The 72,089-nt window shown below is 32.5% G+C and overlaps 4 protein-coding genes across 5 annotated transcripts in view; 1 reads left to right on the top strand and 3 right to left on the bottom strand.

Moving 5' to 3' along the window:
• Positions 1-12,304: 12,304 nt before the first annotated feature.
• LOC112461739 (phospholipase B1, membrane-associated-like) lies at positions 12,305-22,883 on the bottom strand. Its single transcript, XM_025027110.1, has 7 exons — positions 22,748-22,883; positions 20,272-20,373; positions 18,145-18,356; positions 14,758-14,934; positions 14,146-14,447; positions 12,793-12,971; positions 12,305-12,486 (listed from the first exon to the last, which is right to left on the bottom strand). The coding sequence occupies exons 1-7, from the start codon at positions 22,881-22,883 to the stop codon at positions 12,305-12,307; spliced, it is 1,290 nt and encodes a 429-aa protein (XP_024882878.1).
• A 5,015-nt stretch (positions 22,884-27,898) lies between these two features.
• Positions 27,899-35,292, bottom strand: LOC112461731 (phospholipase B1, membrane-associated-like). The gene is made up of 8 exons (XM_025027100.1): positions 35,200-35,292; positions 34,762-35,128; positions 32,011-32,112; positions 31,255-31,466; positions 29,626-29,802; positions 29,010-29,308; positions 28,583-28,761; positions 27,899-28,080 (listed from the first exon to the last, which is right to left on the bottom strand). The coding sequence occupies exons 1-8, from the start codon at positions 35,290-35,292 to the stop codon at positions 27,899-27,901; spliced, it is 1,611 nt and encodes a 536-aa protein (XP_024882868.1).
• A 796-nt stretch (positions 35,293-36,088) lies between these two features.
• On the bottom strand, positions 36,089-44,157 carry LOC112461663 (phospholipase B1, membrane-associated-like). The gene is made up of 7 exons (XM_025026996.1): positions 43,915-44,157; positions 40,949-41,050; positions 40,134-40,345; positions 38,088-38,264; positions 37,477-37,775; positions 37,050-37,228; positions 36,089-36,491 (listed from the first exon to the last, which is right to left on the bottom strand). Exons 1-7 carry the CDS (start codon positions 44,048-44,050, stop codon positions 36,331-36,333), a joined length of 1,266 nt encoding a protein of 421 aa, XP_024882764.1. The 5' UTR covers positions 44,051-44,157; the 3' UTR covers positions 36,089-36,330.
• A 22,626-nt stretch (positions 44,158-66,783) lies between these two features.
• The window catches only part of LOC112461654 (S-adenosylmethionine synthase), a 15,566-nt gene continuing 10,260 nt past the window's right edge, over positions 66,784-72,089 (top strand). For both annotated transcript variants that reach the window (XM_025026978.1, XM_025026987.1), the window contains exons 1-2: positions 66,784-67,029; positions 69,273-70,188. In XM_025026978.1, the coding sequence (XP_024882746.1) occupies positions 70,074-70,188 (115 nt within the window). In that variant the 5' untranslated portion in view covers positions 66,784-67,029; positions 69,273-70,073. The remainder of the gene's footprint in view (positions 67,030-69,272; positions 70,189-72,089) is intronic.

Here is a 72,089-nt window from a genome sequence, read left to right as displayed (position 1 = left end):
GACACTATAGCAATAAAAATTATTGTTATATTTCTGTATTTATTGAACAATTTCTATCCACAGTAAAATTGCCTTTTTTGTCTCAGCTCAACGACTCGCTGTAAAGCGCGTCGCGACTTATTTTAATATACAACGTGCGCGGTGCATCAATAAAGCGCGTTGAATGAATTGTAAGAAAATCGTTTCTTTTCTCTTCATTAAAATACACATACATACATTCACACACATGCACCGCAAATTATGCTTTGAAAATTCCACATTAATCCTTGAATGCGCGTGTAGATTTCTAAGAAAACTGTCTGAGCTATTTATAACTTTATTAAGTATGTTTGAAAATAGAAACATATTTAAAACTAAATAATTAGAATTGATAAATAAGATCTTTGCGCGTTTATATGAACTTGAATAGCAAAAAGTACAACAGATCTTGCAAAGCTGTTAGCATAAAAAAAATGTGACAAAACTGATGCCAGAAATTTCTCGTATTCATCATATTTCTATGTCGGCAGAAATACTGTAGCAAATTGTTATTACTTATACATTTCTATAATGTCACAAGTAATATACTCGTATTATTTGTATACTATTCAGTCGAAAAGTATGTTAACGCTGACATTACGTTGTGTGTTTTATTCACGATTCCAATGAAAGATGACGATAGATTAAATTTACCATATTAATTTTAGCATCTGACAATTTAATCCATGATCTTCGATTAGAGTCATAAATAATAAGGCACAAAGATATAGTGTCAAGCATTAAAATATTATTTGATTGAATAATATTCAAATAATATATGTTAGGGAAGACCGGGGCTAAAACGTCTACGGGGTAAATCCGTCTAATCAAATATCTCGAAACCTGTATATTGTGCAAACTCGCATATTAACATTGTAAACGCTGCTTATGGTACCCATGTAACCAACGGAGTTTCGGCAGGTGCCCTGCCGTGTTATGATTTTTACGAGGGCAAACGTGTTTTTGTAGTGAAAAGTAAAATTGTCTGCGTGTGGAAATTTTGTAATATCTGCAATAATATTTGCTCTCCAAATCTCGAGGTACGTGATTATAAATGCATGCTGATTATGAAGAGTAATGCATGCTGAACACGAATCCAGTGTAGATGTCTAATATTTCATGGGCAATCAAACCTGAAACTGATTTATCCCGGGGGGTAGATGGTTTAACCCCGGCATTTTTAAGATTTCAATTTTTTCACCGTTTTTGTTTTTGCTCTATACCGGTTAAACAAAGCAACGTAGACAAAAATTTCCTATATAAATTTTGTAGCTAAAGGTTCACTCTTACAGTGGTATACCACATTTAACTACAATTATTTATTTTGTTGTTAAAAATCGGCACCGAAAAAAAACAGACGGTTTAGCCCCGGTCTCCCCTTGAGACGTAATACACTACAATTGTACATATTATATTGTTTGGATAAACATCTGGAAATCTTGGAAAATATTAGATGGTTTATTCTTTTCGAGAGAATGCATTAAGCGTTAACATACAGAGTCCCGAATGTATCTAGTTACGGCATTGCTCAAAGTATTCAGCTTCTTGATTACCGATGCAGTACAGACAGCACGCAGCACTCTGATGATGAAAACATTTGATGTGTAACGAGCACCTTACATTCGTAGCTTTTCATTTTTCAAATATATATGATCTACAATTTCGCATCATTAACTTATGTAATCTATTTTACATATTTTTCGCATATCTAAAGCGGCATATCATACTATTGTGTTACACGTCAGTTTTATTGGAAAAATAGATTAATCAAGACAAGAATACTGTGAAGACAAACGCAACTTCAACATTAAATTAAAATAAAATTTTTTTGTATTAAATTAAAACAAAATATAAAAGTAACAGAAATAATTAATCAACAAATTACGAAACAATTCAAAATGTAGAGATATTAGAGATTATTATTATTATTATTTAAATTGACTTAATTTAACTTTCTGTTACTTTTCTTGAAATTAAGGCTCCTGGTCTCTGCTGATGCTGTCCTTATTTAATGACGTCAGAAGCGAGAAATGACACGTTGAAATTTTTTGTATGGTATTTCCAAATAAAAAGATATTTGCATAAAATAATACTTCAGATCACTTCAAAAATACTCCGAGTTCTATCCATTTCCTCTAACAGTTAATAAACAGTCGTAAAATGATTATAATACGAAGCTTAACTATGCACGTTTATGCGCCTGCGCATAAGCCTAAAGGCTTTGCATTACCTTCATTTTATCACTGTTTATATTAAGAACGTTCTCTCATCCTTATACTAGAGAAAATCGATTTTCTTAGGATTTTCTTGAAACTGTGAATATACGTTAATTTAGGTGTGCTTTATGCGTGGTATAAATTTCAGTACCTCTTCCGGTATAAAAAATAGAGATACTGAGCCTCAAAGTTTCAACTTTTACTAATGAAAAGGTTTTCCAGGCCAAACGGTAAGAGATACGAGGTTGGCCAAGAGGACCAAAGTTGCTCCTCTCGAGTTCTACAAGGAAAAAATACCAAAACTAAAAAAAAATAAATTCTAAATTTTTTTTTTGAAACTTTGAGGCTCAGTATCTTTATTTTTTATACCGGAAGAGGTACTGAAATTTATACCACGTATAAAGCACATCTAAATTAACGTATATTCACAGTTTCAAGAAAATCCTAAGAAAATCGGTTTTCTCTACTATAAGGACGAGAAAACGTCCTTAAGCAGGGACCAGAAGCCTCAAGATATGTTACATAAATCTATAGAAATAATTAAATTATTCATAAAGTTTAAAAAAATTGCTTATCTCACAACTCATCAATTCTTTAATCAATCAAACTAATCTTCAATGATTCCTTTCACCAAGGATCTATGAATCATATCATGCGACGTGATCACTTATCTTCTGTTGCATTTTTCTGCCGTTTATAAATCGCTTACACGACGTGCCGCGAGATTGCGACAGTCGCAAAACCAGTAATGTTGTCGGCATTCACTGGAATATGTGTTACGATTCTTACGTTAACAATAATATCTCAATGATGTTTCTTTACAGTTTAATTATAATTTTTATATTTTATCTGTTACTTAATTCTTCAGTCCAAGATTCAAAAACTAGATGACTGTATGGCTTCTGTTCTAAACAATACCGTAAAAAAAAACCGAACTTTAATGTGACATTGAATTAAGATAAGGATTTTTTGGATCACCCAGTGGATCAATACTCCGAGAGGGTATATAAAACGCAAAAACGCCAGGGTATTCAGTGTTCTTTTCTCGCGCATATAATCACGCAGGTAGGGTGATAACGTTCAGAATGATGAGCGCTCTCTGCTTCTGATTGTCTTTTTAATTCGCAAATTAATAAATTAAAAATTAAACGTTTGACTAAAAATAGCTAACGAATTATGGAGTGTGAAAGAATCACTATCCTAATGATGCGCGGATGGGGTGATAATGAACGATCGTTCACTGATGTCGTTCGATTATTTAATGACACGTATTCGAATCGTCAATTTAATAAGTCCACTATTTTGAAAACAATACGACGTTTCAAGATTATACTGCAAGTGTAGCGTAAAAAATCGCTTTAGGTCAGGCAGGCTATCGTCTGCACCTAACGATGAGAAACAACTTGATATTTTGCAGAGTTTAATTGAAAATTGCAAAAAAAATTAATTCATTTTCGCCTAAATACTAATTTTCACGTAATTAGAATTTTTTCTCTGACAAGTTACCTGTAATGTGTAATTCACTTTTACCTAAATATTATTAATTTTTACATAATTAGTAATTCCTTGTGTCACTAACTACTAATTTGCTGATTCAATAAAAATTTAGATAAATATATGTAGTATTACGGCACTCTCTTCGATTCCTTTGAAATTTTCAAATTTTGTGTATTAATTTTGAATAGTAAAAAAGATTCTCAGAAGGAAAATTATATCGCTCATGTTCCATTTGTTTATAATAATTAATACTTAAAATATCACGATGTTAGTAAGTGAAGAAATAATAATTTATGGATAATTATAAACTGCACTATTTTAATTGTATTAAACAAATATTGTTATCAAGTGATAGCTGTATGTGCCCAAATTAAGGCTCTTGGTCCCTAAGCTGAGAACTCTGCGTTGACGGTGGCGCCGTACCGTCGCGGCAGAAGTAAGAACTCTCTCCTCTTACGCTCTCCAATGGAGAATTCTGTCTTGTGACATGTTGACAACCTATTTTGCGTTGCGTTAAATTTCTTTATTATTCGCTCTGTACTTGTGCTATAACGTTTAACGTATTCGTGAAACTCGTAAAATTGACCGTATGGTAAAATTTGCAAAAAATACATATGCGGAATAAGGAACATTCTCCACTCCTTTCGATAGTCGAAAACGGTTTGTTTTTCCGTATGTTTAGGCTTCGTTTTATGGCTGTTTGTTTATTATTGTTGAGAGAAAAGGATAGTATCCGGTCAATTTTAGAAGTGTGCTGAAACGATCTATAGTGATTTTTTATTGAAATGTCTTTTTATTTCGAAAAATACCCTAACATAAAATAGGGTAATTTCTCGCCTCGATAGCAAGAAATTCAATATGGCTGCGGTGACTACCCAGGAGCCTTAAGTAAAATTTTTAATTTTTTTTCATTTTTGATATGAACTCGTGTGGCACTAGATTTTTGTACGTACTTTAATTTTGTAAAGCCAATTCAAAGATTTCTTCTAATAAAAAAATGTCATAATTACTGCCACTATATAGGATCCCTTTAATAGTACTCATGCACTTGGTTCGATTTGACCAATGTTAAAAGAGAATATACTAATAATAAAAATTCGGATGATGTAATACTAATCAAAATTAATGATAGCATTTGGAATCTTATTTGTTGCAATTGTGTTTTGAGAAATAATACGATGACAATACAAAGCTACCCACTCGCTCGAGTCATGTTGCACGAATGATATTCAGTGCAGTCAAAAGCCACGTGCTCGGGCCCTCGGGCTCGAAATCGCACCATTTTAATGCAGTGTTGCCAACTCGCTTATGGAATAAATCTCTGAATTCAAAATCAGAATTCAAAAACCTCTAGAAATTTCCAATTATTCACCAGAAAATCTAAAAATCTCTATTTTTTTCAAGACAGAACTTTAAAGGATAAATCAATTAATCGAAAGGATCTTGTCCACTAGCATCTCGATAATTTGTTACTTTGATCCAAATTTTGTCGGTATCTTGCGTTTCTTCTCATTAGGGCCGGTATCACAGTTTCCGATTAACGTGATTCTTCGATTAAACTCACTCTGCATCTCTTTCTAACTATCCCCCTAGAAAGAGATGAAGGAGTGAGTTTAATCGGAGAATCACGTTAATCGAAGACTGTGATATCGGCCCTTAGTGATGCCTGATTCTTAATCGATTCATCGAGAATCAATTCTTTTTTATAATAAAAAGTCGATTCTTTTACCGATTCTTAAAATATTGATTCATCTCGTTGAATCGATTATTTTCAGTTTGGATAGAGGGAATCAACGTTCTTATGTTTTTCACTAGTAAAGCTAATAATGCTAAATTTCAGCAAAAGTGTGCAAAGCAAGTTTTGAGATCAATTTAAAAATATAAACCTTTATAGTCTATAAAGCCTATTACATAGTATAAAATTTATCAATAAACAAAGCTAGTCTGGCTCGTGTTTGAAAAGCAGCTAGAAAAAGGACGCGGGACAAAAAAATTTATTACTGCAGATATACACATATTACACATGTTTCATATCATATACACATCATACATATGTAATTATTGTCAGATACTGATTTAAAATCTTTGATTTAAATCTTCCAACATTGCTCCCTATTCGAAAATAAAATCTTTAATCCGGAAAGATATAAAACGAGGCCACAAATGTAGATATCTAATCCTATAAAATAATATTTAAAAAATATTTAAAAAAAAAAAAACTAGAGTAATATATTTAAATATTAGTCGTTTTTTCTTAATGAAGCGTTTAATGTAAAATAATGGGTACTAATTTATTTTCTCATTTGACATAAACATATATAGAATACATAAATATCTTATTCCGATTTTCATCGTCCATGAAATAAAAACGCTATGAAAAAGTTTAGATAAAAAGTATCATGTATTAGAAAATATTACTACTTTACTTGTTATGATTCTATTTTACTTATTTTTCTCTTTTTTAAATATTTATCTAAGCAACGGGCTCGTTAATTAAAATGCACAGTAAAATTTAATCTACTATAATGCATTTGATACTAAAATTGTCCAAATAATGTTATTAATATATATCTTTATGGCATTTCAAATTTCCTGAAAATCTTACCTATATGTAAAAGATCATGCTTGGTAAAAAGTGTAAAAGATAATATTCTTACTATAAATTTGGAGACATAATATCTCTTTCGCGAAAATCATCCTATCATCACTTATTACTTTCCATCAAACTCATGCAAAAATTCGGCGAAATTTCAGCGTTTTCTTTACTTCAGCATCTATGATATGTTTGGGAGTACGAGTCTGCAAATTCCTTAAAATATGCCTTTCGCTATCAGGGCTTGTCCCTTTGTTGGCAACTCCGGTGGCAACAACCGCATAGTAAAGGTCTGGGTAGTTCCTACAATTGAGGCGATCTGTTTCTTCGGGCCAGTAAATTTTTAAATATGGGAAACGATTTCCATATCTTGTGCTTAACTCGTCCATAGCTCTTCTGAGATCCACAGCTTGTTGTGCGATATTCGGGAGGAAGATGGCTTTATTTATATTTATATTTTGTTTAGACACGAAGGCATCCATCTTTAGTATCATCTTCATGTGGAAATATTGCATCTCTATTTTTACTTTAGCCATCGCAGTTTTCACAAGCACAGGGGATCCTTCCGGAAGGTCCAGGGCGGCAACAAGGAGGGTTTTGCGGAGTGCAGGTCTCGATTCAATCAAAATCTGCCACATCTCTAATGTTCTAATAAAGGTCATGTATCGTTCCCGCGAAACAACACCCGATATGAAGATGTTTTCTATTTCGGTTGCGCTACAAACATCTTGCCATCTATTGGTGAGATATTTATGATTTGGATTGAAGTGGGATCTGATCCTTTTGACGATGGTCATCAGTCCTGCCATGCCAAGAAAGACTAGGATCTGATCAGAGTGGATCTCGGAGTGGATCATATTAGTAGTCATTATTACTGTTAAGTATAGCTCAGATGTTATGTGCACCTTGCACATGGGCATGCTTGTTGGTCGTTTTTCTAGTGTTCAACAAATGGCCGTCACTATTATATCTTCAGGGTCAAAACCATTATCAGGACAGAGTATAGCGTGCGGAGGTTCGATGTATGTGCCTGCATCTACTACGGGCATGCGGATCTGGCTATGAATTCGCTCATCTACGCTGATGTTGGAAAATTCCAGATGATCGGACACTTAAAAGAATGTAAAGACACGAAAAGTATAGAGACCTCTCTAATTAAACTATTATTGATAAGGATTAATCATTTGCTTTCGGGGACCGTAATAAACAATGCGTCAATATAATGAATTTCATTTTAGCTTCATATGAGAATGCGGAGTGCACAATAAGCTATTACGCTTAATCTAGGATTAAATATATATTAATACTGGTATCCTTTAGCTCACATTTTAAAGTAATACATCTATTTATTAGTTTCACAGATCCATTACTCTTTAAATTAAAATAAAAAAATTTGACTCATATACAGAGTTCAAATATAAATTACATTGACATATTACATAAACATATTCAAATTGTAATACGCGTGCATAATTAAACATAATTAATATTTCAATAAATAATATTACGTGTATAAAATAATTAGTAGCAATTACTTAATTTATACGTAATAAATAAAATAATAAACAAATTACTCACACATTTTTTGATTGCTTCTAATTGCGCCCAATGATTCTAATAATTCCTCCTCCTTCCAGGCTCTTTCATTATTATAGCAAACAATACTTGCAAAAAAATTTTAATTACGATTACGACGCGCATTAATCATCGGAATATGACAATTGCACCTTGAACGACTTTCGATGTTAACAACACGCAATTATTTATCATTAGTAAATTGATATATTGATATCTTGCACCGCTTTCGGTCATTTAAATCACTTAAATCGACAATTCGGATGTATTATTCCACATCTTTTCAATTAAAAAAAAACAACAGATGACTGATGTTGCGAAATAATATGATTATGATACGGATAGTATATAGCAAACTATAGGTTGTGATAATAAGATTGTAATAGTAGGATTATGATGTGTAATTACTATTTTGATAATTAAATTATGATATTTATATTATAAACAAAAAGTATATACGAAGATCGTTCAAGTCAAACCGGAACTTTTAGTTGCACATGATATAAAACGAATACGATCGATCGCGAAGAATTTTTTTTATAGTAATAAATGACAAGTGTCTATCATCGGTATGTGGCGTAGTTCTCTCGAGTCAATTGATAATCAGTTATGCAAAATGGCGGACAACAGCAAATTATTATGAAGTTTCTTGTGAATAAAGTTGTGAAACCGGCGGATATTTACGAAGACCTCAAGCACAGTACGATAATGAGGCAATTAGCCGCAGTAAACCATTTGAATGGTGCAAACAATTTAAAGATGGCTGTACATCATACTACCCATCGCACTACTTGCACATTATTGGAACTTGGCTGGAAGATATTGTCTTATCCTCCCTAAGCCTTGCGTCTAAGATCTCGGAGCAATTTCTAGCATCGTGGACACAAGGCTTCACAGTCCAGACCTCGCTCTGAACGATTTTCATCTTTACGGACCTTGAAAAAATTTCTTGGGAGGTCAGCATTTCAGAACTGACGACGAAGTAAAACACGCTGTCCGATCCTGGCTCCGGCGTACAGACAAATCTTTTTGTGCTACTGGTATCCAGGCATTAGTGAAACGCTGGGGCAAGTGCATAAATGTAACAGAAGAATTATTGTCCAAATATTGAAAAATAAATATAGTTTTTATTTCTATAAATGCGTTCTGTTTGCGTTATTTCGTACCCTTAAAGTCCCGATTTGACTTGAACGACCCTTTGTATATAGTATATATGTGCGTATACATATGCGCGCGTATACATATGGCCCTTCTAGGATTTCCATGAAAATTTTGATTTTCAGTTTTCGATTTCAATTTTTGCCAAAATTGACACATAACCGAATATCGTTTCGGTTTCGGTCGAAATTAAAAAAATGGGAAAAGTGGTCAAGCCCAAATGAGTGTGATGGTCGCACGCGCTTCGCTCGCGCGACCAACTTCACACTCATTCAGAATCGATCACTTTTCCCACTAGTTGTACAATATACTATTAATCATGACTATTTTTATATTTTATATTAATTAGTAAAATTTAATAAAGTACACATCTCATATACTGCTCTACATTTTAATTATAAAAAAAAATCTATTTTTGGGCGATCGAATATATGGCATGGCTATGTAATTTGACATTCTGATTTCAACTGCATTTTATATCAAAAGAGGAATTGGAAAATTTCAGCATTGTAATAAAATAACAGACGTGCGACTAGCGAAAAGAATGTAAATTCTTACAATTCGTACGGTGGCATAAATAACATATTACTGGTTAACATACGTACCGAAAGCATTAAAAGTCCATTCTCGAAAGGCACGGAATATGATGTTAAAGGGCGTATCAAGAGCAATCTTTCTATCCGATGCCAATACGGATATATGCAGCAAGACGCAGTAGAACGCAGTAGAAAAGGTTGAAGAACATAATAGAATTAGAAAAAAATTGCCAATATAATAAAAATCAAACGGGCACAGTAACAACTGTGCCGCAACCAACAACGTAGAGCTACGTCTACTGTCACTAGTTCATGTTAAAGTATTCAGGGAACGACAGTTGATGCAGCTCTATACGTTGTTGGTTGCGGCACAGTTGTTACTGTGCCCGTTTGATTTTTATACTGGCAATTTTTTCTAATTCTATTATGTTCTTCAATCTTTTCTACCCCTATTTCATATATAATTTTTTAAAATTTGGTTGATTAATTCTTGAGTTACATACGTTAAAATTTGCTAGAAATACGTACTATACATAGAAGCTTAATAAAGCTGGGTCTAATCAACCAAATCTTAAAGAATTATATATGAAATAAGGGTAAAAAAAACTGAAGAATATAATGTAATTAGAAAAGTTGCCAATAATTGATATTAAATTGCCAAAATTGAAAGTGGTTGAAACTTGAACATAATTATTTGCTTATAATATTGTTCGGCTTTCTCATTTAGGAAGCTTTTTGAGACTTTTAAAACTTTCAAGAGGAAATGAGACTATATAAGCTATCTAATGACGTATTAATCATTACTCTACGATGATTAGTTTCGAAGATATAAACGTTCAAAGTGTGGCATGTTTTCGTTGCATCTGTGCTCCCAATGTTATCCTCTACTTACTGTCGACAAAGACATAGTTTTACGTCAAAAATTAAATAAAAAATTGAAACGATTTTTATGACATATTAGATATCAGTAGATTTTCGTTAAAGGCTAATCTTTTTTCGCAAAGATGGAATTGTCTTGAGCATGAATTCAGCGAATGTTTCTTCCATAAAGGAAAAATCATTCTCATTTATCGATTTGCAGATAGAAACTCATAAATAAGTATTTTGCATTAAAAACGTATCTATTACAGCAGAGCACGACAAGACATGCTCTTTTTTTATTTCATCGTATATAAGAATATAAGAGGTGACCGAGTTCAAGTCCATACCAGAGTCCCTATAATAAGAGTTAAGCCAATGTAATGATGATGTTTTATTGGTCCGCCAATGTTTCAGCCAAGTTAATGAGAGTGAGACAATTAGACAAAGTTATTAGTGGGAGTGAGACAATTAAAGCTATATAACTGGTCCGCCAGTCCGCTATTTTATAACCAAGAAGAAGTTAGTGGGAGTGAGACAAAGCTATAACGGTGTCTTAACTCTTATTATAGGAACTCTAGTCCATACTGCAAGAAATGCACTTCTCGGCCGATTTTTGGTAATTATGCATTTTAGGGGAGGCACCTCCGATGACCTTGGCTTTGACATACGTTATCAAGGTCACCCTCCTGAGTGACCTTCAGAAAGTTTTAACCGGCGCTCGTTTTTTATTAAAAAGTTATAAACAAAAAAAGTTTGAAAAATGTAGCAGTTATTTTGAGTACTAATAGACATAAATGCCTGATATTTATGTGGAAATAGTACATGTATGAACGAAGGAAAATTATATAAAGCAGTGAATTGTTGGTATATTAAAAGAAAAGTTATTTAAAGCAGAGAATAGTTGGTATATTGTTGGTAAGTCATCCATGAGATACTGTTGTTGACGCGTTTTTTTTTAAAGTGGTGTATCCCCTGACTAATTCACTGATGACTAAAATGTAACTAAAGCAGAATTAAAGGAATAAACAAAAAATTAAGAAAATTTAGGTCGACTTTAAATTTAATTTTTGAAAATGAATTTTCACATTAAATATGTGGATCTAAATATAAAATAAATTTGAAGTCCAAAATCACGAAGTTTTGCGTATAATAATTTCTTCAAAATTTTGTAAAAATTAACATCGGTGTCTATAATTATTTTGAGAGAAATATTACTATGTAAATTGTGAAAGTTTATAACTTATGTTTCCTTGATGCAACAGATTTATTTTTAAAGCTGCGAGACAAACGAAGATTACATAGCCATCGTCCATATAACGTTCTCTACCGCCAATTCTTTTCCAACAATCTGATATATGCATATCGCTTCTAAAGGTCTTAGTGGGCACACCGCAGTTTTTATTCTTATTTGAACAAATCAATCTTCAGAATGTAAACAATAGAGTACAACAATAGAGTAACGTAAAGATGTAAAGAGTTTGTTTGAAAGCGCACATACGACTTAAGTATTAAACTGTATAATAAATATATAAATTAAATATAGTGTGAACCCAGTTAAACTGTCTCTGTGCTTGAGTTTGCCCAACCCAAAAGACGGCTCTTACAATAATGAATACATTGTCATCTTGTCTACGGTTAAATAATTGACACTTAAATAACTAACTCTGTTTAAAGTTGTTTGCGACGTTGTAACTATGACTGATGACCTAATAACGCTATCGATACTGGCTGTATTCTGATATATTCACTGTCAGTACTGCAAATCTATATTTTACGTCACGTATACTATAGATTTTTAGTACTGAAAGTTGCTGACAGTGAATATCGGAATGCAGCCACTGTCTCATTTGTTAAGTGCCAATATTTCTCGTTCGAATCGTAGCGGCAGTTTCAGTAACACTTTGTTGCTTCGAATTTAACATTGTAGTCAGATAAGGCTTCTCTTGCGTCGGGCAGCGAAATTTATTATTGTTCCATTTTGTCGATTTGGCACCTACCGGTTCAAATAAGTTGTTCCATAAACTGTTTGCTACTGCAAAAATAGAAGATCCCGAATCATTTTCTGGATTATTTCTGAACAACTATAAAAATAGTTTTAATACACATTTACATGTTTATTTTTACGTTTAGGTTTAAATATAAAAATAAAATATAAAAGTAAATATATAAAATATAAAATATAAAAATTTTAAATATAAAACTTTTAAATATATATATAACTACAAATAAAATGCGTTTTTAAATATAAAATTATAAATAAAATGCGTTTTAAATATGAAAGATTAGTATTTATATACAGTTAACAAATCTTTTCTTAGGAAATTTTTTAAAAACTTACAAAAAGCGTTGGTCTTTTGACTAACGTGAAGACAATCGCTACTTAAATATGTCATATCGGTATACCCATTTGAAGCAAATGGAATACTGAAATTCACCAGGATAGGCTGAGTTACGACTGTAAAGTCATCTCTTTGGAATTCTGAATAAGTTGCGATTTCCATATCTAACTTCTGCCACCTAAAACATATTTTCAACTTTTTAATCAATCCGCAATTTGCTTTCAACGGTATAAGTGATACTTTCAATGAAACAAGTTAAAATTAATTTATACTGTCGCACATTGCAAACACGTATTTTTTACTTAATGTCGTATCGAATTATTTAAACACAGATAAGAACTTTGCATTACCGAAAATAATTATATGTATATTAACATTTAATAAATAACATAGGGTAGGTAGTCCAACAATAAACCATGTAAATTTCAGAGGCTTATATCTCTCAATTATTGAGTTAAAGATCTGTGTTTTTGCATACGCAGGTCATGAATTTAGTTGGCTACTATTATATAAGATGACTCATAAGTTATTTTTAAAGTTTAGCCACAATTTTGTTTTTTTTAAAGCAATGTTAAATGGTTTATTGTATACAAGGTTGTTATACACAATAAACCTAGTCATTTTTAACAATGAACCACATGTTTTATGCTGTGAATTGTTAGTGTTATTTTAGTTTTACTATGTTTTAAAATGTTTATTTAGGGAAGAGATAATTATAAGACATGATAAGTAAGATTAGGATAGTATAAATTTAAATTAAAGCTAGCTTAATTATATATGTTATGTTTTTATTATTTGAAGCTTACAATCAAAATTATTATTTTTAATCAGACTTTTTGTCACTTAGATTATTATTTATTGTAGCAACTAGTCAGTTTAATAAGACTTTATAACACCGATAACTATAGTAAAAGACAAAATGGTTTATTGTAAACCATATAACATTTTTTACGCTAATTTCCAAAAAATACGATAAAATAATGCAATAGAAAAAGTTGTTTACAGAATTATAAAGCCAAATATACACACAAAACTATAGAATAATGAAAAAAAAATGATAGATATAACAACAAAAACATGAAAAATACGTAAAATTTACAAAAAAAAATTTAGTTTGTCTAAATTCACAAAATGTGGCCTTAAACGGCCATCCTTTGTGTGATTTGCCGGTCGATTGGAGAGCCGAAGAGAAGTTCAAATGCGAGTCTTTGCATATGATGCAACAAGCACACTCTGGTAACGTCATATTTATGAAATATCGCAATAGTTTATAGTGTACTATAGGGTTCATTGTTGGACTACTTACACTACTCTAGACTATTTTCTGTTTTATTTTACGTTATTACACTTACTGTTGTATAATGTCGTAATACATAGATCTAAAACGCCAAGATGTGAGACCAAACATGCAAGAACACACGAACTTCGTTCCGAGGAAACAATTAAGCGATGGTTTTTCTTCACGTATCTCAACCATAGCCTTTAAATGTGGTGGTGGAAGCAATGCCACGAAGGTTCGCGGCAAATTATCTCTTAACGTCCGCAAAGCTTGGAGTAGATCAGTTTTATGTGTTTCAAGAACTGACCAAGGCGATGCAGGAATCCAACATATTTTACTGCAAAAGTCATTGCTTCCGATCATCAGAGAGATGAACTGCAAATCAAATTTTATTGTTATCGATATGTATGTTTAATAAATAAGAGTGCAGAATGTTTAACAGCAAAGCGAGATATTTGGTTGTACAGCATATTAACGAAAATCTTGGAAAACATTACAAACTTATGACAGACTATAAATAGTTCCGTCAAATTTTTATCGCAAGGAAAATCAGTTTAAAACTATAAGGGGTGATAATTAACTTAATTATTACATACAACAAAACATGCAGTTCACGTAATAACTATAGCTGCTCCTCGTTTCTCTCGCTGTTTGCAACAAATTAAATTTGTCCAGTTCAACGAACCTTCCAATCTTTCTGCAGATCTATCCTTGGATCATTTTTAATTTTCTTGACTAACATATCCGCCATGTAAACCATATCCGCGGACATAGCTCCACTTTCGGCAACATTCAATTGCGATGCCTTGTCAGTCGTCAAAGAGTCTCCCAATGCATATCCTATCAAATTGGGGTTGAATTCCTAATGTAATGAAAATTTATGATGACTAATTTGTACACGCGCACATTGTTAGATCAGCCTTTAGTGTTACATTACTCCCTTTCCTTCCCTCTCAAGACATAATACAACTTTTCTTATCTAACTTATCGTTATAGTATCCGTCTCTATGTTATTTTTTTAAATTATAAATCTGTCATAAAATTGTGAAAATCTGTCACAAAGATCATATATTTAATCATAAACTTTCTAAGATTATTTAATATATAAAATAAATTGCAAGAAAAGAAATAATTTTCGGTTAGAGAAAGACATTTATTAAAGTGAGGAAAAAAATTAGAGAGCGAATAAAGAACTCACAATTTTAAATATTGATCAATAATGATTATGATAATGATTTTATTAACCGATATAACATTCTGAATTATATAATATAATATGATATAATATATTATATTATATTATATAACTTTTTCGTTTGGCATTGCTTAATATCCTGGTATTTTATTTTACAAAGTAAGATTGTTAGCATCACGCCCAACTACCTTAGGGGAATTTTACGAAATATAAAATTTGCACATGGGATAAGAGGGAATTCCCCTCAATGCCCCCTTCCGCTAACTAATACAATTTTGCCGCTCTCACATAAAGTCACGCGGTAGCTCTAATGGTGCAAAAAAAGTCTATTTTTCTTTTTTTATTATATAATTATTACATAACAGCACTACAAATCTAAGTGCGTTATTTTAGGTGAAGCTCTTTTTACACATTTCTAACTGTTTTAAATCACGTCATTTAACATTAAACGAACTAACTTTTAATGTAATACTATTAAAAGTATTAAATGACGTAATTTAACACATAAAGAAATATGTAAAAAGAGCTTCAGTCTAATGTGTCATTGTACAGGCGCTGAGTATCAGACCTTCTCTCTGAATGAAATGAAAGAGCAATACACAATAATATCTTTCAGAATAATAAAATATAATTATGAACAGAAATCAGTGGTTATTTCACAGTGGAATATCGCATATAAGCAGCAGAAATTATCACTTTAAATAATATGCAGAATTCAAATCACATAATAAACATGAAATATGTAAACATTATAAGAGATCACATAATAATCATGAAATATAAACATTGTAAATAAGAAATCACATAAATTTAAAGAAACAGGAGAAATCAAAACATCCGAAAATAGTTCGCACAGTAATTACATTAAACTGAGATTTAATGATGACTTAATTTTCTTTCAGATAATTATTAATCAAACCAAACTCAAAGTTAGATAATAAATTTTATATAAACAAGATTGAAAGACGTATTTAATGAAAATAGATCAAATAATACATTATTATCTACTAAAATGAAAGGAACTGGAAATTATTAATATTCACATTAAGTAAATGACGCACAATTTGAATATTTTAGCAATTCAATCAACCTTAAAATTTGTCTCATTATTAAATATCTTAGAATATTAGTAAATATTAATAGTCGCATTGTATTAAGAATTAACCATGCGCAAACATATCATTTGGTGGATTTTTCGAACAAAATGAAATTATAAGTATATGAAATACAGTTCACAGTAGAACTTATACAAAAGCATATACACTTTCTTTGGAGAAAGAGGTGTTGTTAATTTGATTTGAACGTAGAAAACTTAATTAAAAGAGATCGAAAGAACGAAAGGAATCATTTGTCTAACATTTGACTAAATCTCCAAGAAAATTTAAAGATATAGTTGTATTATTATTGTTAACGCAATCCATATTTAGTGCCTCGTGAGAAGTCTCTGCAACCAAGATTGTAAATTAGATGAAACCTTCCACCAAATGCAAGAATGTGAACTCTGATTCTCGGTCGCAAGAACATCTCGAATGTTACCTTAAAAATGACCGCAATCGGCTTGTATGGAGCAATCTTAATAATGGCCGCTATCGGCGCTCCAGAATAATCTCGTGATAATGGCCGCAATCGGCAGTATTGAAATTAAGAATGTATGGGTGACATCTCAAAGCATTACCAAAAATCTAAAAATTTCATAGATTGTTCTATTATTACATCTAAGTATCTGTGTAAAATTTCAGCACATTTCTCTTACTGGTTTAAAAGTTATTGTAATTAAGGATGTATTGGAGGTATTTCAATATATTCAGAAAGTGCTGTAAATTGTTTCTAAATTAAATTAAAAATACTCTGTAAATTTTTGAAGTTATTTAAGAGTTATTTAAGTTTAAAGTTGATAAAATTAACATTATCCCTTACAGAGTATTGACATTTTTGTTGTAAATATAAATAAAATATAAATAAATCATTAAGATATTTCTTAAACTTTTTTTATGTGTAAAACATACATCATTGATATTGTGTATTTTAAGTTTCAAAATTTTTTGCCACAAAAAATTTTTTTTAATTGTTTAAACAATACTAATTATTTAAATAACAAAAAATTATACTCAAACTGTTAACGGTAATCCCTTCTAACATATAAAAAATTTTGAGTTGTTTGACATACATGCAAAGTCTTCTTTATTGAAAGTTTAACTTTTAGCAAGGACTATACGACCCATATATCCTTAATTGAGCTATTGAAAAAAATTAACGACGCGATCGTCGTTGATCGTCGTTGATCGAGTATGCGTGGCGAACTGTGACACGTGAAGGTTGCTTCGCATTGCGATGTATGTACATACACTGACCGGCAGGAATGCCTGGACATTTTGATATGTATATGACATATATGTACATGTATATGTATATGTATTATGTCCAGGCATTCCTGCCGGTAAAGTGTACATGGTAATAGTGGTAGCGCTTCTAGATCGATAGTGCGTTTACGGGAGGTCAATAACTATTGATTTTACTCTGCCTTATTTCTTCTTACTGTAGCTCTCCTTTACCATATATCACCATATTAAGCTCTGCCTATCCTTACCTTTGATACCAACTCATGCTACAGATTCTAAACACGATTCATTATATAGATTCTAAACAGTCATTTTTAGATGTTTATGCGTGTAAAAATAACACACTTGGATTTGCAGTGTTAATGCAACGGGTATTAGACTTTACTATAGTTTTAAAGATTTTAATTAAATTTTATTGATTTAACTGCCATGATTGGCCGCCATCAATATCTTAAATCTCCATTTTTTGTATTTGTCTTGCATGCTAAAATTTGTTCAATAATAAACGTTATAACGTTGTGAGATTGGATTGTCTTACTTTAATGATATTGGGAAGAGTTAGATATTGTCTCCACGTGCCTTGGCCTCCGCCAGTCACGGTAACTCCTCTATTTTCTATGAGAATCTGGAACAGATTGTCTGCAAAGATTCCAGCTCCAGCCATAAGAGAATCGCCCATCGTGGCAATGACATCGATATCACCCGGTCTTAGTTTATGCACCGACTCTGGCACTTTTGACGATCGGCCACCTGAAATTTATTCAGTCGTGTAGCACTCCTCAATTACACGATGTTTCGTTTCTAATATCTTTTTTATAACAATTTAATTAATTGTACAACTTCGAATCGACTATTCTTTAATGTAAACGTCGACTTTCCTTACAGAAATTTAATATTGTAAGTGATTACTTTGCTAGTGATTAATTACTTATTTTGAGTATTAAATGCGCTGTTCTAAATGCTTTTAATACTAAAAATAAGTAATTAATCACTAGCTAAATAATCACTTATTAAACTTCTCACGTATTAAATTTCTGTAAGGGATATGCGTTCTTATTACTGACTGAGATAAAATCATACTCTTTAGTTACATAAACCTTGTTCTGTAATAAAATTTTGATTTGGTATACATATAAAATTCTTGTTATTAATATATGTATAATATTGAAAAATAAAAAATTGGGCTGTACCTCCGAAAACGTCCATGCTCAGATTTAGGTGAAACTTTGTGAATAGGTTCCTTTTAGATAAAAAACACATATACCAAAAGGATTTTTTGCGACTCCAAAGTTTAGCAACTTTTTTAACATTTTTAATTTGCTGCCTCCGCGCATACATTTTCCACGCGAAACAAACCAAAACAGCTTTCAAGTAATGGAAACAACCATAAAGTCATACACAAAGTACAAATATATTAATTTGCTGCTTCTGCGTTACATTTTCCACGCGAAACGAGGTGCCACATAAGTTTAAAATTTTCCATGCGTGGAAAGCTCACGCATGTACTTTGGAGGCACACTATGTATCTAGTTTAATAATAGTGAAGCCCCCCGCAGGGAGACGGAAACTGCCTTTACGCATACACTTTTCACGCGAACCGAGGTTCACCCCCACCTCCCCCTGCTTTCGAGGAAGGTGCGGTAGCCCCTCCCTCGCTTACGTGTGTACTGTTTATACACACACAATTAAAGTATTATTTAAAAATTCTTATTAACTTTCCACGCATGAAAAGTTCACGCATACACTTTTCACGCGAACCGAGGTTTACCCCCACCTCTCCCTGCTTTTGGGGGAGGTGCGGTAGCCCCTCCTTCGCTTAAATGTGTATTGTTTATACACACACAATTAAAGCATTATTTAAAAATTCATATTAACTTTCCACGCATGAAAAGTTCACGCATACACTTTTCACGCGAACTGAAATTCACCCCCATCCCCCTGCTTTTGGAGGAGATGCAGTAGCTCTTCCTTCGCTTACGTGTGTACTGTTTCTCTCTCTCTCTCTCTCTCTCTCTCTCTCTCTCTCTTTCTCTCTCTTTCTCACTGCTAATTCTGTGTATATTATTATACTATGTGATAGGTTATATAAATTGATATCTCGAAAACTATGCATCGTAGTTTATAATGTTTCTGATTTTCTGAAGTTTCGTCAATGATGTTTATGTTATGACTTTGACGAGTAAGACTTTATGATTGTTTACATTACTTGAGAGCTGTTTTAGTTTGTTTCGTGGAAAATGTATGCGCGGAGACAGCAAGTTAAAAATGTTAAAAAAGTTGTAAACTTTGGAGTCGCAAAAAATTCTTTTGGTATATGTGTTTTTTATCTAAAAGGAACCTATTCACAAAGTTTCACCTAAATCTGAGCATGGACATTTTTGGAAGTTTCGCTAAAAATTGCAATGAAATAATTATGTGCGACAATTTTGCTAAAAGAAAAATTCAAGTTAGCCAAAAATGAAATGTAGACATAAAAAATATTGAACTAAAAATAAAATGCTTTACTTTAAGAAAACTATGTTAACATGTAAAGAAGCTTTACATTTTTAATAACTGAGTTTTTATGCAGATGTATAGTATTAATTATAAAGAGATAAGACAATTATGATTAGAGAAACAATTATTGTTAAGGAAATAAGAAATGATAATAGATTTCTTTTTCTACCTGTCACATTACAAGGGAACGGAACATTGTCGGGAATAATTTCTTGCGTTTTATTTGCGTTTCTTGCTGGTTGCAGATACCTTTCCTCTATTCCTGTCTTACCTGCAAGAAGTTGTACGTTGCAATTTACAGAGAAATTAGTACGTATATACATATACGGCCATAAATTTTGTTCTTAAGAAAAATATGGATTTAGTTTATAATTAAAATACAAAGCAATATGAAAATTATAAATGTTTTATTGAATTATAATTACAATAAAAAAATAATCATAACTATTAGAAATGTTCATGTTTTACTTTTACAAATTTTTTCAAATGATCGGGCTTTAAACGCTCACAACATGCGGAACCTTGATGTTGCTATCATTACCAGAATAGCCCTATTTTTTAATGATAATAAATTTATCGTTATCGTTTTAGTGTCCTTGTGCAGCTTTTTTATGTATATATAATATACCTGTTCAACGACAATGTAAGGACACTGTCGTTAAGAGATCAGCTCTCAATACCTCGATATGAGATTTAAGGTAGTTCTGTCGGTACACGTATCAACTAAAAGTTTCGTTTCCAGTAGCTATATAGGGAGATTCAACACTTATTCAATGCTACCGGAGCGACACTTTTGACTGAATTTGTACAATCCGAACCTGCTCACTAGAAAAAAAAGATAAACGGAAAAAAGCCGTTGCTGCAATGTGCATAGCAATTCTTTGCAAAGTGATATCTTTGAAATTAAACGGGAAAAAAAGTTAATTTTTTTTTAGAATAATTACACATGTTTTATACCCTACTATTTTTCTTTATTAAAATCGTATAAGATCTATTCTACCGTTATATATTAACATGTGATGAAAGTGCCATTCTTCTACGTGCTGTGTATAGGGCACAGGTACAAAAAGTGCTATTTTTAATTAATAAACTAAACGGTGAATCGACTTCAAACTTTCGTAATTAATACATACTAACTCGGTCTACATATTAAAATTTCAAAAAACTCGTAAAAATAGTGAAAAACAAATTTTTTTAATCTAAAAATAGTGTTGATACTCATTTTGCTTTGCTGCAAGAGTTTAAGCTAGATCGTTTGAAGAAATTTGTAAGAGCATAAGGTAGACATTAAAGTCCGATCAAAAACTCGGTTTCGGTTTCGGCCAGTTTTGACAAAAAATCGGAGTTTGGTTGGGTTTCGGTTTCGACCGAAAGGGAGTTTTGGTAACGTAGCCGAACTGTTTATTTTCCACAGATTTTCCAAAAATTTGTTTAACAAAAATTTTTATGTTTAGAAATTTGGTTATTATTGAAATAATATGATTATGATACGGATAGTATATAGCTTACTATAGGTTGTGATAATAAGATTGTAATAGTAGGATTATAATAATATGTGTAATTATTATTTTGATAATTAAATTATAATATTTAAATCATGATATTTATAAAGAAAAAGTACAAAGGTCGTTTAAGTCAAATCGGAACTTTTAGTTGCACATGATATAAAACGAATGCGATCGCGAAGAATTTTTTTTATAGTAGTAAATGGCAAGTGTTCTCTCGTAGTTCTCTCGAGTCAATTGATAATCAGTTATGCAAAATGGCGGACAACAACAAATTATTATGAAGTTTCTTGTGAATGAAGTTGTGAAACCGGCGGACATTTACGAAGACTTCAAGCACAGTACGATGATGAGACAATTAGCCGCAGTAAAGCATTTGATTGGTGCAAACAATTTTTAAAGATGGCTGTACATCATACTGCCCATCGCACTACTTGCACATTATTGGAACTTGGCTGGAAGATATTGTCTTATCCTCCCTATGCTTTGCGTCTAAGATCTCAGAGCAATTTTTAGCATCGTGGACACAAAGCTTAAATGTAACAGAAGACTATTATCCAAATATCGAAAAATAATTTATAGTTTTTATTTCTATAAATGCGTTCTATTTGCGTTATTTCGTACTTTGTACCCTTAAAAGTCCCGATTTGACTTGAACGACCCTTGTATATAGTATATATGTGCGTATACACATGCGCGCGTATACATATGGCCCTTCTAGGATTTCCATGAAAATTTCGATTTTTAGCTTTTGGTTTCGGTTTTGGCCAAAATTGACACATAACCGAATATTGTTTCGGTTTTGGTCGGACTCTAGTCGATATGTCTCTTTAATTAAAAGTATTATATTTTAGTTATGACTATTTTTATATTGTAATTAGTAAAATTCAATAAAGTACACATCTCATATACTGCTCTATATTTTAGTTATAAAAGAAATCTATTTTTGGGCGATCACACAAATATATGGCACGGCTATGTAATTTGACATTCTGATTTTAACTGCATTTTATATGAAAAGAAGAATTGGAAAATTTCAACACTGTAATAAAATAACAATCGTGCGACTAGCGAAAAAAATGTAAATTCTTACACTTCGTACGGTGGCATGAATAACATATTACTGGTTAACATACGTACCAAAAGCATTGAAAGTCCATTCTCGAATGGCACGGTGGAGCATGATGTTAAAGGGCGTATCAAGAACGGTCTTTCTATCCGATGCCAATACGGATATATGCAGCAAGGCGCAGTAGAACTGCCACCACTTCCACATTGTTCTACGAGTTGCGGAACCGACAATGAACCAAAATTTGAAGTCGCTTCACTTCGACGGCGCCGCGTTCACGCCTGAACTGTGAAACTTGGTATTTTGCAGCTGTTACGTCCAACCCCAGGATTTATAGGACAAGAAAAACTGGGAAGCGAAGGAAAGGTTAACTAGAGGGGTAGGGATAAGGAAGGACAACCAGATACTTACAAATGTCGCTCGCAGGTACACGCTTTGAAGCGTCTTTCAATGGTTCAGAAAGGGTCAACGTCCGTAGGGACGTTAGATAGGACGCTTTTCGTGAGCACACCTATCGTCGGTCCTCTTTTGAGTCAGGGAATTTAATCCCTTTAACTCGCGATTTCGAGAGGGGGATGAGTAGTGGGTCATCTTAAGTTATAAATAAATGAGATGGAAATTTATATTTAGCATTAATAAAACATTTATTAAAAATATAAGTTAGGTAAATTATCGATATTATACAATAAGTGAGAACTAGGCAAATTAAAAGCGGGATTGAAAACATTTAAGATAAATTTAACTGTAGAATGTATGTGTAAGGTGTATGTTTGTGTTCATTCTTCGCGCGTGTTAGAGCCCGGGAGATATAACGACAGTTTTCGTGAAATCATTTCTATAAAGCTAGATTTTTTTCCCATGATGAAGGTGCAATTTTACCAATTTATAAGTGTTGCAAAAATAAGTAAAAAATTAAACAACATGTTGCAAAAAGTTGCATAAATTGTATTATATGTACAAAATTGAAATTTTACATACTCACAGATGACATAAAAAACATACCGAAATAATATTTTACCGCGTCCGAATCGTTGCCATGTCAGGTCTACCACCCACGCAAAGTGTGAAAAAAACAAACATTTTTTACTTATATCTACAAAGCTGAATTTTTTTTCTGGAATAGTTTATTGAATAAGATATCCAAAAAATACAGTCTACCAATCGTCTCATGTTGCTAAAGCCTCGGTAGACGCATTAGAATGCAAGATTGTACCGCGGCCGCTGCGCTCCGGGCCATTGCAGTTCGAGGAGAAGTTTTGCATTTTCCGCCGCGGAATATTAACCCAGGTAGCAATTAATGTCTAAAAGACATCATAAAGACATCTTTAAGATTTCTGGCATCTTAAAAACATCTTTATGATTGCTACCATTAATGCTACCTGGGAATCTACAAAGCTGATTTTTTGTCTACAAATAGTTTATGCACTATTTCGATTAAAAATCACATTCTACCTCAACTGAAAGGTGGCTAAATTTTTGGTAGATGTTGCTGAAATTACAGGGCATAAAAAAAGTCAAACGATTTGTATTTAAGTCTGAGAAACAGACTGGAGGAAGCTATAGAATCGAAAGGTATGCTACCTGAAAGCCAGGCTAGTTTCAGAAAAGGTAGGTCTACAATGGATAACATCTTCATTTTGAACCACATTACGCAGAGGGAGAAAGGAAAAGAACGAGGAGATAACAAGGTATATGCACTTTTTGTAGATCTGAAGACGGCTTTTGACAACGTAGATAAAGAAAAATTATGGAAGGTAATGGAAGAAAAAGAAGTGGGACGCAACTTGATAAGCAGGATTAAAGGAATTTATGAAGAAACGGAAACGACAGTCACAGGACGAAAACGGGTCTCACGAGAAGGTTTATCACGATGAAAGGTGTAAGACAAGGCTGTGTTTTGAGTCCAGACCTGTTTAGTCTTTATATTGCGGATTTAGATAAAGCGTTAGATAAACGTAATGTAGGAGATATAGGAATGTGTAAGGGCTAGCGTAAGCTAGTCGTTAGCTTACGCTGACGATATGGTACTAATGGCTAAGAATAAAGAGGCACTGGAGGATATGATGGATACATTGAAGTTATTTTTGAAGGACAGGAAGCTGGAATTAAGTACGGAAAAAACAAAAGTTATGATTAACAGTGGAGGTAAGACAGGTAGTAGGAGATGGATGTGGGGCAAGGAAAGAATAGAAGAAGTAAAGAAATTTAAGTATTTAGGTTTCACGTTTAACAGGAAAGGAAATTACACGGATCACATAAAAGAATTGAGTAGGAAAGGTAGGATAGCAGTTAATAAGGTATGGGGTCTGGGTAAAAAAATATGTAAAGACGATTTTAGGGGAAGATGGATATTATTTAAGTATCTAGTTAAGAGTGTTAAGAGTGGAATACGCGTGGTGGAAGTGTGGGGTTGGGAATAAAAAGTGTATTAGAAAAGATAATGTTAAGACTATGTTAGATGGATTTTTAGATTTTTGTACGCCAAGGTATGTGATCTTAAGAGAATTAGGTTTAAAGAAACTAAAGATTGATTAGGGATTAAGAGCAAAATGAGCTATGAGAAAAGAAGTAGAGAAAGTGGAAGGAATAGGTTGGGAGGAAAACTGAGAGGAAAAAGATAAAGTGGAGAATGGTTTGATGAAAGAGAAAAAAGATTTATTCAGTAAAGAAAGAGAGAGTTATTATAACAGGTTGGGATGGGGCCTTGAGGCTATAAGAATTTCAAGACGGGAGGGTACTGATATGGATAAGATAGTTAGAGAAAGAGAACAGGATATACAAGAACAAATTATAGATTGAAAAGTCAGAAACGCGAGGTACAATAAAAGATATAAGGAGATAGGTGCAAGTTGTGAAAAGCCTATAGGTATTTATCAAAAGAAAATATGGATAAGTTAATGCCAGATGATGGAATAAGAGCTTTAAGAAGATTAAGATGTTGTAATATGAAGGAAGCAAACAACAAATACTGGTTAGAGGACGAGGAAGTAAGGTGTAAATTTTGTAAAGTGGGAAAGAATAATTTAGAACATTATGTGGGAGAATGCATAGTAATAGGTGATTAGTTTGATAATCTAGGTAATAATAATAAGGAAAGGCTGGATAAGCTTTGCAATGACGTTTTAGGTATAGAAAAAAGGAGGGCATTAAAAAGGCTGTGGAAAGAGAAAGATTTATTGAAGGAAAGATAAGAGTAGAATCATAGGAAACGAGTTAGTTGAAGTAGGTTAGAACACAATATTGTAAATAGTTAAGTAAATTGTACAAGGTGTGGACGGATGAGTGTTTAAGGTTTCTGTTTGTAAACATATATATATATATCTATATATTATGAAGGGGAGGACCCTGCAGGTACTGAGATTTTCTCGAAGAAACAGCTGAACTTTCGACACACTACTTTTTGAATTTATGTTTATATTGTCAGGCTTTTTTTAAATTGTTTGAAATTACTTTCAAAACATAACTTGTAATAATTTTAGTATTTAATTGACAGTAACATTGGTAAATAATAATAAACTTTTAACGAATAAATTTTTAGAATAAGTTATGAAAAACATTTCTTACAATGAGATTTATGTAGGATTGTGAATTTATTATTTATTAATATGTTGAATATAGTTCCTTTGACATGAAAAAAAAAATTAATTGAAAGATTTTCCTTACCGAAACATAGATCATAATGGCGTAAATAAAAGTGATTATTAACACATCTATAAGAAAACGTTCGTTAATATTAATGAAAAATATAACTGTCATGATTTGACATTTTGGCAACGTCTACCAAAGATTTAGCCACCTTTCAGCGGAGGTAGAATGTGATTTTTAATCGAAATAGTGCGTACACTGCTTGTAGACAAAAAATCAGCTTTGTAGAACTACGTCTACTGTCACTATAGTTCATGTTAAAGTATTCAGGGAAGGACAGTTGACGTAGCCCTACGTTGTTGGTTGCGGCACAGTTGTTATTGTGCCCGTTTGATTTTTATATTGGCAATTTTTTCTAATTCTATTATGTTCTTCAATCTTTTCTACCCCTATTTCATATATAATTCTTTAAAATTTGGTTGATTAGTTCTTGAGTTACATACGTTAAAATTTGCTAGGAATACGCAAATACAAGAAGCTTAATAAAGCTGGGTCTAATTAACCAAATCTTAAAGTATTATATATAAAATAGAAATAGAAAAGACTGAAGAATATAATGGAATTAGAGAAAAGTTACCAATAATTGATATTAAATTGCCAAAATTGAAAGTGGTTGAAATCTGAGTATAATTATTTGCTTATAATATTGTTTGGCTTCCTCATTTAAAAAGCTTTTTGAGACTTTTAAAACTTTCAAGAGGAAATGGGACTATATGAGCTATTTAATGACGTATTAATCATTATCCTACTATTATTAGTTTTGAACATATAAACGTTCACAGTGTGGCATGTTTTCGTTGAATCTGTGCTCCCAATGTTACCCTCTATTTATTGTCGACAAAAACGTAGTTCTACGTCAAAAATTAAGTAAAAAATTGAAACGATTTTTATGACATATTATAGATATCATTAGATTTCCGTTAAAGGCTAATCTTTTTTCGCAAAGAGTTGTCTTCAGCATGAATTCAGCGAATGTTTCTTCCATAAAGAAAAAATCAATCTCATTTATCGATTTGCAGATAGAAACTCATAAATAAGTATTTTGCATTAAAAACGTATTTATTACAGCAGAACTCGGTAAGAAATGCAGAATTGCTTTTTTTATTTTATTGTATATAAGAATATAAGTAGCGCTGAGTTTAAGTCTATACTAGAGTCCCTATAATAAGAGTTAAGCCAATGTAATGATGATTTTTTATTGGTCCGCCATATGTTTCAGCCAAGTTAGTGAGAGTGAGACAAAGTTATAAGTGAGAGTGAGACAAAGCTATATAACTGGTCCGCCAGTCCGCCATTTTATAACCAAGAAGAAGTTAGTGGGAGTGAGACATAAAGCTATAACGGTGTCCTAACTCTTATTATAGGAACTCTAGTCCATGCTGCAAGAAATGCACTTCTCGGTCTCTGTGCTTGAGTTTGCCCAACCTGAAAGACGGCTCTTGCAATGAATTCATCATGTCATGTTGTCTGCGCTTAAATAATAATTGACACTTAAATAACTGACTTTGTTTAAAGTTGTTTGCGACGTTGTAACTATGATTGATGACCTAATAACGCTATCGATACTGTCTCTTTCGTTAAGTGCCAACATTTCTCGTTCGAATTGCAGCGGCAGTTTCAGTAACACTTTGCTGCTTCGAATTTAACTTTGTAGTCAGATAAAGCCTCTCCGACGTCGGGCAATGAAATTTATTATTGCTCCATTTCGTTGATTTAGCACCTACCGGTTCCAATAAATTGTTCCATAAACTGTTTGCAACTACAAAAAATAAAAGATTTTGAATCATTTTCTAGATCATTTCTGATAAACAACTAAAAATAGTTTTAATACACATTTTAAAGTTAGTTTATTTTCACTTGACTGAAACATATTTGAAACTTTTATCAAATTTACACAACTTTTTTTATACTAATTAAAAATTTATAACTGTTAGAATTAGGTAATTTAAATTTCGTAGACTGATCAAACTGGTCAAACTGGTTAACATTTGGATACTATGCTGATGATTATTGCATTTTCTCACATTATTACATCATTATAATATTTAGAATATGAAAAATTAAGTCATCTTACGTGTTTATTTTTACGTTTAGGTTTAAATATAAAAATAAAATATAAATATAAAATATAAAATATAAAAATTTATAATATAAAACTTTTAAATATAAAACTATAAATAAAATTCGTTTTAAACATGAAAGATCAGTTTTTTAATTATTAATTAACAAATTTCTTCTTAGGAAATTCTTAATAAACTTACAAAGAGCGTTGGTCTTTTGACTAACGTGAAGACAATCGCTACTTAAATATGTCATATCGGTATACCCATCTGAAGCAAATGGAATACTGAAATTCACCAGGACAGGTTGAGCTACAACTGTAAAGTCATCTTTTTGGAATTCTGGATAAGTTGCGATTTCCATATCTAGCTTCTGCCACCTAAAATATATTTTCAAATTTTTAATCAACCCGCAATTTGCTTTTAACGGTGACGATACTTTCAACGGAACAAGCTAAAATTAATTTTTAATGTCGCACATTGCCAAACACGTATTTTTTACTTAATGATGTCGTATCGTATTATTTAAACACAGATAATTTTGCATTACCGAAAATAATTATATTAACATTTAATAAATAATATACTCTAGATTATTTTCCGTTTTATTTTACGTTATTACGCTTACTGTCGCATAATGTCGTAATACATAGATCTAAAACGCTGAAATGTGAGACCAAACATGCAAGAACACAGGACTTTCGGTGCGAGGAAACAATTAAGCGATGGTCTTCGTTCACGTGTCTCAACAATAGCCTTTAAATGTGGTGGCGGAAGCAATGCCACGAAGGTTCGCGGCAAATTATCTCTTAACGTCCGCAAAGCTTGGAGTAGATCAGTTTTATGTGTTTCAAGAACTGACCAAGGCGATGGAATCCAACACATTTCACTGCAAAAGTCATTGCATCCGATCATCAGCGAGATGAACTGCAAATCAAATTTTATTGCCATCGATATGTATGTTTAATAATAAATAAGAGTGCAGAATTTTTAACAGCGAAGCGAGATATTTTGTTGTAAATACAGCATATTAACGAAAATCTCGGAAATAATTAAAAAATTATAACAAATGATAAGTAATTCCGTCAAATTTTTATCGCAAGGAAAATCAGTTTAAAACTATAAGGGGTGATAATTAACTTAATTATTACATACAATAAAACATGCAGTTTACATAATGACATTTGCTGCCCTTCGTTTCTCTAGCTGTTTGCAACAAATTGGATTTGTCTAGTTCAACAAACCTTCCAATGTTTCTGCAGATCTATCCTTGGATCATTTTTAATTTTCTTGATTAACACATTCGCCATGTAAACCATATCCGCGGACATAGCTCCGCCTTCGGCAACATTCAATTGCGATGCCTGGTGAATCGTCAAAGAATCTCCCAATGCATATCCTATCAAATTGGGGTTGAATTCCTAATACAATAAAAATTTGTGAGTGATTAATTTGTACACGCGCACATTGTTAGATCAGCTTTTAGTGTTACATTACTCTCCTCTCTTCCTCTCAGGACGTACAACTTTTCTTATTTAACTTATTGATAGTGTCGGTCCTTACATAAACTTTTCTAATTATTATTTTTTAATCTGTCACAAAATTGAAAATCGTGATTTTAATCATATAAATTTTCTAAGGTTATTTGATATAAAGTAAATTAAAAGAAAAGAAATAATTTTTTATTAGATAGATATATTTATTAAAGTAAGAAAAAAATTAAAAACCAAGTAAAAAGATCATAATTTTAAATATTGCTTAATGATGTATGATTATGATAACGATCTCATTAACCGATATAACGTCCTGAAAATTATATAATATAATATATTATATAATATTATATTATATTATATTATATATTAATTATATTATATTATATTATTATATAACTTTTATTACTATGTAACTTTTTCGCTCGGCAATGCTTAATATTCTGGTATTATATTTTACAAAGTAAGGTTGTTAGCATCACGCCCAACTACCTTAGAGGAATTTTACGAAATATAAAATTTGCACATGGGATAAAAGGGAATTCCTCTCAAAGCCTCCTTCCGCTAACAACAAATTCGCCGCTCTCGCATGAAGTTACGCGGTAGATCTAATGGTGCAAAAATAGTATATTGTACAACTAGTGGAAAAAGTGGTCGATTCTGAATGAGTGTGAAGTTAGTCGCACGAACGAAGCGAGTGCGACCATCACACTCATTTGGGCTCGACCACTCTTCCCACGAGTTGTTCATACTATTTTTCCTAACAAGAGCGTGAAACAGGCCGCTTTTCGCGCTTGTTTTACAATTTCATTTCTCCACTAGTTGAGAAATGGCTCCATGTTTCAACGCTTACGTCATCATTGCGAAATGGATCGTTTTGCTCACTCAAAACAAGCGCGAAAAGCGGCCCATTTCACGCTTGCGTTAGGAAAAATCTATTTTTCTTTTTTTATTATATAATTATTATATAACAGCACTACAAATCCAAGTGCGTTATTTTAGGTGAAGCTCTTTTTACACATTTCTAACTGTTTTAAATCACGTCATTTAACACGATTAAACGAACCAACTTTTAATGTAATATATACAATTAAAAGTATTAAATGACGTAATTTAACACATAAAGAAATAAGAGCTTCAGTCTAATGTGCTATTTTTAGATGCTTATGCGTGTAAAAATAACACACTTGGATTTGCAGTGTTATTGCACCGAGTATTAGACTTTACTATAATTAAAAAAATTTTAATTAAATTTGATTGATTTAACTGCCATGATTGGCCGCCATCAATATCTTAAATCTCCATTTCTCGTATTTGTCTTGCATGCTAAGATTTGTTCAATAATAAACGTTATAACGTTGTAAGATTTGATTGCCTTACTTTAATGATATTGGGAAGAGTTAGATATTGTCTCCACGTGCCTTGGCCTCCGCCAGCCGCAGTAACTCCTCTATTTTCTATGGCAATCTGGAGCAGACTGCCTGCAAAGATTCCAGCTCCAGTCGCAAGAGAATCGCCCATCGCGGCAATGACATCGATATCACCCGGTCTTAGTTTATGCACCGACTTTGGCACTTTTGACGATCGACCACCTGAAATTTATTGTCAGTCATAGCACTCCTCAAGTACACGTTGTTTCGCATTTCTATTATCTTTTTTTATAACAATTTAATTAATTTTATAACTTTTAATCGACTATTCTTAAATGAAAACGTCGACATATACGTTTTTATTAGCGATTGAGATAAAATCACACTCTTTAGTTACATAAACCTTAATTGTTTTGTAATGGAATTTTAATTCGTTATACATATAAGATTCTTGTTTTTATTATATATAATATTGAAAAACAAAAATTGCAATGAAATAATTATGTGCGACGATTTTGCTAAAAGAAAAATTCAAGTTAGCTAAACATGAGACGTATATAGACACCAAAAATATTGAACTAGAAATAAAATGCCTTACTTTTTAAGAAAAACCATTGACATGTAAAGAAGCGTCTCAATTTTTAATAACTGTATTTTTAACGCAGATGTATAGTATTAATTATAAAGAGACAAGACAATTATGACCAGCGAGGAACAATTATTTATCGATAAGGAAATAGGAAATGATAATAGATTTCTTTTCTACCTGTCACATTACAAGGGAACGGAACATTGTCGGGAATAATTTCTTGCGTTTTATTTGCGTTTCTTACTGCTTGCAGATACCTTTCTTCCATTCCTGTCTTACCTACAAGAAGTTGTACGTTAAAATTTACAGAGAAATTAGTACCTACATACGGTCATACGGAAATAAATTTTGTTCTTAAGAAAAATATAAATTTAGTTTATAATTAAAATACAAAGCAATATGAAATTTATACTTGTTGAATTAATTAATTACAATAAAAGAATAATCATGACTATTAGAAATGTTCATGTTTTACTTTTACAAATTTTTTCAAATAATCGGACTTTAAACGCTCACAGCATGCAGAACCTTGACATTGTTACTTTTACCAAAATAGCTCTATTTTTTAATAATGATAAAATTATCGTTATCGTTTTAGTGTCCTTGTGCAGCTTTTTTATGTATATGTATATAATATACCTGCTCAACGACAATATAAGGACACCAGTCGTTAAAAGATCGGCCTTCAATATGAGATTTAAGGTAGTTCTGTCGGTACACGTATCAACTAAAAATTTCGTCTCCAGTAGATAGGGACATTCAACACTTATTCAATGCTACCCGAGCGACACTTTTGACTGAATCTGTACAGTCCGAATTTGCTCACATATAGAAACAGCTCATGTATGAATACACTACTACCACACTTACGAAGCGGCGCGTTAATCGTGGCAATATCGCATTTCTGTCCCTTTCGAATAATGTCAGATCCAGTGCGTTTGAAAGGTCGGTTTATCAAGAAAAAAAGTCTTGATAAACGAAAAAAAGCCGTTGCATAAAAAGCAATGTGCATAGCAAATGCTGCTAAATGTGAACAGGTGCCACATAATCTCACTGAAAAATTACAAACATTTCAATTTGAGAGCAGACGTATTACTGATTCTTTTCAAAGTGATATCTTTGAAACTAAACGGTGAAAAAATTAATTCTTTTTAGAATAATCTCACACTCATGTTTTATACCCTACTGTTTTTTTTTTTTTATTAAAATCGTATAAGATCCATTCCATCGTTATATATTAAAATGTGATGAAAGTGCCATCTTCCACGTGGTGTGTATAGGGCGCAGGCACAAGAAGTGCTATTTTTAATTAATAAACTAAACGATGAATTGACTTTAAAATTTCGTAATTGATACATATTAACTCCGTCTACAACATATTAAAATTTCAAAAAATTCGTGATAGGAGTAAAAAACAAGTTTTTTTATTATAAAATTGTGTTGATACTCATTTGCTTTGCTGCAAGAGTTTAAGCTAGATCGTTTGAACTTTGTAAGAGCAGAAGATAGACATTAACGTCCGATCGAAAACTCGGTTTCGGTTTCGGCCAGTTTTGACAAAAAATCGGAGTTTGGTTGGTTTCGACCGAAAGGGAATTTCGGTGACGTAGCCGAACTGTTTATTTTCCACAGATTTTCCAAAAACTTGTTTAAAAAATATTTTTATGTTTAGAAATTTGGTTATTATTGAAATAATATGATTATGATACTACGAATAGTATATAGCATACTATAGGTTGTGATAATAAGAAAGTAATAGTAGGATTATGATAATATGTGTAATTACTATATTTGATAATTAAATTATGATATTTATATTATAAACAAAAAGTACGAAGGTCATTCAATGTCAAACCGGGACTTTTAGTTGCACATGATATAAAACGAATGCGATCGCGAAGAATTCTTTTTATAGTGGTAAATGGCAAGTGTCTATCATCGGTATGTGGCGTAGTTCTCTCGAGTCAATTGATAATCAGTTATGCAAAATGGCGGACAACAGCGAATTATTATGAAGTTTCTTGTGAATAAAGTTGTGAAACCGGCGGATATTTACGAAGACTTCAAGCACAGTATGACGATGAGACAATTAGCCGCAGTAAAGCATTTGAATGGTGCAAACAATTTAAAGATGGCTGTACATCATACTGCAGCCCATCGCACTACTTGCACATTATTGGAACTTGGCTGGAAGATATTGTCTTATCCTTTCTAAGCCTTGCGTCTAAGATCTGCTCGGAGCAATTTCTAGCATCGTGGACACAAGGCTTTACAGTCCAGACCTCGCTCTGAGCGATTTTCATCTTTACGGATCTTAAGAAAACTTCTTGGGAGGTCAGCAATTCAGAACTGACGACGAAGTAAAACACGCTGTCCGATCCTGGCTCCGGCGTACAAACAAATGTTTTTGTGCTACTGGTATCCAGGCATTAGTGAAATACTGTGGCAAGTGCATAAATGTAACAGAAGACTATTGTCCAAATATCGAAAAATAATTTATAGTTTTCATTTCTATAAATGCGTTCCATTAAGTCCCGATTTGACTTGAACGACCCTTGTATATAGTATATATGTGCGTATACATATGCGCGCGTATACGGCCCTTCTAGGATTTTCATGAAAATTTCGATTTTTAGTTTTCGGTTTCGGTTTTGGCCAAAATTGACACATAACCGAATATTTGTTTTCAAGTTTGGGCAAAATTAAAAAAAATTGTTTCGGTCGGACTTTAGTGGATATCTCTCCTTAATTAAAAGTATTATAGTTTTGAAAAAGTTATGACTATTTTTATATTGTAATTAGTAAAATTCAATATAGTACACATCTCATATACTGCTCTATATTTTAGTTATAAAAGAAATCTATTTTTGGGCGATCACACACAAATATATGGCACGGCTGGTGCATATTACTGGTTAACATACGTACCGAAAGCATTGAAAGTCCATTCTCGAATGGCACGGTGGAGCATGATGTTAAAGGGCGTATCAAGAACGGTCTTTCTATCCGATGCCAATACGGATATATGCAACAAGGCGCAGTAGAACTGCCACCACTTTAACAACATTGTTCTACAGGATGCGGAATCAACGATGAGCCAAAATTTAAAGTCGCTTTGCTTTGACGGCGTTTGGTTCACGCCCGAACTGTGAAACTTGATGTTTTGCAGCAGAAGCGTGTTGCACCGTCCGAGATCGAAGTATCCAATGGCCCATGGTCGAACCTGCAAAACGAGCTCGGATGCAGTGAAAATAACCGAGACCTTGATCGCGCCGTCTGTCAATCGAGAACAAGGCTGTTTTACGCAAGGAACAATTAAGGAACTTTGAATAATTCGAGATTTCCAAATACTAGAAGTTAATAAACTGAAGACTGCTTTTCGATGTCCTCGTAGATGATGTTGTGGTCATTAGAAACTAGTTTTTTAAGATCGAGGAATAATTTAGTCATGATAGTCATGATAGTCGGTATCAGAATAATCAATTAGCGTATATTTTACACAAAACACAGATGAACAAAGTTGCTAATATAATAAAAAAAGTGTACAAATTAGAAATTTCCACATTTTTTTCGCTTATATACAACTCAAGAACTAATCAACCAAATTTTGAAGAATTATATATGAAAGAGGGGTAGAAAAGATTGAAAAACATAATAGAATTAGAAAAAAATTGAAATAAACAAGAAATTAAGAAAATTTAGGTCGATTTTTGGGATCTTTCACAGGCGAAAGCGGGTACATCGATTTGCATGTTAGATGTAGCAGCCCGCATAAGGAATCGTCGCTTAAAGAAGGACGCTTTTCATTTTTTATAAATCTAATTGTTGAAAATAAAGTCTCACATTAAATATGTGAATCTAAATATAAAATAAATTTGAAGTCCAAAGTCACGAAGTTTTGGGTATAATAATTGTTTTCAAAATTTTGTAAAAATTAGCACCGGTGTCTATAATCATTTTGAGAGAAATATTACTATATAAATCGTGAAAGTTTATAACTTATGTTTCACTGATGCAACAGATTTATTTTTAAAGCTGCGGGACAAACGACGATTATACATAGCCATCGTCCATATAACGTTCGCTGCCGCCAATTATTTTCCAACAATCTGATATGCATATCGCTTCTAAAGGTCTTAGTAGGCACATCGGCAGACCGAGTTAACAGTTTTTATTCTTTTTTGAACAAATCAATCTTCAGAATGTAAACAACAAGAGAGTAACGTAGAGATGTAGAGAGTTTGTTTAAAAACGCACGTACGATTAAAATGTATAATAAATATATTAGTTTGAACCCAGTTAAACTGTCTCACTGCTTCAGTTTGCTCAACCCGAAAGACGCCTCTTACAATTAATACACCATGTCATCTTGTCTACGCTTAAATAATTGACACTGCGACTCTGTTTAAAGTTGTTTGCGTAATTGTAGCTACGACTGATGACCTAATAACGCTATCGATAATGTAGTCTCTTTTGTAAAGTGCCAATATTTCTCGTTCAAATCGCAGCGACAGTTTCAGTAACACTTTGTTGCTTCGAATTTAACTTTGTAGTCAGATAAGGCCTTTCCGGCGTCGGGCAGTGAAATTTATTATTGCTCCATCTCGTTGATTTGGCACCTACCGGTTCCAATAAGTTGTTCCATAAACTGTTTGCAACTACAAAAAATAAAAGATCTTGAATCATTTTCTAGATCATTTCTGAACAACTAAAAATAGTTTTAATAAACATTTTAAAGTGAGTTTACTTCCACTTGACTGAAACATATTTGAACACTTTTATCAAATTTACACAATTATTTTATACTAACTACAAATTTATGCTATTATAGAAACTTGATGCTATAATATAACTGTCACAATTAAGGTAATCTAACTTTCGTAGACTGATCAAGCTGGTTAACATTTGGATAATATGCTGGTGATTATTGCACTTTCTCACATTATTATATCATTATAATATATTGAATATGAAAAAAAAGTGCATCTTACGCGTTTATTTTTATGTTTATATAGGTTTAAATATAAAAATAAAATATAAATATAAAATATAAATATAAAATATAAATTCTAAAATATAAAATGTAAAATATAAAAATTTATAATATAAAACTTTTAAATATAAAACTATAAATAAAATGCGTTTTGAATATGAAAGATCAGTTTTTTAATTATTAGTTAACAAATTTCTTTCTAGGAAATTTTTAATAAACTTACAAAGAGCGTTGGTCTTTTGACTAACGTGAAAACAATCGCTACTTAAATATGTCATATCGGTATATCCATCTGAACCAAGTGGAATTGTTAAATTCACCAGGATAGGCTGAGCTACGACTGTAAAGTCATCTCTTTGGAATTCTGGATAAGTTGCGATTTCCATATCTAGCTTCTGCCACCTAAAATATATTTCCAAATTTTTAATCAATCTGCAATTTGCTTTCAACGGTATAAGTGATACTTTCAATGAACCAAGCTAAAATTAATTTTTAATGTCGCAGATTGCCAAACACGTATTTTTTACTTAATGTCGTATTGGATTATTTAAACACAGATAACTTTGCATTACCGAAAATAATTATATTAACATTTAATAAATAATATACTCTAGATTATTTTCCGTTTTATTTTACGTTATTACGCTTACTGTCGCATAATGTCGTAATACATAGATCTAAAACGCCGAAATGTGAGACCAAACATGCAAGAACATTCGAAGTCCGTTGTGAGGAAACAATTAAGCGATGGTCTTCCTTCACGTGTCTCGACCAAAGCCTTTAAATGTGGTGGCGGAAGCAATGCCACGAAGGTTCGCGGCAAATTATCTCTTAACGTCCGCAAAGCTTGGAGTAGATCAGTTTTATGTGTTTCAAGAATTGACCACGGCGATGGAATCCAACACAATTCATTGCAAAAGTCATTGGATCCGATCATCAGAGAGATGAACTGCAAATCAAATTTTATTGCCATCGATATGTATGTTTAATAAATAAGAGTGCCAGAATTTTTAACGGAACGAGATATTTTGTTGTAAATACAGCATATTAACGAAAATCTCGGAAATAATTAAAAAATTATAACAAATGATAAGTAGTTCCGTCAAATTTTTATCGCAAGGAAAATCAGTTTAAAACTATAAGGGGTGATAATTAACTTAATTATTACATACAATAAAACATGCAGTTCACGTAATGATATTTGCTGCCTCTCGTTTCTCTCGGTGTTTGCAACAAATTGAATTTGTCTAGTTCAACGAACCTTCCAATGTTTCTGCAGATCTATCCTCGGATCGTTTTTAATTTTCTTGACTAACATGTCTGTCATGTAAACTACATCCCCGGACTCAGCACCGGTTTCGGCAACATTTAATTGCGATGCCTTGTCAGTCGTCAAAGAGTCTCCCAATGCATATCCTATCAAATTGGGGTTGAATTCCTAATATAATGAAAATTTATGATGACTAATTTGTACACGCGCACATTGTTAGATCAGCCTTTAGTGTTATATTACTCCCTTTCCTTCCCCCTCAAGACGTAATACAACTTTTTTTATCTAACTTATTGTTATAGTATCCGTCTTTATGTTAATTTTTTAAATTATAAATCTGTCATAAAATCGTGAAAATCTGTCACAAAGATCATATATTTAATTATACTTTCTAAGATTATTTAATAGATAAAATAAATTGGAAGAAAAGAAATAATTTTCGGTTAGAGAAAGACATTTATTAAAATGAGAAAAAAAATTAGGGAGCGAATAAAGGGCTCACAATTTTAAATATTGATCAATGATGATTATGATAATGATTTTATTAACCGATATAACATTCTGAATTATATAATATAATATAATATATTATATTGTATATTATATAACTTTTTGCTCGGCATTGCTTAATATCTTAGTATTTTAATTTACAAGTTAAAGGTTGTTAGCATCGCGCCCAATTACTTTACAGGAATTTTACAAAATATAAAATTTGCATATGGGATAAGGGGGGAATTTTCTTCAAAACCCCCCTCCGCTAACTACAAAATTTCGCTGCTTTCTTCTGCTATGAACACTATGAAGTCACGCGGTAGCCATAATGATGTAAAGAAAGTCTAGTTTCCTTTTTATTACATAACAGCACCGCAAATCCAAGTGTGTTAGCTGATTTTACACAGTTCTTATCGTTTTAAATCATTTAACACGATTGAACAAATTAACTTTTAATGTAATAGAGGAGACCGGCGCTCGTTAATTTGTCATTCTTTTTAAATACTGATTTTTAAAAAAATGTTAGCAATATTTTATAATATTGTATACTGCTTTATAATGTAGCTATATTCTTTAGGTGTAAGAAAAAAAATATTAAACTTGTATATATATTTATACACAAAAAAGTTATTTAATTATAAGCAAAACTGCGCAAATGTGACAACTTACCCCATACCCAGGGTTGGTTGTCACATGACTCTGGATTGATTGTCATGTATCTTTTATATGTAGAGGAAACATACGACAAATAGTTCCTGTTTTAATATTTTATTAAAGTTAATGCCAGTTTTTGGTAAATTTAACTTAATAATATTTTGCAGCATAAATTAAACAAAAAATTAATAATTTTTATAAACTTTGTAATATAATTTTCATAAACTTATCCTGAACGGTCATTTTGAACAAAGAAGATTATATTTATAAACTATGTTGCAATGACGGTTAACTAAATACAGGAAAAATTATCTAAAACTATAATATTTCTTATGACCAAAAAGAAATTACGACTAGTAATTCAAAAAACCAACGGAACAATAAAAATAGAGGGAAGAAAAATTTATTTACAACCTCCAATTTTTAAAAAGTGCTCGTAAATATCACATGCGATGTTTTTGGAACAAGCTATTTCGTACACCCGACTAACACGATAGGAGTAACCTACATTATAAAAAAGAATTAATATTCCACTCAATCTAACAAGTGAAATATAAGCTTTGTGACAACTTACCTATGTGACTTCTAGCCTCGGTCTCCCCTACGATTAAACATATTAAATGACGTAATTTAATACATAAAAAAACATGTAAAAAGAGCTTCAGTCTAATGTGTTATTTTTAGATGTTTATGGCTGTAAAAATGACACACTTGGATTTGCAGTGTTAATGCAACGAGCATTAGATTTTACTACATAAGATTTGATTGATTTAATTGCCATAAAATTGGCTGCCATCAATATCTTAAATCTCCATTTCTTGTATTGTATCTTGCATGCTATGATTTGTTCAATAATAAATCTTATAACGTTGTAAGATTTGATTGCCTTACTTTAATGATATTAGGAAGAGTTAGATATTGTCTCCACGTGCCTTGGCCTCCACCAGCCGCGGTAACTCCTCTGTTTTCTATAAGAATCTGAAGCAGATTGCCTGCAAAGATTCCAGCTCCAGCCGTAAGAGAATCACCCATTGCGGCAATGACATCAATATCACCCGGTCTTAGTTTATGCACCGATTCTGGCACTTTTGACGATCGGCCACCTGAAAATTATTCAGTCGTGTAGCACTCCTCAATTACACGATGTTTCGCATTTCTATTATCTTTTTTATAATAATTAATTATCTGTGCAAAACTTCGAATCGACTGTTCTTCAATGAAAACGTCGACATATGCGTTCTTATTAGCGACTGAGATAAAATCACACTCTTTAGTTATAAACCTTGATGATCTGTAATAAAATTTTAATTTGTTATATAAGATTGTTCTTAATCTTGTTATTAATCTAAAGATCTTGTTATTTGATATATGTAATATCTCTAAAAAATTTTGTTATTAATATGTGTAATATATGAAAAATAAAAAAATTGTAATGAAATAACGATGTGTAACGATTTTGCTTTAAAAAAATTTAAGTTAGGCAAAGATATGAAACGTAGACATTAAAAATATTGAACTAGGAATAAAATGCCTTACTTTAAGAAAAACTATATTGACATGTAAAGAAGCTTTACATTTTTAATAACTGTATTTTTATGCATAGTATGCAGATGCATAGTATTAATTATAAAGAGATAAAACAATTATGATCAGAGGAACAATTATCGTTAAGGAAATAAGAAATGATAATAGAGTTCTTTTTCTACCTGTCACATTACAAGGGAACGGAACATTGTCGGGAATTATTTTTTGCATTTTGTTTGCGTTTCTTGCTGCTTGCAGATACTTTGCCTCCATTCCTGTCCTACCTGCAAGAGTAACAAGTTATACGTTACAATTTACAGAGAAATTAATACCTACATACGGTCATACGGTTATAAATTTTGTTCTTAAGAGAAATGGATTTAGTTTATAATTAAAATACAAAACAGTATGATACTTGTTTTATTGAATTAATTAATTATAATAAAAGAATAATTATAACTATTAAAAATGTTCATCTTTTACTTTTATACAAATTTTTTCAAATAATTGGGCTTTAAACGTTCACAGCATGCAGAACCTTGACGTTGTTATTTTTACCAGAATAGCTCTATTTTTAAATAATAATAAAATTATTGTTTTCGTTTTAGTGTTCTTGTGCAGCTTTTTTATGTAGGGAAAACCGGGGCGAACTTGACACTAGGCTTCTTGCCAATTTAAATCTATCGTAGAAACTTGCTTTTCTTACTGTAAATGCGTCTTTACGTGCCAGTATTATCAACGGAATTTGGTGACATTTTGAGTTATGGTGTAATTTTTAGCGTGACATAAACGTTTTTAAAAAGTAATTTTTCTCATTTCTCGAAAATTTTTACTCTTTCATTGAGCTTTACTCTTGCGAATCTACCAGTAAGTGATTTTGATGGGCAATTCGATGCTCTATACGAATCCGATAATAGTTTTCGCATATTTTCAAAATTTGTATATTTTTGAAGTGACAAAAGTGAAAAACTACGTTCGGGGCAAAGTTGACAACACGTTGTTTTATCGGCTCCCAATAACAAACAATGCTCGTCATGCAGCTAGCAGCTATATGGCCCATGACAAATGTGTGCGCACGTCTAATCGCGAATTTATTTGCACAATAGCCCAGTCATATTAGACTAATTTAGAGGGTTAACCTTTCAATTAATCTTCCCAGGTTGCAAGCACCATGAATCGCTTTAATTTGAGGCGCTATAAGTGGGGTTTATTTTGCTTCGCAAAATTAACGCGGAATAAAAAGTTATTAACAATATTATCAACAAAAAACACGATTTTTTGTTATTTTTTCTCAAATATCTCGAAAACTAAGCAAGATAGGGTAACTAACTATACGTACCTTTTGTAGAGCGTAAAATTATCTACAATAATTATCTGAACAACATTTATCGTCAAGTCAGTCGTTTAGTTTGCGCCGTCAAAGTCCAAGACTCGGATCCTGAAAATCCTCGATTTCATCGTTTTTTTTTTATGTTGCGCCGGTGATTTTTTTCCGTCATTTAAAATGGAATTAAAAATCGCAAAAAAAATCACATATTATCTGAGAATTACAAAGAATACTTTCCATGATGCAACCAATTTTTCAGACCCTTTTTTTTTAGTTTGTAGCTATGTAAGCAAAAAATTTTGATTTTTTGGAATAGTCTTAGTTTTTTGCTGTTTTCAGGCCTTAGAATTTATTTCAGACGAATTTTATTGTATGCATCTTGTTGTTGACAAAATTTGCAACAAAAAAGGACGCTTGTATTTTTTTCGTACGACAAACGCTGATTTTTTTATTGACGCGCAAAGTTATCCAATATTGCGCACAGGTCGGATAACGCTTGTTTAAGATAAGAGATAAGAGATTTAAAACAAGTTTTTTCATCTAAAAATAGCTGTGTTGATACTCATTTGCTTTGCTGCAAGAGTTTAAGCCAGATCGTTTGAAGAAATTTGTAAGAGCAGAAGGTATAATAGACATTATATAGTCCGCGATCGAAAACTCGGTTTCGGTTTTGACCAAAAATCGGAGTTTTGGTTGGGTTTCGATGACGTAGCCAAACTGTTTATTTTCCACAGATTTTCCAAAAACTTGTTTAAAAAATATTTTTATGTTTAGAAATTTTGTTATTATTGAAATAATATGATTGTAATACTACGGATAGTACAGGTTGTGATAATAGGGTTGTAATAGTAGGATTATGATAATATTTGTAATTATTATTTTGATAATTAAATTATGATATTTATAAAGAAAAAGTACGAAGGTCGTTCAATTCAAACCGGGACTTTTAGTTGCTCATGATATAAAACGAATGCGATCGCGCGACGAGTTTTTTATAGTGGTAAATGGCAAGTCTCTTATCATCAGTATATGCGGCGCTCTTCGGGTTAATTGATAATCATGGCAGTTATGCAAAATGACGGACAACAGTGTTAACGCATATATGTATATAACTGCAAATTATTATGAAGTTTCTTGTGAATAAAAATGTGAAACCGGCGGGACAAATCTTTTTACGCTACTTGTACTGTCCAGGCATTAGTGAAACGCTGGGGCAGTGCATAAATGTAGCTGGAGACTATTGTCCAAATATCGAAAAATAAATGTAGTTTTTACTTCTATAAATGCGTTCTGTTATTTCGTACCCTTAAAAGTCCAGGTTTGACTTGAACGACCCTTATGTATATGTGCGCGCGTATAGGCACATATATGACCCTTCTAGGATTTTCATGAAAACTTCAATTTTTGGCTTCTGATTTCGGCCAAAATTGACACATAAACGAATATTCGTTTTCAGGCTTGGGCAAAATTAAAAAAAATTGTTTCGGTCGGACTTTAGTGGATATCTCTCTTTAATTAAAAGTATTATAGTTTTGAAAAAGTTATGACTATTTTTATATTGTAATTAGTAAAATTCAATAAAGTACACATCTCATATACTGCTCTATATTTTAGTTATAAAAGAAATCTATTTTTGGGCGATCGAATATATGGCACGGCTATGTAATTTGACATTCTGATTTTAACTGCATTTTATATCAAAAGAGAAATTAGAAAATTTCAGTACTGTAATAAAATAACAGTCGTGCGACTAGCGAAAAAAAATGTAGATTCTTGCAATTCGTAAGGTGCGGCATGAACATATTACTGGTTAACACGTACCGAAAGCATTGAAAGTCCATTCTCGAAAGGCACGGAGGAACTTGATGTTAAAGGGTGTATCAAGAGCGGTCTTTCTATCCGATGCTAATACGGATATATGCAACAAGGCGCAGTAGAATTGCCACCACTTCAACATTGTTCTACGAGATGCAGAACCGACGATAAGCCGAAATTTTAAGTCGTTTCGCTTTGACGGCACCGCGTTCACGCCCAAACTGTGAACCTTTTTGCAGCAGAAGCGTGTTGCACCGTCCGAGATCGAGGTATCCAATGGCCCATGGTCGAACCTGCAAAACAAGCTTGGATGCAGAGTTATTTAACCGAGACCTTGAGCGCCGTCTGTCAATCGGGAACAAGGCTACTTTGTTTTACGCAAGGAACAATTAAGGAACCTTGAATAATTCGAGATTTCCAAATACTAGAAGTTAATAAACTGAAGACTATTTTGCGATTTCCTCGTAGATGATGTTGTGGTCTGTAGAAACTAGTTTTTCATTGAGAAATAATTTTATAGTTATGATAGTCGGTATCAGAAGAATCAATTAGCATATATTTTACACAAAACGCGGATGAACAAAAAAATTGCTAATATAATAAAAAAAAGTGTACAAATTAGAAATTTGAACATTTTTTTTCACTTATTATATAACTCAAGAACTAATCAACCAAATTTTAAAGAATTATATATTTTAGTTATGACTATTTTGATATTGTAATTAGTCAATTCAATAAAGTACACATCTCATACTGTAATAAAATAACAGTCGTTCCACTAGCGAGGAAAATGGACTTAAATTCTTACAATTAGCAATGGCATGAATAACGTATTACTGCATGGTTAACATACGTACCGAAAGCCTCGAAAAATCACTCTCGAAAGGCACGTATACGAGCATGATATTAAAGGGCGTATCAAAAGCGGTCTTTCTATCCGATGCCAACACGGATATATGCACCAAAACGCAATAAAACTGCCACCACTTCCACATTGTTCTTCGGGGTGCGGACAATGAGTCAGAAGTCGCTTGGCTTTGACGGCGCCGCGTTCACATCCGAACTGTGAAACTTGTTGTTTTGCAACAGAGGGACGTGTTGCACCGTCCGAGATCGAAGTATCCAATGACCTATCGTGAAATGATGTTGTAGTCATTAGATACAGTCTTTCAAGATTGAGCAATAATTTAATAGTCATGTAGTCGGCGTCAGAATAATCGATTAGCGTATATTTTACACGAAACGCGGTCGAACAAAAAAATTAAGCAAGAAATTAAAGCGATTTTTTATGACATATTTAAATAACGTATACGCGTAAAATAAAATTAAAATTATTAACTTAATTCTGGTATAATATTGACTACACAAATGCTGTATATAGTGATGTAGGTATCTTATACACTGTGTTTTGTATATAATAATAGATGAAAATTGTGTTGAAAATTACACGTCAATCCCGAATGCGGCGTGTATTAGGTAACTAAAAGACAATAGCTATTAGTAAATTTTCATTAAAGGTTAATCTTCTTTCGCAAAAATGGAGTTGTTTTCAGCATGAATTCAGCGAATGTTTCTCCTATAAAGAAAAAATCAATCTGATTCATCGATTTGCTGATAAAAACTCATAAATAAGTATTTTGCATTAAAAATGTATTGATTACACTATTACAACAAAGTAAAGCAAAATATTTCATTTACATTTTAATTATCTGCATCTGCATACGTTCGCTACTTGATAAAGGTAAAAAATAACACGTGCTATCGTGATCATGACATCGTAGTGATATAAAAATAATTGTTATATATGTGTGTGTGTGTGTGTGTGTGTGTGTGTGTGTGTGTGTGTGTGTGTGTATACATATATATATATATATATATTTCTGTATTTATTAAACATTTCTGTCTACAATAAAATTACCTTTTTTGTCTCAGCTTACGACTCGCTGTAAAACGCATTTCGATTTATTTTAATGTGCAACGTACGCGGTCCATTTATCAAACGCGTCGAATAAATTGTATAAGAATCGTTCCTTTCTTCATTATAATACACATACATACACATGCACACAAATTGTGCTTTGGTAATTTTACATCAATCTTGAAAGCGGCGTAGATTTCTAATAAAATTATCTGAGTTATTTATAATTTTATTAAATATATTTGAAAAAAGAAACATTTAAAACTAATTAATTAAATAATTAATAAATAAGATCTTTGTGCACTTGTATAAACTTGGATAGCAAAAGATGTACCTTTTTGAGATCGAAAGACGTACGTGTCATCGTGATCGTGACACCGTAGCAATAAAAATCATTGTTATTTCTGTATTAAATAATTCTGTATTAAACAATTTCTGTCTACAGTAAAATTGCCTTTTTTGTCTCAGCTCAACGACTCGCTGTAAAGCGCGCGTTGCGACTTATTTTAATGTGCAACGTGCGCGGTGCATCAATAAAGCGCGTTGAATGAATTGTAGGAAAATCGTTTCTTTCTTCATTAAAATACACATACATACATTCACACACATGCACGCAAATTATGCTTTAGAAATTCCACATTAATCTCGAATGCGGTGTAGATTTCTAAGAAAACTATCTGAGCTATTTATAACTTTATTAAGTATGTTTGAAAATAGAAACATATTTATAACTAAATAATTAGAATTGATAAATAAGATCTTTGCGCGTTTATATAAACTTGAATAGCAAAAAGTACAACAGATCTTGCAAAGTTGTTAGCACAGAAAGGCAACAAAATTGTTGCCAGAAATTTCGCGTATTCATCATATTTCGATGTCGGCAGAATTATGACAGCAAATTGTTATTATCTATACATTTCTAAATTACTTGTCACAAGTAATATACTTGTATTATTTGTATATTATTCAGTCAGAAAGTATTTTAACGCTGACATTACGTTTTGTATTTTATTCACGATTCCACAATGAAAGATATGGATGGATTAAATTTAACACATTAAATTTAGCATTTGACATTTAATCCATGATCTTCGATTGCAGTAAATAATAAGGCACAGAACGTAGTGGCAGGATTAAAATATTATTTGACTGAATAATATGCAAATAATATATGTTACTTGTGACGTAATACACTGCAATTGTACATATTATAGGTATTGTTTGGACAAACATCTAGAAATCTTAGAAAATATTATTAGATGGTTTATCCTTTTCGAGAGAAAGACGATGCATTAAGCGTTGACATACAGAGTCCCGAATGTATCTAGTTGCGGTATTGCTCAAGATATTTAGCCTTTTGATTGCCGATGCAGTACAGACGTGCTGTCTGCAGCACTCTGATGATAAAAACATTTGAAAGATGTGTAATGAGCACCTTACATTTGTAATTTTGTATAGCATTTATTTTTTAAATACATATATAATTTACAATTTCGTATCATTAAGGGGATGCTGGAGTCGCGGGCGAACTCGATCAGCGTCGATAAAGAAGTGCTCACCGATTCTTACATATACATACAGAGCGCAGGCAAACTCGACCAGCGTCGATAAAGAAGTGCTCACCGATTCTTACACATACATACAGAGCGCAGAGTTTTTGGCTGAATTCGGGGAGACGCGTAACATGTGCATATGAAATTTTCTAACATACTTTTCTCTTATACTAAAGCTCGCAGCTTATTTCTGCAAGCACAGGATTCTTCTTTATTGTATTTCCGTGACGGCTGCAAGGTTTTTGTATACGTACACAGTCTAAAACTTTTATCTGCAGCAAATGTTGTCATGAGTCGACCGCAGAATCGAAAATAAAAATGTAATTTTCTAATTTTTTTTTCGTTTTTCATACGCAATTGGTGCCTGCCGTCTTCGTTATCGTCCATACTTTAATTCTGGACAAAAAATTTTTAATTCGGTGAAATCAATCAAAAGATTTGTGTGTCTGAAAATTTCGTGGTAAAACAGACCTGTCTCCAGCATCCCCTTAACTTATGTAATCTATTTTACATATTTTCCGCGTATCTAAAGCGGCATATCACACTACAATGTTATGTACACGTTTTATTGGAAAAATAGATTAACTAAGACAAGAATACTGTGAAGAAAAACGCAACTTCGACGTTAAATTAAAAAATGAAATTTTTTGTATTAAATTAAAACAAAATAACAAATAATTAATCAACAAATTACGAAACAATTAAAAACGTGATTTAATTTAACTTTCTGTTACTTTTCTTGAAATTAATAATATATATTATATAAATCTAGAAACAATTAAATTATTCATAAAGTTTAAAAAAATTGCTTATCTCACAACTCATCAATTCTTCAATCAACTTATGTTTAATCAGCTGATTCTTACCGAATCAAATAACTGATCTTCAATGATTTCTTTCGCCAAGGATCTATGAATCGGAACATGCGACGTGATCACTTATCTTCTGTTGCATTTTTCTGCCGTGTATGAATCGCTTACACGACGTGCCGCGAGATTGCGACAGTCGCACAACCATCAGTTGTCGGCATTCACTGGAATATGTGTTACGATTCTTATGTTAACAATAGTATCTTAATGATGTTTCTTTACAGTTTAATTATAATTTTTATATTTTATCTGTTACTTCTTTTTAGTCCAAGATTCAAAAACTAGATGACTGTATGGCTTCTGTTCTAAAAAATACCGTAAAGAAAAACCAAACTTTAATACGACATTGAATTAAGATAAGAATTTTTAGATTAAATTGAAACAAATAAAATATAAAACATAACTAATTGTTTAATAACAATTTAAAACATATAGCTTATCAATATATTTTATACATTTTACATAGTTTTAAAAAAAAAGAAAAAGTCGACCTCTCCACAAGGGATGACTAATCTGCACAATTATTTGAATTTAGCAAATCTACAGCTCAATAACATTTACTCATTATATACACTCATATTACACGTTTTTACGAAAATAATTTTATAAACATTTGGGGAAAAGTGGAAAGTAGGTATAACACGATTTAGTCTATAAGAAAAAATAAATAATAAGAACAAAACATATACTATATACGTAATATAAATAGAGCAGAATAATGGAAATTTTTTTTATTTTTCGTAAAAAAAGGGACTTATCGGCATTGCAAAGATAAAAATAGATGTATTATTACACGAATTGTGGCTAATCATAGCAAGATCTCGACTACTATATATATATTACTAGTATAGCGTCTATTTTACCGTCGCTTGTTTTACGAAATAATGGTGTAAAGATTTATATAAAATAATTTAACGACTGACAGTTTACTTTAAATTAGTCTAGATAATAATAAAAACCGATTCTCTCTCTCACTAATAGACGGTCAATTAAGTCACGATCAAAAAGTATCAGATCACGGTCAAATCGCGGTCATGGATTTTTCAGTGCATTCCCACTATTCGGTCATATGACAATTTTCTATCGGTCAAAGTTATAGTGCTATTCGTATCATTACTTTGTATAAAGAGCTCCCCACAAGGGTGTTTGCTTATTAAAATTGCATTAATTTTAGATGACAAAGAACTCAGCGTGGAAATGTGACAATAGCCCAGTCAAATTAGATTATTTTTGAGCGTTTGAATGAAAAAATTGCCGGCAAGCTGGAATTTTTAATGATTTAAATATTGTCGAAAAATTTATTTTAAAACAGAAATTTGTTACGGCTACTTTTGACGCCTTATATCTCGAATACTACCCGTCTTAAAAATTTAACCCAAAGACCAACGGGAAGCTTACATCATGTATAATGAGATTTGAAACTTACGCCGACCGCAAAAATTTCCAAATAAATTTTTTTGACAATATTTAAATCATTAAAAATTACGGTAAACTGAGGAAAAAAGAGCAACATTATTCTAGCATCTGTTGTTGGTATAATTGTTGGTCACATATTAATGCCGAATATACTGTTTTTCAGGAAATTTTATAAGCTTCAAATTTGGTCTGAAGCATTTTGTACGTATCTCTCATAGAAACTAAGAAAATTACAAAAAAAGTGTGACAAACCCCATTTTTTTACGAAAACTCTTAAGAAAGGCATAATTGATTGACAATTTTTTAAAAACTTTCATTTCAAAACCGGTTCCACTGCAGGATCACATACATATGCATATAAACTTTTGAAAAAATGTCGATATTGTTTTTTCTAAAATAATTTTATGTCATGTTTTGTAAAATAAACTATAAATTATTAAGAAATTTTTAACATAAATAAATATTTAAAAGGCTATATCTCTGGAAATATTCATCACAAAAGGTCATCAAATAAAAAATCATTTTAAAGATAATTTAATATACTTCAAGAAACATGTGTATTTTTTTAAAAAAGATAACTTGGAAGTCCGCCATTTTGAGAAGTGTAGGGGAGACCGGGGCTGGTTGTGACATTTTTTCTATAAAGTGTCTCAACTCTTTGATTATGTTGTTTTTATAAATGAATCTAGGCTTGCTAGATTCCGTAACTAATCGGGATTTAAATTTAATAATAATTTTATCTAACCGCTCATTAGAAATTACATAAATTAAAAAATTCTGAAAAAAGAGACATGTAACTTTTTACCCCACACCAGGGGCTGGTTGTTACACCACACGGGGTAAATTGTTACAACAAAAAAACAAATCTCAAACTTTTTATTAAGAATAATCATGGTTTGTCTTCTTAATTCGAACAAAAATGAAATATTATTGTTTATAACAAATTACAAAAAAAGTTTAATTTCCAAGTTTAAGTCCAAGTAATAATATAGTACTTTTTAACTTTAAATAAAATTATAGTGTTATTTTAAACAAAAACTTAGGCATACAATTTTCTTTTGGCCTCTTTGCTTTATCACATTGAAATAAAAAATAAAATTATGTTCTTATTTAGCGAAAAACTTAGACATATTACTTTTTTTGGTATCTTTGCTTTATCACAACAAAATAAAAATAAAAACATAAAAATTAAGTAAAATTATGTTCTTATTTAAATAAAAATTCTTTAAAACAAAAATACAAGTAATTTTTAATCTAAACAAAAGTTATAAGCTCTATTCTTCATAAATTATCTATCATAAATTAATTGTGGTTTGTCACAACCTGCCCCGAGAAAATGTCACTTTTAGCCCCAACACCAAAACTAAGCTCTTAAGATTAAATATTAAAACACAAATATTTGTAAAGCTTATAAAAGTAAGGTTTATTGTAAACAGAAGGAATTAGAGAGTATATACCACACATACACATTTCTGCTTATTTAGATAACAAGTGCTAGACCAATAATACTAAAAAATGAAAATGTTACAAATCTGCGATTTTTACGGCTGCTTGTCCGGGCTCCTCTCACAAGAACGCCAGCGCCACTAACTCGCGCGGTACGTCGGCCGACACTGGCGTGATCATTTATCTCTTTCTAACGTTACTATAGCGTTTCCGGTTTAGCTACCATTGGCACTGTAACAACCTACCCCTGTAACAACCAGCCCCAGTCTCCCCTACCTAAAAACCGTTTTTTTTTACGGATATCAAAAATACTATTCATACTAGTCCTATGCAAATCGGTCAAAAACCAAAATATTGAAAATTTAATAACCTTTCTATTTGATTTTAACAATTTTTTTACGTAGGACTACCCATTTCCGACTTATATTGCGAGGAAATATTTATTCTCATAATTTCTGAAAGTAAAAATTTCATTTAAACCGTAATATTTCCAGAAATATTAGTCGCGCGGTATAACATAAATAATGCATTTTGTAGGTAATTTAATTCTCTTTCACTTTCATTGTATGCATTTTTTACTTTCGGACAGCCAGAACTGAGATATTTTGAAAAAACGCTCGAAGAAACAGCTCTTGCCTCATTTGCCCAATGCTTCAAAAAAATCTATTTCGGGAACTAATGGTCGTACGAAGTTCTACAAAAAACCAAATTGCGAGGAATTTTATCAGCTACATTTTCGCTCTGAATGTTCTTTCCCGTGAAACTCATAATTTTTGAGTTATTCGCAAAAAACCCATTTTTGTACTTTTTTTTTTCAAGATGGCGCAGCCGGCTTACGCTCTATGTATGGGAACTTTTAGTATGTTTAAAAGAACACTAAAATAAACCTGTATACCAATTTCCAGCTTGTCAGCAATTTTTTCATCCAAAAATCTTAATTTGACTGGGCTACAAAAGAAAAGACGTTATTGAAACGTAAAAAAAAAATGAAAAAGAGAAAAAGAGAATTCTGGACATTAATATACAGAATTTTTTTAGACGACAAATCGAAATTGTACTTTGTTAGTACTGATATATTCAACTAGTTTTTCGTCTACTTCAGACGAGAAAGAGTAGCTCACTTTCATGGTTGAACATCTGTTGATTGTATCTGTTGAAGTATATAGTTATTCTGAATATTCTCTTAAAATTAAGAGATCGTAATCGATCAGAGCTGGATCTTGATTGCCTATCGGTCTTGTTTTCACTTATTGTTTATATACGTCGCCAATAAAGACGTTTTTTCTTATTAATCATTGTTGTGATAAATATCACCACATGCCTCAGGGCCACTTTGACCAAATTCCGATTAACTTAATCGTTGATTAGTCCATTGAAAATTACTAATCACATTTGCTCGCATTAAACTGATTGACAAATGCGATTGACAATTCCGATGGTTAATCGGAATTTGGTCGAAGTGGCCTTCAGTGGTCGAATTTATTGTGACGCCTGTCACGGAATGAGGGAGGTCCAGATTCCAATTCTGGCTGAGGTGTTATTTTTCACAACATCTCCTTTACATACCTTCACGTATATTATATTATATATATATATATATATATATATCCCGCATTTCTCATATTCGTTTATTTTTAATTTCCTCGTGTATGTTATACAGGGTAACAAAAAGGTGAGGACAGACTTTGTGTGCTTGTAGGGGGGAGATGATAATATATATATATATATATATATATATATATATATTATCATATATATATTATATCATATATTATCATATATCATATTATCATATTATCATATTATCATATATATATTATCATATATATATATATATATATATATATATATATGTATACATATATAAAATAAGTAATTTAAGAATAGGATAAATGCATGTCTACTAAAATTTCACTTCTGTGCTACACGGCGCGCAGTGAAGTTGCCTTTTCCTGTGTAGATAAAGTGCCTTTTCAGTAAAAGATAGCGAAAATTTTTATTTGAGAAAGCTGTTTCGAATTAAAATCCGGGCCGTATATCAAATTTTGAATCAATCGGCATATTTTGGTGCACAGAAAAAAAAAGAATATTTTTTATTTGAAAATATCTTTAGTTTCAACGTTGAAAAAGTTGGAAATCTTGAAATGAGATTATATTGTGTTAAACAAAGAAAATTTTCTTGAATAAAGTCATTATGTAGTTCAACCAAGAAAAAAAAGTTGAAATAAAAAGTTGAAATTTTTATAAGAAGATGTAGATTGTTTCATATATACGCAAGATTACTATAATCTTCTTATAAGAATTTCAACATTTTGTTTCAACATTTCAATTTTTTATTTCAACATTTTTTTTTCTTAGTTGAACTATATAATGAGTTCATTCAAGCAAGTTTTCTTCGTTTAACACAATGTAATCTTATTTCAAGATTATACATTCTTGCGTATATACAAGTATATCCGGTGTTAATTTGGCGTTTATTTTTTTCTGTGTGTTCTTGCTTTTTTTATTATTAGTTTAGGTATGCCATGAATCAAACATCAAGGCTGCGGTCCACTTGACGCTACAAATGCTTTGGAGCGTTCTTCTTCTCCTTCTTTCTTCATTGAAAGAAAAGAGAAGAGGAATGCTTCGAAGCATTTGTAGCGTCAAGTGGACCGCAGCTCAAGTAGGCTGATTGATTCAAAATTTGGTATGAGTGCCTGATTTTTAATTCTGAACAGCTTTCTCAAATAAAACTTTTCGCTATCCTTTATCAAAAAGGCACTTTACCTACACAAGAAATTTAGGCAACTTCACATAGCCGCCATGGAAACGAGGTTTCTACGGACACACATGCATTCCTATACTTAAATTACTTATATCAACCCTCTCTATACGAGCACACAAAGTATGCTCCCATCTTTTTGTTTCATCCTGTAGTGTAATTAATGTGATGTCAATTTAATTATGTGATTGTGCTGTTCTAATAGTTAAGACTGCGTTATATCCGAAAGTAACGGTTTGCAGAGGCGAAGAATTGCACGTAAAATTCACTTAAAATAATATTATAAATGACAATCAAGATCCAATCCTGACCAATTACGGCGTTTCCCTTGTAATTTGATTGAGATAACTATTTTACAAAAAAATTGAAGAAAAAGTTTTTAATTTGCTGTCAATAAAGTACTTGAGAGAGAGATAAATAATTCCGCATGTGTTGTCATACTGATAGTGTCTACGAAAAGCTACCTTTTTTAGTTTTTAATAAAATACTCATCTGATAGAAAAAAAATATTCAGAATTATGTATGAAAACTATCTTTATTGCTTATCCTCGCAGGGTTTGCAAAGCGTTTTTTTCTTATGAACGTTACCCAAACCTCCACAATGCTACCCTTCTCCTCTTACTTTAACCTTTTGGACCAACGGTTTAACGTCTCTTCCGAAAAACGGAGCCCAGTTTCCATCTAGGGATACCTAGGTGGCGGGGGCAGCGTGTTACAGCAGAGAAAATTCTTGAGAAAATTCTAAGTGGCCTAGCGGGATTCGAACCCGGCTATTGCAACCTGCTCCGGATTACGAATCTGGCGCTCTACCCACTAGACCAGCCGTCTCCCCATGTATGGGATATATATATACATATATATGTATACTTGAGTACAGTAAGAGACAAGTAGACAACGTACCTACAATCAAGTCAATATCCAAGGTAGCACATGTTGCTTTCATATACATTATTTCAACGTAGGTAACATTTTATAAGCGTTCGGAAACGATACGTGCTACCTGAGCTTGAAGCAGTTCAACTGAACAGTATTAGCATCGGTTCATTAATTTACTGTAACAGTGTTGACAATGTTTTCAATTGAAGAAACGAGTGATATTCATCTCACGTATGGTGAAATGTACAAGTACAGAGGCCTACATACAGTTTCATAAAACTATAGTTGAATGAATCTTATGTGTGATTTAAAAATTTAAGATAGGGGAGACCAAGGCAAACTCGACACGATTTTTTCAAAGGCAATTTTTAACAATTAATTAAAATTTTCAAACAAATTTAATGATACACATTTAAAGAGTGTTTCTTCAGGTACAAAATTGCTTAAGAAAGTTTTGCTGTACGTTGCTTAGTTTTGTCTCCAGGAAAAGAAAAGTGACGCAAAGACAAATTTTCAAATTAAAAAATGCCGGGACAAACTCGACACTTTGCCTGATCGACACAATTTGATCTGGAATTTATTTTTTATTGTCTGAAACTAAACATATACATTGTTTATCGTGTATTTAGAAAGTACAAAAATTCGGAATTACGTAAAACAATTATTGGAAATAATGAGAACAAAAATTATTGAACATTCAATTATTTCTATCTAAACTCATGTCTGAAAAACAATTTTAGTATAATATATAAGTAAATTGTTTTTCAGACATGAATTTAGATAAAAATAATTAAATGTTCAACAATTTTTGTTCTCATTATTTCCAATGATTGTTTTACGCGATAAGACATGCGCACATATTTGTCATGGGCCATATACCTATAGCTGCATTTGTTATTGGGAGCCGATAAAACGACTTTGTAGTCCAGTTGCCAGGTCGATTGAGCATTTTTTTCGAGGTTCATGGCTTAAGTTAATGTTTTTTTATGTTTTTTGGGTCGTAGAACAAGAATCTGTAAATAGTTTTTTCGTAAGTCAATGCAATAAAAAGTTATTAACAATTTATTTGTTTAAAATGCCCTAACGATCAAACTATACATCCTATAAAAAAAAATAAACTGGAGAAAATTTGTTCCTCTTTTCACGACGAACAAAATGGCGTTTGAATTTTTCCAAAATCTTGATTATTAACAGAATCATGTCAATTTTTATGTAATTACTGTCTACGCGTCGCGGAGTACCCTAGGCATGCGCGCTCGCGCTTAATTGTACCACACGAGGCGCGTTTTTGCAAGATCAGACAAGTTCAGAGTTTCAATTGTTTTAACAATACAATTGAGCACGAGCGCGCATGCCTAGAGTACTCCGCGACGCGTATGCAGTAATTACCTAAAAATTGACATATTTCCGTCAATAATCAAGATTTTGGAAAAATTCAAACGCCATTTTGTTCGTCGTGAAAAAAGAAACAAATTTTCTTCAGTTTATTTTTTTATAGGATGTATAGTTTGATCGCTAGGGCAATTTAAACAAATAAATTGTTAATAACTTTTTATTGCATCGACTTGAGAAAAAACTATTTACAGATTCTTGTTCTACGACCCAAAAAACATAAAAAAACATTAACTTAAGCCATGAACCTCGAAAAAAATGCTCAATCGACCTGGCGACTGGACTATTGCCCCGAACGTCGTTTTTCACTTTTGTCACTTCAAAAATATACAAATTTTGAAAATATGCAAAAACTGTTATCAGATTCGTATAGAGCATCGCGAATTTCACATCAAAATCACTTACCGGTAGATTCGCAAGAGTAAAGCTCGATGAAAGAGTAAAAATTTTCGAGAGGTCAGAAAAATTACTTTTTACCATCAAAAACGTTTATGTCACGCTAAAAATTACACCATAACTCAGAATGTCACCAAATTCCGTTGATAATACTGGCACATAAAGACGCATATACAGTAGGAAAGACAAGTTTCTACGATAGATTTAAATTGGCAAAAAGCTTAGTGTCAAGTTTGCCACGGTCTCCCCTATATAAAATATTCCAGACTTGTATACGGGTGGCGAAAAATAGATATATACATAATATATTGTTTCTTGAGAAATATAAAGTTATTAAAAATATCGAGAAAATTATTATTTATCAAAACTTAACAAATTTCAAAATTAATTAACTTTTAATAATTAATTCAATAACCTATTAATACAAAGTTTATTTTACAACCAATTACATAAGATCGTTCACTTTGCGGCAGCTAGAATACCATTATTTAATATCATCGAGATTTAAGTACACGAAAGACACGCGACACTAAACTGAAATCAGTTGAAACGTAACGGGCAAGGCATTAAAGCAATAGCGGCAAAGGATTAAAACGCCGCGTTTCTCAGGGGCTCCATCGCAGTTCTTCTCCTGCGCAGTATCCGAATTCTCACAGTCTTCAGTCAAGTATAATTTAAGGATGAGAGAGCGAACGCGAGAGGGGTCTGCTTCAACATTTAGGAGACTTCTATTTTTAGCAGCGGTGTGCGCCTCTTGTTGGGCATCGATCGACGGTTTTTTCCGCGTAGGTAAGACGTATATAAGGAGTCGGAACTGGAGGATGTGAGTTAGGGGAGACAGAGACAGAGAGAGAGAGAGAGAGAGAGAGGGAAGGGGAGAAGGAAATCTCTCTCGGGGAGGGTTGGTGGAAAAAGGGGGTTGTCAGAGGTCAAGGTTGAGACGAGTGAGCTCTTCCCTCTCTTCATCTTCCTCTCGTCGTCGTTCTCTCCCCTTCTCCCTGTCGTTCTCTCTTCTCTTTTCGTTAGATTGATCTTCGAAAGCGCCAATTACCGAATGCGGTCTTCTAGGCCGGTGTCAAAGGTCGCCGAACTTCTGATCCAACAAAGTTAATATCGGCCAGATAAAACCGATATGATTTTATATAACAATTTTATATAACAGAATGCAAAAGAAGTCGATGATTTTGTAATTTCACTTCAGGACTTTTGTAGGTGAAGAGAGAAACGGCGATTTAACCCGTGTCCTATATATGCGGCGTAGCGTCTCCGTGCTATTCGGAGCTCGATACTGAATTCATAATTCGTATTAGGGTCCACTTCGGTCCGCTTTAAATGTGAAGTCGCGTCGAAAGTAAATTCTGCGTCTCTAGTACATATATGGAGGCAAACCGCGAATATCCTAACTGACCTGGTTGTAGCAGCGTAAAGTTCACAGAAATAAAACGATTGCAGAAAAAAATTTGTTAACAACTTTCTGTTAGAAATTTTCTTTTTTTAGCGTCACGATCGAATCATGATCATCGCGACTTTCTAAAGGAACGTAATCGTAATCGATCATCGCACGGAAACGCCGAACCTCTTCATGTTATATCTTTGAAATTTTATTCCGAAGATAACGAATCAACGCGCTTATCAGTGCTCGTTAGTATTGTATATATATATATATATATATATATATATAATATATATGTATATGTATATACGTATAACGGTAGGTCGAAACTCTCTTATGATTTAAAAATTAGCAACTACCTTAGATCGTAGACTAAACTTCGTATCAGATTAAATACTATACTCTTGATGGTTCAAAATTCCATTATAAAGAACCTCATATTGATTGCTGCTGGATGTCGTGGCATAATATTAAAATGTCTAATAAGTTATAAGTAGAGTACATTTTCCAAAATTTAAAACATTATCACGAATAAAATGTTTTTCGATTCTGGGATCTTTTGTAAGGTACCTTTTATAACTTTTTATAATTTGCACATTTTAACAATATGTTATAATACTTATTTAATAGTATATTAGACATCAGATTTTTTATATGCAGGTTGGTGGAAAATAGCAATTAAATAACTAAATCCATGTTATTTATAATATCCATCGTTAGGTATAAATATGTTGAATATTATAAATAATCTTAGTTATTAATTGCTCTTTTTCACCAATCTGCATACAAAAAAGCCGAATAATCATAATACTACAGTAGTATTAGTACTACAGTAGTATAATGCTACAGTAGACAGAAAAATGTTAGTAGCATTATTCAATAGATTTGAATAGAATAAATTTCTCGCTAGCCGTGAACTATGCTGTTTTATGCTAAAAATAGTAATTTGCGCTTAAATAATGAAGGCATATATGTATCAGTAGAGCATTGACGCAATAAATTTACAATTCTGTTACTTTCAAATCTTTTTACTGATAAAGAAATTAATTACAATGACAAAGCGTATTGTTCGATTTGCGTGGCTTGAACGAAAATAGAAGATATATAACGGAATATCTCCTATTCTTCACGCGTTGCAATCCCGCGGTGACACTATCCTATTCCAGCGTTCCGTTCTATTCAGATGTAAAAAAATTGTGAATTATGCAAAAGAGGATTATGTAAAAGCCACGTGTCGATTGTTATATAATGCTTATACTCATCTCGGTCAAATTGTGCAGTCAAACGAAATATGATTCTCATTGCACACGCATTACACGAGAATTATATGAGGAAATAATACAATATCGCCGTGTATCATATTACACTCGTGTGACAGATAACGATAACGCAATTAGCCTATAACGTTGTAAATTTGCTGTAGATATAATGTAATTGTTGTAAGACTATATCGATTATTTGTGATGGAACACGTGACGTTGACTTGTGGAGCGGATATCAATAATATTGTGACCAATGTCGTAACGAGTCTTGGAGGTGATGATCTCCAATAATTTTTCATCGTCGAAATCTGGCTGTGTTGAGATTGAGTTCGTTCGGGGTCAAAGAAATCTTCTGTAAAAGAACCGTTAGATTCGCGGAATTAAGCGCGATATCTATCATATTTATGAGAGATTACTAAATCTCTAAAACGCGGTCACGCGGGATAACGATAAGACAAGGTGCCTTTCTTTTTTTTCTTTTTTAGCTCGTATCGCCCCTCTTAACTCGTCAAATAATTTCCAGAATTAGACATGCGAGCTGAAGAACTCATTTAGTCAACATGTGCGTATTTATCGCGAATGAATTTTTCGTCTTTTCTCATCACTGACTCTCACTCGCGAGGATTCGCAAAATCTTAAATCATGAAAGAAACAATGCACTTTTCGAATCCACAGGCAAGTGAGGATCGGTATAAAGCATACACGCATTCACGGCGGAAGTCATACATCATTTAATGAGTCGATTGCACCATAATCTGTTTCTGAAAATAGAGCTTCATATATGAAACGCCGTTCAAGGAAGATCAGTCTGTATATGTACGTGCAATTTCTTATCTCAAAAAGTGATTTAACGAAATTTATTTTGTAATTGCATGTAAATAATAATAAACACATAAATATTGTATCATATAATTATTTATATCAATTTATATCAATGAATAAATGATACATTATATTAACTATATTATATAATCATATTATTAACCATATAATTATTATATAAAATAATAATAATTATATTAAATAATAATTACTATAAATATACATAACGATAAAAAATGTATTGTAAAATAAAATCGTCGAATCTTAGATTTCACTATATAATTGAACATCTTTCCCTGTTGTATCGTAATACGAGATATGTTCACTTTTACATTGTGTAAATAATATATAAATGTAAAACAGTCTAAACGCGCGAATTACCGTTATTATTTCCGTACGTCAGCTGAAATCTTCAAAATATAAACATCAGTGATACATATTTACGTTGATTACATGTAATAACGATACGAGTACAGAGGATCACTTATCAATTGTTCGACTTTGATGTATCTACCGCGTAATGAACGCGATAAAAATTCACGTTAATTAGATAACCACGTATGCTGCGCTTGCCGGTTCGATGAACCCGCGAATGATATTGATTTAATTTACGATCAGAAGACGCTTAAACGCAACTATACCGCGATGTTAAACAGGTGAAATTTTTACCATCGACAAGCGAGCGAAAATAAGCTATTTGAATTCCCGAATAAATCCTGAATAAACAAGATAAGTGGATAATTTTATAATAAAGAAGTTAATTTCGGTGGCTTTTTCCGATAACTTTTGACTTTTAATTATTTAAACTTTAAACTGACGTAAATAGATTAAATCTTTTTTTCTGGACAACTGAATGAAAATGAAATTTTTCACTCGGCTCTTTGACATGCAATTTAAATTAAAATATTTTTCCGCAACAATAACATCAGCATAAAGTAATTAGGTATTTATTGGTTTACATGGGTTTACGTATATCATTGAGACAACATCGAATTCTTACTTATACTGAACAAATATATGCATAGTAATCCATGCATCTATAAATATATGCTACTATTTATGGATGTACATATTGATAAAGTTCTTAAAATATCTTGAAACTTGACATCTTAAATATTTGATTAATTATCATCATAAATATATTTGTCAGCAAATATTTATTTAGTAAACTAAAACTCTGAGATTCAACGAATATATTATCTCACGCAAATTGGGTGAGATAGAAAGTCCGGCCATTTTATACCATTACGATTAAGAATTAAAGTTTTCAAAAATAAATTATCGTAATAGAATTATTCACTTACCTCATTATTTTATTGTAATCACAGATTTGAAAATAGTTTTTATCTCCCTTGTCAATAAATTAAATTTTATTTATTTATTGTTTATTTTAAATAATGTGTTGCAATACAATTGCATTTTTTCAATAATTATTTTTTAAAATAACTATTTCTAATTTAAAATACAATGCGTCATTAAATATAAAATTTAAAATTTCCATTATAATTAAAATTATTGTACTTTATCGTAAAATACTGAGATATATATCAAGTTTTTTTACAATTAATTATATTATTTATTAAATTTTTTTTATTAAATAATTATATTATATCTTATATATAAACTTATATTTTTTAATAAAATTTTGTAATCAATTTAAGTCGATTTGATTTTTTATTAGCGAAAATGTCAAAGAAAGTCATTACTATTGTAACTTTTAAATTGCAAATTTTTTGTATTATTTAATCTTTGTAAATGCGCTTTAAATTAAAATTTGTTAACCCACCTATTGTGTTATACCCACCTAAAATTAATTCAGATATCTAGTCTTATTCTTCATTTGACTCTCTGAAGTTTAATTCGCGAAAAAATTTTAATTTTTAATTGCTTATGACTTGAAGATTATGAATATTTTGATACTTTCATGAAGAGAGCGTCCAGTGGCTTTCAGACAGTGCATAATATAGAGTAAAGAATGCAAAGTAGTAACGATAATGGAATTATCAAAACATGTATGTGTGTCAAGCAACTTGCAATAGGATTCACGTGCTTTTGTTCCAATGGATCACGAGTGAGAAGTGCGATATTCAATAAGAATCAGGAAACTTGCTCATCAAACTTACCATTAATCTTGCATGTTATTTTACAAGTAATCCAGACAAACAGCTTTGTATGGATTACATGTTGCAACAAAGCCTACTGATATCATTGATATTATTGAATTTATCAAATGTTTATAGCAACATGTTTTTATGGAAATTCTAGCATAGTTTTGCAAAAAAATGTGAAAAAATAAATGATTAAACGCGGTAAAAATTATTATCGCGGGAAGATATCTTATTTTAAATTGCATACCGAAGAGCTAAATAAAAAAATTAATTGTCAGCAAGTAAAAAAAACCTGATTGATTTTAATACAAAATTGTGAAGAAGCACAGTAACAAATCGCAATTGTGCTGGAAATGTCAAATTTCGATCATGCGTTGCAATTAACGATTATAATTTATCGACCAATTTTATGTTAACGAGATGAAAAATTGATAATCCAATTACATTCGCATATATTGTCACATTCCTTTTCTTTCTTCTTTAAGCATATTTGCTTTTTTGAGATACAATCATGCTCTCCTTCTCCCTTTCCCGCTTTTCGTATATTCTGCTTTAATTCTTGTGACATTTTTCAAAAATTGTCGCAGTGATATTATCTATATTAATAATTTACATCAATAATTTGTTGCTGACAATAGAAAATTTACATATACATAGATAGATAATGATACTTTAGGTCGCCAAAAATTCCAATTGCAGAAAATTCCGACCATTTAGATATGATAATGTAAAAACATCTTTATATTATAATTTTCTGCAATTAGAGAATTGTAAGAGAAAAATGGAAAATTGTAAGAAAAAAATTGAAAATTTTGCGAATTAAAAAAAATTTGTTTGTAATGTTTCGTATAATAAAAAAAATATCTGATTATTCACATGAATGTTAATCAGTAGTCAAGTTAATCTAATAGTCTAATGCTGCACTTGCAATGTTAACATTTACAACTAAAAATAAAATGTAGCATAAATAAAGAATGCAGAGTAATAAATAAATATAGACGCGCCAATCAAGTTATTCAATTATACATTCAAGTTATTCAACAATTCATACAAGTTATTCAATTACATGGGTCAGGTTTGAACATAAAACTTTTAAATTTAATTTTCTTAAGAGCAAAGACCTCGCACAAAAAAATGCAGTTTATTTTTTCGATTTAATTTTTTTCGCTTGAATCGCAATGTTGAACTGAAGAATTAACGAACTCAAGATCTATCCAGTGCACGTGTACATATAAGTTTCTATGTAGTCAGCACTTTAGCCGCCACTACTCAGTTATCTGTTGCTACTGATGCAAATTATATCGTATTCTTAGCTTTAAATATTAAATTGCTGATATTATATATCACGGAACAAAATACTTGTTTTTAACATTGTATCATAAGGGCTCATATTTTATATTTTGCGTCATTGCTACGACATAATGGTATTAGTATATGTATAATAGTATCTTAAAGTTTATAAATAGCTATCAACATCATACTCGAGATAACATTACGAAAAGAATATATAGGTAACTTACGTATGTTACGTGTCCGATAAATAATCTTTTTCTGAACTTTTCCTTTAAGATTTCATATTTTAAACGGTTTTTTATCACGAAAGAGCAGAAACGACAGAATTTACAATTGTTAGTTAAGTAATTCTTTTTCATGAAATAGCTTCCTTTTAAGTTGGAAAACTTAAAAGTTGGAACTAAACTTGAAATTAAGTAGAAACACTTTTTAGCACTAAGCAATGCGTATTCACTAAAAATATTATCACTGGTACACTGTCTCATGTCGACTTGCTTTCATTGTAGCTACTAGTATAGTTGCCCAATTTCAAAATATATTTTATTCAAATAAATAAAATTATCGAAAAGCGGAAACGTACAAAAATCGCCTTATGCAAAGCAATGATATCAACTAACTAAATCACTGTTGACGAATCAGGCTCTGGTAATAATCCTACATTAATTGCGATAGAAAAATCGAGAATTTCGCCACACTGATTATGCTCCCAGTCTCCTTCGGAGATTGTTTTGCATTAAAATAATCTTCGGCGAATACAAAAAGAGACAGCGCGTGTATCGTTATTACAACACCGCGTATGCAATGTTATTACAAAATCATGGTTTATTATTAATCTTGGCGTATTCTTTTTATGAAATTAACGACAAAGACAAGTTGTTTGCAAAGCAGAGCCAATAAACAGAGAACATATATGTATTTTTTAAAAATAACATTTGACGCCATCGACAGGAGATAAAATGTATAAGATCCTCATTTACTTTCCGTTAAATATCTGTTGTTACTAAAATTATCGTGAGTTATTGAATTTATTATCAGTGTGGCTCACAGTCAGTGTCACTGCTCGTGCAATGCAAATGAAATGAAAATTTCTTTTTTACCGGAAACTTAAGCTTTTTCAACAAAAAGCAACGTCGCAAAGTATATAAATCGCAAAGTACAGTTATTAAACAAGTCATCAAACAGATGACATTTTCAGCAAGATAAAAATCAAATCAAATCAATTCGCACATATACACGCGCGCGCGCGTGTGCATACTTTAAAAATTTGTTTAAACATTTTTACAAGCAAAACCTGGTCGAGATTTATTCTAAAATGACTATCAAATACTTCAAATGCGCAAATATTGCAATTGAGTTATATAAAATCATACACAGTAAAAAATGTTGTGTTAAATTTAACACATTTCACATGCATGTCCCAATTTATCCACTCAAATTTTCGTGTTAATTTAACATAAAGCAAATATGTAAAAAAATAACAAACATAATATGTAAAAAATTAACATAAAAATTTAACATTTAGACGCTTTCAGAAATCCAAGTTTATGTTAAATTGACATCTCTATAATGTTAAATGTAATTAAGATAAGATGTTATTTTAACATTTAAGAGAAGTATTTATTTTTAGTTTTGATCTTTTTTTGATGAATAACATAAGAATTATGTCAATTTAACACATAGTAACTGTTATAAAAAGGAAAATAACACAATTTATCTGTTCACTTTAACTTATAAAATATATCACCAAGAATTCATGCACTTACATATATAAATTGTGTTATTTTAACTCTTAAAAATGGTTAATATTAATTTAACATAGAAAAGTTAAGTAACACAACAACGATATGTTAAATTAACATACAACTGTGTCAGAAATTTAACACAAAACTTTCTACACAGGAAAATTTTAACACAAATACATAATGTTTTTTACTGTGTAGTTGATTTTAAATTTATAACATTTATTGTTCTAATTCAAGCGTGTATTAAATATAAAGCGTGTAATTTTAGAAAACGATAATTGTCAATTATATATATGCATTTATCAATAAAATAAATCAATTTGTAGCGACGATAATTAACTTATAATACACATTAATTATTATGTTAATTTACCAACTTTTGAATTTCGTTATAGATGCACTATTATGAAATCAATCATAAAAATGCACAATGTATATGCAATTATCACGATAGAGAAGGAAAACCGATACGAGAAGAAATTGCGACAATCTCTAAAATTTCTTTAGATTCGTAGATTTATATTTAATATTAATTAGATATGTCTATATTTATTATAGCTAATGATTGCTGTTTGTTTAATTAAGTAGCTAGAAAATCATTTCTATTTATATCGAGTATCTGAGATACTAGAGGTGATAATCACTATCGCGTTGAAACTTAAGTCAGCCACGCAATCGTTTCACGTCCATTAACATGATTCGCAACTCGTCACTATTACGAGTAATGTACTGTATGACGTATGAAGTGATCGGCAATTTTAACGTCATTAACGATTACATCATGTTATCCGTGTATTGCATATTAAGTTTCTCCACGAGTCGATCTGTTGAGAAAATAAATATACAAAATTCACAATAAGTAAAACGTTACCAATAATTAAAAAAAATATATAGATAACGCTTTATCAAAGAGATAATGCAAATTCGAAGATGTCACTTGTTGATACATTTTTTAATTGCTGATCTTAAGGTTCTTGTTTTTGCAAAATTAAATGTATGCTTCCGCAAACACAGAATTTATTTTTATTAATTTTCTAATATATTATCATATTTCACAAAAAAATTCTTAATCCTATAGATGCTTTGCAAATTCTTGTTTAGTCGAATTCCTAATTCGAGACCTTCTAATTCGAAGTTATACAGAAGTTTAACAGTTCCATAGGTTGTCAATTATACAAGTGCTCGCTTTAGATCTTTTTAGTTCTATCGAATTTGACTTGAAGCTATTTAGCTTCCTACAGATTTGTTGATTCAAGCTTGGTTGTCAAAACTGTTTTATTCCATAAATCCTTTATCAAAAGTCATATTATGTGTACCACAAATCTCGGTCTTAAATAATCTTAGATGAATAAATCCAGTTTCTATTCATCTCTAAATCATCCAAACAACAATCCAGCTTCTATTCCAACTTCTAAATCATCTCCATATCGTGTGTTGGACAGATTTACAATTATATTTACATATCACCCCGAGAGAACAAATAAATAACACTTGTGCAATTTACTGTAAAACTGGTGTGTCATTCAACATCCTAATATAGCTGCGTCCGCCGATCCCACTCCACTCCAAGAATTTCTCGGGAATATCTCGAGCGATATATAAAAGTCTAGCCGGCTTGCACACTCTCGTATAGTGCAATTCCGAGTCGAGTAACGATAACGTTGGTCTCTCACTGAATCTTGTGCTCAAATTTCGCAACCGCGGCTTCATCTTGTGTCTTGCGCAAATTACATTTCCGGCTGTGTCAGGAAAACGCGACAACGCTCTATAACGAGACAACACGAAATTTCGCCCTTTTAGAAGCTCTCAAGCACTCCAAAGATAACGCGATTTGGAATCACGTGCTGATAAGCACTTGACCGGTGTTATCGGTAAGTATCCAAGCTGCACTTGTCGGCTTCTATGTACATACGTTCCCGCAATTAGCGCGCACATTAGGAGCAAAAATCCGGAAAATTCTACTTATTGTTTAGAGTTAAGCCGCGAGGGGGTTGGAGATACGGACAGTTTATTTTATCCCGTAACTTTCGCAGATCACTGTGGCACATGATGCAATATGAAAAGGTCCAAATGTAAAGTATGACGAAGCAAATCCTAATAAGTGATTATTCGTCGAGATCATAGTGTCATGTTGATAAACCAGGAGGAACGTTGAATGTATCAAAAGAAATTGTAAACTTCTCATAGTGTCATCACCTTCGAGCTATCTATTAGATATCTATGTTCTCGGATTTAAGAATTCAAATTTCTAACTTCTAACTTCGACGGTTGGACTATCGTTATTTAAAAGCAAAACTGATTTTATTTCATCAAAGAGAATTGCAATAATAAACTAATGATAATAATTTTTAGATGATAATTGAAATAATTATTAAATATATTAGAAAATGATACAATATAATATATATAGAAAAATTAATTTACTCGCGTGACAGTTTCGAGAAATTATTGATGTACGCGAGATTGACAGAATAATATAATTGTTTCAAAGTGTTCATTATAAAATGCTGAGTAGATCTTTTGATACAAACAGCGATTAATAAATATTAATTATATAATAATATAGCGTTTATCAATGCAATTCTCATATTCTCTTATGTGTAATAATTTAGCAAATTAAAAACAGGAAATTCAGGGAATTTTCAATCAAGGAAATAGAAATTGACCATATTATATTATACAATTTTATACTTTTATACTTTTATTTACAGTATTTCATGTATACGAACATAATATAAACGGATATATTAGTCAGATCTGAAGTACTTGCCGGCGCATTAATATGGATTAAATATTCATATTTACTCTTGAAATACTTGGATATATAGAAAATATTTGATATACAGGGTGTTTAAGTGTATACACTCATTGTCAGTTATTTTTTTAAATAATAGAATTATAAATAAATCTTTCGAATAAAAATTATTTTGTTTAACAAGATTTTACCTATGATGACTTAAATGAAAATTTTAATTTTTTTTTTTTTTAATAACAGTTTTTTAATGGTGTAATTTTTATTATAATTTGTAATTATAATTGCATACCTATTTTTATGTAAATATTGATATGAATAAATATCCGTGCTTGTTGTAAAAAAAATAAATGCATCTTGGGTAATTAAATAAATTACGTAATATACAGTATCGTTTTTGTCTGAGAAATCTAAGAAATAATGTCATAATCATTTATTTTAATAATTAATCTTGACTTTTTGTATTTATTTCCGGTGAGTTCAAATTTTTGCCGGTGTACATATATGTATGTATATACTCTGGTGCAAAAATGTTTCAGAATTTTCCATATTAATCAGAATTTCTATAAAAATTTTCAGACTTTCTCTAAATGCTCAGAACTTATCAGAATTTTTTTATAAGAATTGGAACGTTTTTCAGAAAAACTCCAATAAAATAGCAAATGATTTAACATTTCAGATTTTTCCCGCCAACACATCTTTGTAAAAATCTGAATAAATATGAGAAAGTCTGTGTAATTTATCAGAAATTTTCATACACACGGATACTGAAGTATTTCAAAAATCTTCATCTAATTATTTTTAAGTACCTAAAAAAGTATCTGAGAAATTTTATGTATTTTCTCGGAATTTCTCTTAAGTCTCAATTCTTACAAAATTTTTAAGAAAATATAAGAAAATATTTTTCATGTGGATACTGTATATGTATAATACATACGGATACTGAAATATTCAGAAAATCCGCATCTAATTATTTCTGAGTACCTGAGAAATTTTATACATTTTTTCAGAATTTTTTATAAGTCAGAGAAAATATGAAAAATTTTTTATTAGAGTATATGTATAACTATAATAGATAAATATAGATAAAAAATGAAATTGCAATGAAGTTATACAAATTCATCTTACTAATTGTAAAATGACGTAGCATCAGTATCAGAGTGTATATCTGTTCTCTAAAACTCGTCAAAACGTTGCATCTTTTTCAGAAAATAAACCATTTAACTAAACGTTTTCAGAAATTAAGTACTCTCCCAAGAGGAATAATCGCCAATACGATTACCCAGTTTCGCGATAGAATAATCCCCAGCAAGCGTCCTCGGAGAGACTCTGACCTCTAACTTGCGTTTCGTTTTTTCGCAGGGGAAGCACGTGGAGTCGAGGAGGGCGACCGGAGAAACGAAGCGGAGGAGCGGAAAAACCGGCGCAGCGCGACGCGGCGAGAGAGACACGCGCTCGAGACGTCGCGTCGTCCGTCCGATCTCCGATCCCGACTCGAATTCCGCGCCGTGCGCCCGAGCGCGTCACGTGACCGTGGTGCCTGTCGGCCGCGCGGGCAGGCGGAACCGAGATTATAAATAGAGGACGACAGGCGGCGGGGAGTCTCTTTCACTTCCCGCTACGCGCCGCGGCGCGTCGTCTCTCGTCTCGTCCCATTCGTTCCGATAACTCCCCGATCATTACGCGGTGTGCCGTGTGCCTGTGTGGAGCTCGCGCGCTCACTTCCCGACACCCGACCCGCTCTCCCTCTCGTGCACGCCGTGCTCGCTCGCGGTCGCGACTGTCGCGTCTATCCTCTCCTCTCGAAGAAGAGCCACGCGGGGTACAGCCCTGGTGAAGAGAGACGCGGCTCGATTGCACCCCACCGACCTTTTTAAGCGGGCTCGGTGAAACTCGGAGCGAGGCGCGGCGGAGTGGAAACGACGAGGACGGCGACAACGACGGCATCGAGGAGGAGGAGGCAGAGGCACGTGGAGTCAGTGGAGGAGACGAGTTCGCTCGCGGCCGTACACGACAGCGGTGCTCGACGACGGCGCGGCGGTGACCGATCGACCCCCCCGCACCTGCCCCTCCAACGATTCTGAGTGACGACTGACGACAACTACACCCGTTACGAGAGACGACACGGCGACAACGGCGGCGACGACCCCGAAACGCAGGAAGATGCCGGAGACCGCGCACCATATGAACGGCTACGCGAACGGCCACGCGCCGCCCGAGCTGCAGCAGGACACCTCGTTCCTCTTCACCTCGGAATCGGTCGGCGAGGGACACCCAGGTAAGAGAAGCAGTCTTTTTCCCTTCTCCCTCCCCCCGCCGCCCGGGGGGGACCACCCGTGAGACGACCAACCCCTCGCCGGGCCTTATCGGGCGACCCTGCATTATCGGTCGGAAAAGCTTTCATCTTTCTCTCTTTCTCTCTCTATCTGTCTCTTTCTCTCTTTCTCGGTCTACGTCCCCCTGTACCTCTTGCGGCTTTCGCACTACCACCACCACCACACCACCACTGCCGCCGCCACTACCACCATCATGAAGGAGAGTCGTCTCCGTGTGATCCCGGGCGCGCGTACCGCGCGCTTTTTCCTACCTACCTACCTACCTACCTACCCTTTCATCTTGTCCCCCGATCGAGATCTCATCTCGATTGACGCATACACGTCCCCATACACGTCTTTCGTCTCCCGCCTTCCCGTGACACTCCGCCGATCGTTCCCTTCCCGGCCGGGATTGTGCTCTAAAAAAAGGCGTTTGCTCGAATCACGAGCGAACGGGTCGCAAAGGGATCTCCACGTTTCTACATATTTTCTCGCCGACGCGGCGTGACCTGGCCGGGACCGGGGGCATGGCACATTGCCGCTGGCTGGCGCGCCGCCGCCATGTGCTCGCGGCGCCGATCGCGCTGCGATCGGCGCGCGCGAACCGCGCTCGGCTCGGTGGACGCCGGTTGCGTCGTGTCCGAAATTGGCCTGAATGGACCCGTGCCGTGCCGTACCGTGCCTTAGCGGCGCCTTTCCGCATCTCATTTTAGATAGGGAGACCGTTGCTCCGAGATACGTATACCGCAGATATGTACCGAAAAATTCGAGATACATATAGACACGAAAGACGCCTAACGCGATTAGAAACAGGATACAGGACTATAGTTTCGTTAGAAGCTTGGCTCTTTGCAGTTGAACCTTCCGTCCCTTTTATCCCGTTTTCTCTCTATTGAGTCTGATTACTCATTTCGTCTCGAGTGCAGAAAATGCAACGAGACACAAGGAACAGATGCAAGGTCTCTGCTATCTGGTAAAAGCCTCTTTCTGGAACGAGCTTGATGAAACCCGAAAAACCTCTTCCATTCTAGATTCTTTTCTTGAACGGTTCACCGAAGCGCAGATGCTGCTGAATCGATACAAGTCAACGTTGAGTTACGTATATTTCGTATGTAAATATGTAAAAATGCATTACGTTAGCATGCATTAGCATTAACGCAGGCTAATCGAGATCAACCGTTCTCTGTGTTATAGATAGAAGTGATAGGACTGTGAGAAAAGGGAACAGCTAATTGCTAAGGCAAGACCGGTCGGGAAGATGGAATGCGGTCGTTCTACGAATTCTCTTCGTTATTACTTCCTTATTGCTTCGTTATTACGAGCTTCATTGTCACGAATCCACTGGTATTTCTACGAATCCAGTCTGCGTGCATCAAGCGATCGTTTGTCATGCGCGAAAGGAAGTTCGCCATTTTCTAGAGCTTCTAGATGATTCTGTTCGCGACCTAGGTGGCGCGGCTGGTCGTTCGTCGACGCCGCTCAAATGTTTGTTGATGTTTCTTCTCGGAATCGATTGACTTGAAGCGTTAAATCGTTATCGTGCCGATTGTCTGCTTCTGGAGTAGAAATAAGATATAACTTGATTGTTGTAGGCATCGCAGACTTCTTGGAAAGAGAGAAAGAAAGAGAAACATGAAGCTATGTTGAGTAACACGAACAGGCTTCGGGGACCCCCCTTCTCGCTTTGTGCTTCCTTTTGTCCTATACCCGTTGGAATCTTCCAGAACTGGCCTTAGAGCCCGTGAGAGACCGACGCTTGAAATTGCGACGTTTGGTCGTAGTGAATAATAATTTCATATCATTACATACATTTGTTTATGATAAGTCGAATAATTACAAAGAACATGAATATGGAAAACATGTA

Source organism: Temnothorax curvispinosus, unplaced genomic scaffold (assembly GCF_003070985.1).
Source record: "Temnothorax curvispinosus isolate PA1 unplaced genomic scaffold, ASM307098v1 QBEX01001249.1, whole genome shotgun sequence".
Classification (NCBI taxonomy): domain Eukaryota; kingdom Metazoa; phylum Arthropoda; class Insecta; order Hymenoptera; family Formicidae; genus Temnothorax; species Temnothorax curvispinosus.
This window is presented reverse-complemented; position numbering and strand designations above follow the sequence as displayed.

What these genes read in the sequence shown, in the direction of transcription:
- LOC112461739 (XM_025027110.1), bottom strand. Translation starts at nt 22,883, where the DNA reads ATGTGGAAGTGGTGGCAGTTCTACTGCGCCTTGCTGCATATATCCGTA. An exon ending in GTTCCCTTGTAATGTGACAG is followed by an intron (nt 18,357 to 20,271) that starts GTAGAAAAAGAA and finishes AATAAATTTCAG; the next exon opens with GTGGCCGATCGTCAAAAGTG. An exon ending in CTCTTCCCAATATCATTAAA is followed by an intron (nt 14,935 to 18,144) that starts GTAAGACAATCC and finishes TCATTACATTAG; the next exon opens with GAATTCAACCCCAATTTGAT.
- LOC112461731 (XM_025027100.1), bottom strand. Translation starts at nt 35,292, where the DNA reads ATGACTATCATGACTAAATTATTCCTCGATCTTAAAAAACTAGTTTCT. An exon ending in ACATCGAAAAGCAGTCTTCA is followed by an intron (nt 35,129 to 35,199) that starts GTTTATTAACTT and finishes TGCGTAAAACAG; the next exon opens with CCTTGTTCTCGATTGACAGA. An exon ending in TCAAAAGACCAACGCTCTTT is followed by an intron (nt 28,081 to 28,582) that starts GTAAGTTTATTA and finishes TATTTTTTGTAG; the next exon opens with TTGCAAACAGTTTATGGAAC.
- LOC112461663 (XM_025026996.1), bottom strand. Translation starts at nt 44,050, where the DNA reads ATGTTGAAGTGGTGGCAATTCTACTGCGCCTTGTTGCATATATCCGTA. An exon ending in GTTCCCTTGTAATGTGACAG is followed by an intron (nt 40,346 to 40,948) that starts GTAGAAAAAGAA and finishes AATAATTTTCAG; the next exon opens with GTGGCCGATCGTCAAAAGTG. An exon ending in TATTACGACATTATGCGACA is followed by an intron (nt 37,229 to 37,476) that starts GTAAGCGTAATA and finishes AATATATTTTAG; the next exon opens with GTGGCAGAAGCTAGATATGG.